This window comes from Solanum dulcamara, chromosome 5 (genome assembly GCF_947179165.1).
Source record: "Solanum dulcamara chromosome 5, daSolDulc1.2, whole genome shotgun sequence".
NCBI lineage: Eukaryota > Viridiplantae > Streptophyta > Magnoliopsida > Solanales > Solanaceae > Solanum > Solanum dulcamara.
In genome coordinates, this window is record NC_077241.1 from 51,257,559 (window position 1) to 51,329,647 (window position 72,089).

The following is a 72,089-nucleotide window of genomic DNA, read 5'->3' on the forward strand; positions in this document are numbered from 1 at the left end:
TTGATAAAGATTTTAAGCATGATGCTTCAAAATTAATATTTGTTAGGTGGTAGGCTCAGTTAGCCCTATTCGACTTTGACATTCAGTATAAAAAGGGAATTGATAATTCTTTAACAGACTTCTTAACTAGAGAATACCTGACAAATTAATCATGAATTATTTCGCAGCTTTCTTTGAAGACAAAACTCTAATAACAATCTTAAAGGCTATCCCTTTAGGAGAAGATATTCAAACCAAGATTTTGGACAAAATCATAGAAAATATTATCACAGAAGAAATGGAATCATTTCACTTCTCCATTCATTCCTATGAGGACGATGAAGGTCCTTACTATCTTGATACAGATGATTTCTTTGAATGTCATTAATGGTTTATATTTGCAGATATGGCAGACCCACTGTGGTCTATAATCAGAAGAAAAAATACTACTCGAGCTAGAGGCAAGGGAAAATCAGCCCCTTCACCAAGGCCATCATATGGCTCATCATCATCTAGCAATTTTCCTGTTTTAAGAATGGGTAACAAGAGTTTGATAAACTCCAGAGTCGGTGAAACCTCTTCATCAACCCAGAAGGAAGATATTTCTTCATCAATATGGAAGATATTCCAGAAGAAAGTCCATTATATGGACAACTGAAAGCATACTTGGAGTCAAAGACAAAAAGATAATTTTGCTATAATAACGAAAGAAATCGGTGATAACAAGAATTATGAAGAAGTACCCACAAAAGAAATAATATTTCTTTTAGAAAATTCTGATATTCAGAGGCAAGATGAACCCTGGAAGATTTTCCAGCGATACTTGGTACGGGGATTATATTTCCCAAGCGATTCATACAAGACTCGAACATATTATGAAACAATCTTGATCAAAACAGAAAGTGCTGACTTCTAACATTTTACCACAGAAGAGAATGTTTATAACTTCTCAAAAGTCATTATCAGACAGATTATATCTATCGAAGAGTGGGGAATCTCCACAATGAACGAACGACAGGTTTGTGTTAATAACATGAACATTAATCTTACTTATTGGGATTATATCTAAGCTTTTCACAAAGTTCTCTATTACAACAATGATAAACATAAACACATCTGGTTCATAAAGGTTTGTTCAAAGGTTTTTGAAGGACCAATCCCCAATTGGTTCATAAGATGGTGGACATTTCATGGTCCCACGGTAAAGATTTTATCGTATATCTATCTTAACTTCTATAAATAATGGACAAAGATTTCTCCATTTTTAACAGAATTATACCTAGCTGATCATGTATGCAATCTCAATAAAATTGACCAGATGTATTTCTTCATTGAGTTTTCTATACCATGGATCCATAAATGGCCTTTTGAAGTGGGATATACCCCAGACGAAAAAATATCATGTCTCTATCGGATGTATTATAATAATTTTTGGGATAAATTAACAAGAAATGATCCCAAAACCAAACAACTTTATGGTCAAGAACTCATTGATACTATTAAAACAAAGCTCCAAGAATATAGTAAGCACCCTCAAAAGAACTTGGTGGCTGATAATTCAGTCAAACATATTGCTCGAAGAATTTTAGTTCAGCAAAGTGATAAAACTGAACTAATCAATGATTATTTGGAAGAAGTTAAAAGGAATTTACTTCAGACCCTAACACAATATGATAAATTAGACACTTCCATGAAAAGTGAAGCAAACGATGATATCGCTGATGCTCAGTCTGATGGGCCTCGACCTATATTGTCGGAAAGTGAACTTGAAAAGGTAAAAGAATTTCTTAAATCTCTACAAGATAAGGAAGAATTCCTTCTCACAGCTGTAAAAGGAAAAGAAAAAGCAGAATGAGTCGGCCACTAAAAACTCTCAAAAGATTGAAAAGATGGCGGGCCATGCGAGGATATTTCCCCTGCAACTTCAAATGGAGACAAATTATATTTGTAACCCCAGTAGAAACACTGTATGTACACAGTAGATATACTGTTTTAGAAACCCACATAAGGGACCCACTTGTACTATTTAGGGACCCATATGAGCACTACCTTTCTCTCTGTGTCTCCTTAGCCCTCCTATATAAAGGGCATTTTATTTCACTTCTTAGGTAGAGTTTTGCTACTCCCCTTCTCTCTCTACTACTATCTTCTCTCCCTTCTCTCTTGTAAGCATAATCTTGTGTAAAATATTAATAAAGGTTGGCGGTTTGGAATAGCCTTCGAGGCAAGGTACGTCCTTTATTTTCTACTTTAATTATTATCTTCTTTTATCCATAGTCGTGACTATGTCCAGCTAAAAACCCTCATATCAATGCCGAATATCTAAGTTATATAAAATATGTAATATGGAAGACTTAGACTCAATCAGTTTATAAGAAATATTTATCATAGTTCCATGACTTAGTTTTGAGATAATGGTACAGTCAATTCTGGCACTACTATTTTACTCCAGCCTAGCAAGCAGTAGAGGTGTAAGTCGCCGGTAAAAAGATAAAGGGGCAGTATTTTCACACTGTTAGAACTGCTAATTGCCGGATTAATAATAGTATGTATCAGAATATCTTACAGGCCCTTTGCTTAGGTGAAAGCTTCCATACAGCAATGAACTAAATAAAATCTTCTTCTATTTTGATTTTAATCTTGCTAACTGCAAGTTTAAGAATATAGTTTCAAACAAGATCTAATGACCGCTCGGACTACCGCCAATCTTTTAGATCCTGGTTACGATATTATTATTATTGCGATATTATTATTATTATTATTATTGTTGTTGTTGTTGTTGTTGTTGTTGTTGTTGTTGTTGTTGTTGTTGTTGTTGTTGTTGTAGTTGTTGTTGTTGTAGTTGTTGTTGTAGTTGTTGTTGTTGTTGTAGTTGTTGTTGTTGTTGTTGTTGTTGTTGTTGTTGTTGTTGTTGTTGTTGTTGTTGTTGTTGTTGTTGTGGTTGTTGTTGTTGTGGTTGTTGTTGTTGTTGGTTGTTGTTGTTGTTGTTGTTGTTCTTATTGTTTTTGTTGTTGTTCTTATTATTGTTGTTGTTATTATTATTGTTTTTTGTTATTATTATTATTATTGTTATTATTATTATTGTTGTTATTATTATTATTATTATTGTTGTTGTTGTTGTTGTTGTTATTCTTATTATTATTGTTGTTGTTGTTGTTGTTGTTGTTGTTGTTGTTCTTATTATTATTGTTGTTGTTATTATTATTGTTGTTATTATTATTGTTATTGTTATTATTATTATTATTGTTGTTGTTATTATTATTGTTGTTATTATTATTGTTATTGTTATTATTATTATTATTGTTGTTATTATTATTATTGTTGTTATTATTATTGTTATTGTTGTTATATATGCTTTTAACACTAATGAAAGTGCTCCAGACTTTGAGAGATTAGAGGCTTTCTACCAAATTCTCAAAGTGTGAGTTTTGGCTTGACTCTGTGGCATTCTTGGGGAATGTGGTTTTTAAGGATAGCATTATGGTAGATCCGGCAAAGATTGAGGCTATTTTTGATTGGGCTAGGACTATTTCTGTGATTGAGATTCGTAGCTTCGTCGTATTCACAAGGTACTACAGGCTCTTTGTTAAGGGATTTTCTACTATAGCAGCACCTCTGACTCGGTTGACTCGCTAGAACATTTCCTTTGTATGGTCAGAGGAGTGTGAGAGGAGCTTTCTAAGGCTCAAGTAGTTGCTTACCACATCTCTTATATTGAATCTTCCCGTTAAGGGCAAGGACTTCACATTTTATTGAGACGCATCTAGTGGTTGTTTGGGTTGTGTAATTATGCAGTGGGGCTGGGTTATTACTTATGTGTCAAGGCAGATTAAACTTCACGAGCGCAACTACCTTACTCATGACTTAGAGTTGGCGGTGATATTTTTCGCACTTAAGATTTAGAGGTACTAAATGGATGGAGTTCAATGCGAGATGTACACTTATCGTAAGAGCCTTCAATATATTATGAGTGAGAGGAATCTTAATTCGAGGCAGCGATGTTGGATTAAGCTCCTAAAGGACTATGACCTCTCTATCCTCTACCATCTGGACAAGGCGAATGTAAAAGAAGATGCCTTGAGTTGGAAGGTAGTAAGTATGGGTAGTCTAGCCTTCTTTTCTTCTGTGGAGCGATATTTGGCTTTGGACATCCAGTCCTTATCTAACAAGATGATTCAGCTCGATGTTTTTAATTCCAGGTGTGTGCTAGCTTATGTGAGAGCCTATTCATCTCTATTAAATTGGATTCGCAGCCATCAGTTTGAAGATGAGGATTTGCTTTCTCTTCGAGATTGAGTTTTGGAAGGTGACGCTGGCTAGGCTACTTTAGATTTGGATGGGGTATTGAGGTTCGATTGTCATCTCTATATTTTAAGAGTTGGGGGTTTGATTTATTTAATCCTTAGCGAGGCCTATACTTCCAGATATTCTATCCACCCGAGTACAGGTAAAATGTATTGTGATTTGAGGAAGCATTACTAGTGGAATGGTATGAGGAGAAACTAGGTCTCAATCATTGGTCTTTTCCCCTATGATGCCCAAACCCTTTTTCAATCATTTCACTAAGTTAAGGTTATGAAGATTGCATGGGCTATTACCCTTTGATCTCAAATGCTTTTATTATGTTATATTCAGTATTATTTAATTGTATTCGGTACCTAATGACTCTTAATTTTATGAAATTAGTAATCATAATGAATTACATATATTAAGCGTGTTAGGGTTTTGAAAGATATGTTGGGTTGATTGAAGTATGAGGTCAAATTGTTTGGTTTTATAGATGTTATGTTGTGTTTAGCTAAATTACAAGTTTCAATGTTGGTTTGCACAAAACCCAACTAAGATGTCTTATTTTTAATGCATTGTGACTTGAATAAAAAAGGTGTCAAATGAAGATTTACGAAAGGTACAAGAATGATTGCAAAGGTTATTCTATGAACGGATTATTGAAGAACTGATTAGGAAATGATGGATTCTACTTGTGAAAGATCAATTATTACTTGTGTGAATCAAAGAAGTGTTTTTAATGAGTTATTCTATCGAATGATGTTTTGATGATCTAAATCTATGTAAATGATTATGTTCCTATATTATATGAATTATTCCGTAGGATTTGACTTAGCACTGAATGAGGCTTGAGGTGGGTTCGGTAGGGGAATCCTAGTAGCAACCTCTAGCTTCTTGAACTATGTGCCAACATAGGAGTCCTTGTAGGCTAGGCTAGTGGATCCACAAATAGCCCTAAATATTAAAGATATAAATGAAGTTTGATGGAGTTCTACCCGACAAGTAGTCTCCTCGTGCCAACATAGCAGATTATGTTGGATTCCATGTAATAGCTCACATGATTTTAGATGTCGGTTATACTCATATTCCCACAAAATGAACGTTTCAAGTGCAATTCATAATGATTGCTTATGTATGCATCTACTTATGTACTTTATCTTACAATGCTTTAACGTTTCATTGAATTGCATGCCTACATACTTAGTACATTCAAAGTACTAGTGCATACTCTTTTGCCTATATGATATCACCATTTAGGGACCGACATTTCTCCACATTCACCTCCACGTGGCTAGTTAGTTTTGTTGAAGGTTGCTATTTGGTGAGTTTCCTTATTTCAAGAACAATATTCCTTTCCTTTTCAAGCTTATGTTATGTAAAGACTTTTGGATACCTTTTATAGTACTTATTTCCATTTCAATCGAAGGTGAGCTAAGGACATATTTTAACCCCTCCAAGTCTATAAGTATAGGTATGTTTGGACATAAATGGGTGATGATTTGAGGTTGATAATGACTTTTATTCTATGATGTTCTTCCTTATTCTTGTTTCCCATTTTATTTTTGCTTATTTTTTATCTTCATTTCTCATGAAGGCTAAATGAATAATAAGAGGCTTGAGTGAGGTACCTCTGGGTTTCTCATCTGTTATATCGTGTCTAGGACCTAGGCTTGGGTCATGACAAACTTAGTATTAGAGCTTCAAGTTTTGAATAGTCCTCAGAGTCCAACATACCACATCGAATAGGGTATAGTTGATGGTTTTGAAGTGCGCCACAACTATGAATAGGAGACTATGGGACATTTAGGAAAGTTTTTCCTTCTTTTATGATTCGTGTTGTGCCCTAGATTTGGCCTAAGAATTCCTCTAACTAACGAATCATTTTAATGACTTCTAGATCATGCCTCTAAGAAGAGAACCTCCACCTAGAGCAAGGGTTGAAGATGAGGACCAAGCTCATCCAGTTCTCGAAGCTCCATAACATGAGAAAGGAGTTACACATGCAAAATTTTGAAACATCATCACTTTGTTGGTCCAATCCGCAGCCAACCAAATTAACCAAGGCAATGTTCCTCCTCCTCCTCCTCAAGTGCCTACTCCGGCTTCTAGAATTCAAGACTTCAAGAGAATGAATCCACCTGAATTTAATGGTTCTAAGGTAGATGAAGACCCTATGGAGTTTATTAAGGAATTTTATCAAATTGTGGCTATCATGGGAGTGCATCTAAATGAAAAGGCCAAGCTAGTGGACTATCAACTCAAGTGCGTGGCATGAGTTTGGTATGAGAAATGGTTCATTGATAGGGGTGAAGATATGGCAACCATAGAATGGGAAGAATTTAAGGGAGCCTTCCTAGATCGTTTCTTTAATTTGGAGCAAAAGGAGGCAAAGATTCAAGAGTTTATCAATCTTCTCCAAGGTGGTATAAGTGTGAGGGAATATTCTCTCAAATTTATTAAATTGTCTAAGTATGCTTCTTTTATGGTCTTCGACCCAAGGGAAAGGATGAGCAAGTTCATCTCTGGTGTTTCTAGTATGGTATCCAAAAAATGTAAGATGGACATGCTGGTCAAAGTGATGGACATCTACCGACATATGACATATGTATAACAAATTGAGGATGACAAGTTGAGGGAGAGGTCAAGAGAGTTTAAGAAGGCTAAAGTTGATGTTAGTGGATTCAATCACCAAAGGTCCGCTTATAGTGGTAGTGAAAAGAGCTAAGGTGGGCAACGATTCGTGGGGCAACGTCCCACCCATACTCTTCCTCTAAGGTTCAACAAGTACAAGGGCTAATCCGACAGTTCCAACGGAGAATATTTGTGCTCAAGCTTTCCCCGCTTGCAAGAAGTGTGGGAAGACTCACAAAGGAGAACGCTTAGCTGGATCCAATGCATGCTTCAAGTCTGGTAAACTGGGCAACCAAGATAGAGAGTTTTGAGGTGGTGATGGTAGGACTCAAGGACAAATTTCTCATGGTCAACAAGTTCAAGGGAGTGTCTAATAAACCAACCGATTTTATGCCTTGCATGGGAGACAAAAGGCTGAAAAGCATCTGATGTTGTTACCGGTACATTAAAGGTCTTTGATTTTGATGTGTATGCATTGTTAGATCCGGATGTCAATTTGTCGTTTGTTACTCCATTCCTTTCTAATAGATTTGATATGTTAGCCGAAATGTTAATAGAGCCCTATTTGGTATCTACCCCTCTTGGAGAGTAGGTTGTTGCTAGAAAGGACTATAAGGGTTGTTCTATGTCCATTTTGCATAAAGTTGTTCCTTATGATCTCATTGAGCTTGACATGATAGATTTTGATGTTATTATTGGTATGGACTAGTTGCATTCATCTTATGCTTCTATTGATTGTAGAACTCATAGGTTCAAATTCTAATTCCCAAGAGAGCCTATTCTTGAATGGAAGGGTCATGATTCGGTAGTTACGGGTAGGTTCATTTCTTGTTTTAAGGCCCGAAAGTTTATTTCTAAGGGTTGCATCTACAACATTGTGAGGGTTAGAGATGTCGACTCCAAAAGTCCTTCTCTTAAGTCAGTTCTCGTGGTCAATGAGTTTTTCTGATGTCTTTTTCGATGATGTTTTTGGTATCCCTCCCAAAAGGGAAGTCGATTTCGGTATCAATATTCTCCCTGATACCCAACCTATCTCTACTCCTCCCTACCGAATTGCCCCGATGGAATTAAAGAAGTTAAATGAAAAATTGAAGGACTTGTTGGAAAAAGGATTCATAAGTCTAAGTATTTCATCATGGGGTGCTCCCGTATTTTTTGTGAGGAATAAGGATAGGTCGCTTCAAATGTGCATAAACTATTGATAATTGAACATAGTGACCATTAAGAACAAATATCTGATTCCTAGGATAGATGACCTATTTAACTAATTACATGGGGCAAGTTATTTCTCAAAAATTGATATTCGGTCCGGCTATCATCAATTAAGAGTAAGGAAGTGCAATATTTCTATGACGACATTACAAATACGGTATGGTTACTTCGGATTTTTAGTGATGTCATTTGGATAGTATGGATATAAATGAATGGGGTGTTTAAAAACTACCTTGATACTTTTGTGGTGGTCTTCATTAACGACATCTTGATTAACTCTCGGGCTGAGGAAGAGCATATGAATCATTTGAGAGTTGTGTTCCAAACCTTGAGGGATAGGCAATTGTTTTCCAAATTTAGTAAGTGTGAATTTTGGTTAAAAGAGGTAGCGTTTCTTGGTCACATAGAGTCGCTACATTAAGGGTGACATTGAGTGGTTTTGATGATTGTGGTGCATTTGTTCATAATGGGTCTGAATCATCTTTGATAGTGGATGTTAAGTCAAAATAAGACCTTGACCCGATATTAGTGGAGTTAAGGAAGTTGGTGAAAGAAATGAAAGTAGAAGTATTTTCAAAAGAGAGAGATGTGTTACTTCTCTAAAAAGGTCGGTTATGTGTTCCGGATGTGGATGGCCAAAGGAGTTTGATCTTGAAGAAGACTCATAATTCTTCATATTCTATTTAACCCCAATCGACTAAAATATACCACAACTTAAGGAGATCTATTGATGGGGTGGCATGAAAAGGGACATAGAAAGGTTCGTGGCCAGATGCCCAAATTGCCAACAAGTTAAGGCCGAACACCAAAAGGCCGGTGGCCTCGCACAAGACATTGAAATCCCACTTGGAAGTAGGAAGATGTGAACATAGAATTTGTAGTGGGTTTGCCTCATACTCAGAAACATCACGACTCAATTTAGGTGATTGTCTATAGGATGATGAAATTATCTCACTTTCTACCGGTCAAGACATCTTACAGTGCCGACGATTATGCTAAGTTTTATATTCGGGAATTGGCGAGGTTGCATGGTGCCTTTCTCAGTTATTTCATATCTTGGTACCCAATTTTCACTTTTCATTTTTGGAAATAGTTCTAAAGGGGTCTTGGCACCAAAGTGAAGATAAGTACTGCATTCCATCCTCAAACTGATGGACAAGTCGAGCAGATAATTCAAATACTAGAGGATATGTTAAGGGCTTGCGTGTTGGATTTCAAGGAAAGTTGGGATGACCATCTACTGCTTATTGAGTTTGCCTATAATAATTGCTACTACTCAGGTATTGAGATAGCGCCGTTTGAGGTTTTATATGAGAGACGATGTAGGTCTCTAGTTGGTTAGTTCGAAGTGGGTGAGATGACGTTTTTGACTCTCAATTTGGTGCTTGATGCTTTAGAGAAGGTGAGAGTCATTAGACAAAGGTTGAAAACAGCTAAAAGTTGCCAAAAGTCCTATTTCTATACAAGGAGAATAGATCTTGAGTTTAATAAGGATGATTGGGTATACTTGAAGGTTTCACCCATGAAGGCTGTAGTTCGGTTTGGTAAGAAGAAGAAGTTGAGTCCTATGTATGTAGGACCATATAAATTCTTGAGACGTGTCGGCAAGGTTGCTTATGAGTTGGAGTTACCATTGGAAATGGCCATAGTTCATCCGGTGTTCCATGTGTCTATGTTAAGGAAATTTGTAGGTGATCATAGTTCCTTTGTGCCATTGGAGTAGAGAATGTTGAAAAAAACATGACCTATGAAGAGATCCCGATTGAAATTTTAAACCGGCAAGTGAAGAGATTGAGGAATAAGGAAGTTGCATCCATTAAAATCCTTTAGAGAAATCAACAAGTTGAAAGCTCTACATAGGAACCGGAAGCGGATATGATAAAGCGATACCCTCATCTCTTTTATTCTACTCAAGCCTAAGGTGTAACACCCCATTCATTTGAATATTGGAATTAACTTCTACTTTTGGAATAATACTAAGACTTCGTAACATATTAGGGAGGATGTTTTATGGGTTACTTTAATTGAACAAATTTTGTATGTCAAGTGTGAAAGTCAGGGAAGTTACCAAAGAAAAATGGAAAAACTATTGTAAATATTATTAAGAAATTCTCTAAAATTTTGGGACAAATGTCTCAGATCTTTTATCTTAATATTAAAGAATTAGAATATCTATTACCTATAAAATCGAAGTTCTATGAGTCTAGTTTCCAATAAACTAAACCACTCATCCATACGACTTTAGAATAGTGAGATATGCGTGTTTTCGTGAAAATGCATAAGCAGGCACCTCTAGGTGGGTCCCCCCTATATCTAAGCCGAAAGTCATATGCACCCACAGAGGAGCGTATGAGCAGAGCACCGCCTACTAGGGTAGTTCAGTCGGAGGAAGTGGGAGAGACATCTTTACATCCCTTCCCGGCACTATATTCACATCAGAAGACCCAGGATCTACAGGACTTCCGAAACTCTATCTCCACCTATTCCTACAAATCAGGAATTCAGAAGTGCAGTATATATATTGGCTCAATTAACAGCCAGGCAGTACCAGCCAGTGGCGACAGATATAGCCGGAATTTTTGAAGTGCTCAAAAGTTTGAAGGTTCGAAAGTTCCTTGTTTTGAGTCCTCCCCAGTATACAGGGACTGACCACAGGGAGGAACCTCAATACTTTACTGACCAGCTGTATAGGATTTTTAAGGTTATGCATGCTTCAGCTGCAGAGTCTATTGAGTTAGAAGTACTTAGGCTTAAAGACATAGCAGCTTTATGGTACGAGGATTGGAAGAGGTCCAGAGGGGCCAATACAACCCCAGCCAATTGGGATCACTTCACTAAGGCCTTTTTAGATTAATATCTACCTAGAGAGATCCGATATGCTCGAGTTGATCAATTCTTAAACCTTAGCCAGAGCAGTATGAGTGTTAGAGATTACAGACTGTGATTTGATTCCCTAGCTAGGTATGCACCGATGATTGTAGATACAATGAAAGCTAGGATACGCAGGTTTATAGGGGGTTGGCTCTAGAGTATGTTGAGGCCTGTACCATAGCAGCACTAAATAAAGATATTCATATCTCGCTTATACAGGTTGTTTTTTAGTATCTAGAAGAGTTTAGACATCAGTAGTTTGGAGCAGAGCGAGCTGAGAGGGGGCAACAAAGGCGGTCCAGACCTGCCGACCTTTAGAGAGATTTTCATGAGAGTCCTAGACCCAGGTATTTTAGTAGGCTACCTAGGCCTCCACTACAGCAGTTGTAGGGCAATAGATATAATAATGGGGGAGAGTTCACAGACATTGAGCTTGCAGTAGTATTACCGCTTAGAGCAGTCTAGACTACTTATGCCACATTGTGATACCTGTGGTAGATCACATTTTAGGAGATGTCTTTCCAAATGAGCTACCTGGTATTCCCCTAGAATGGAAAATTAATTTTCCTATTGATACATTTTTAAATGTCCAATCGATATTAATTCCTCTGTATAGAATAGCACCATCAGAATTAAAGGAATTGAATGAGATACTAAATCATTTATTAGATAAGGGTTTTATCAAGACAAGTGCATCATTGTGGGGTACACCAGTATTATTTGTATGGAAGAAAGATGGTTCATTGCACATGTGTATAGACTATTTACAGCTCAATAAGGTTACTGTGAAGAACAAATACCCTCTTCTAAGAATTGATAACTTATTTGACCATTTACAATGTGCCCAATATTTCTCAAAGATTGATTTACGTTCAAGGTACCAACAAGTGCGGGTTTGAGAGAGTGATATTCCAAAGACAACCTTTAGGACCAAATATGGTCATTTTGAATTTCTTGTGATGTCTTTTGGATTGACAAATGCCCCAGCTATATTTTTAGACATAATGAACAACATACTTAGGCCATTCTTAGACTTGTTTGTGATTTTGTTTATTAATAATATTCTCATATATTCACGATCAGAATCGGAGCATAGTGACCATCTTTGAGCAGTATTTTAGGTACTTCGAGCTCAGAAATTGTATGCTAAGCTCTCAAAATGTGAATTCTGGTTGCATTATATGGCCTTTTGGGTCATATTGTATCAGATGCTGGAATACAAGTTGACATGCAGAAGATTGAGGCGGTGAAGACTTGGTCTAGAACTACGACCCCAATAGAAGTTTGTAGCTTTCTGGGGCTAGCAGGCTATTATAGGAGGTTTATAGAAAGGTTCTCTTCACTCTTAGCACCTTTAACTAAGCTAACTCAGAAAGCAACTAAGTTTCAGTGGACCGCAACATGTGAAAAGAGCTTTCATGAGCTGAAAGATAAATTAACTTCAACCCCAGTTTTGACCTTGCTAGAGGGTTAAAAAGACTATGCGGTGTACTGTGATGCTTCAGGTATCGGATTGGGTTATGCTATAATGCCACATAGTAAGGTAAGTTAATCTCTTATCTTTCTAGGTAGCTCAAGAAGCATGAGAAAGACTACCCAACCCATAATTTAGAGTTGATCGTAGTTATTCATCCCTTAAAGATCTGAAGGCATTACTTATATAGTGTACATGTTGATGTCTATATAGATCATAAAATCCTCCAGTACATTTTCAGGCAAAAGGAGTTAAATCCATGACAACGCCGATGGCTTGAGTTGTTAAAAGACAATGACATACACATCTTGTACCATTGAGTGAAGGTGAACATAGTAGTAGATGCCTTAACTCATAAATCTATGGGAAGTTTAGCATATTTAAGAGTAGAGAAGCGGGAGATAGCCCGAGAACTTCATCAGTTAGCTAACTTGGGGGTTAGATTATTGGATTCTGATGATGAGGTCATAATTCAAGACACAGCCATATGGTTGCAGAGGTGAAGGCACAATAACATGAAGATCCCATCTTTGAGCAGCTTAGGGGAAAGGCTCAGTATCAGGAGTCTTCAGCCTTTAATATAGCAGAAGATGGAATCCTTAGATATGAACATCAATTGTGTGTTCCAGATATTGTAGGTCTTCGGCAACAGATTATGAAGGAAGCATACTATTCTCGATATTCTATTCACCCAGGTTCTAAAAAGATGTATCATGATATTAAAGAAATTTACTGGTGGTCTGGAATGAACAAAGATATTGCTGAGTTCATACCAAAATGTCCTAATTCTTAACAGGTGAAGGTCGAGCACCAAAAACCTAGTGGACTGACTCAAGAGATAACTATTTCACTATAGAAGTGGGATTTGTTACAGGTTTGCCTCGCTCGCGATGAAAGTTTGATTCTATTTGGGTGATTATTGACAGGCTTACAAAATTAACCCATTTCTTGCCGGTCAAGACCACATTTTCAGCTGAAGATTATGCAAAGCTATATATTAAGGAGGTTGTTAGGTTACATGGTGTCCCTATGTCAATTATTTCGGATAGAGGAGCACAATTTACAACACACTTTTGAAAATCTTTCTAGAAGGGTATGGGGATGTAGGTAAACCTTAGTATAGTATTTCATTCCCAGACAGACGGCCAAGCTGAACACACCATCCAAATACTCGAGGATATGTTACGGGCATGTGTGCTAGATTTCAAAGGAAATTGGTATGATCACTTTCCACTTATCGAGTTTGCTTATAATAATAGCTATCATTCCAGCATCAGTATGGCATCGTATAAGGCTTTATATGGTAGAAAATATAGATCCCCTCTTGATTGGTTTGAAGCTGGAGAATCAGGATTATTGGGACTAGACTTAGTGTAACAAGCCATGGGAAAAGTTAAGTTAATTAGAGAAATGTTGTTAACAGCTCAGAGCCGTCAAAAATCATACGCAAATGTTAGGCAGCGAGACTTGGAGTTTGATGTTGATGATTAGGTTTTTCTGAAAGTTTCTCCAATGAAGGGTGTTATGAGATTTGGCAAAAAAGGAAAATTAAGCCCTAGGTACATTGGGCCTTATCACATCTTGCGACGGATAGGTAAAGTTGCCTATGAACTAGAGTTAACTCCAGAGTTAGATACAGTACACCCAGTATTTCATATTTCTATGTTATGAAAGTGTATTGGAGATCCAACACGTATAGTGCCCACAATAGATGTTTAGATTTTAGAGGATCTATCTTATGAAGAAGTACCTATTTCCATAGTTGATCGCCAAATAAGAAGAATGCGGAATAAGGATATAGCTTCTGTGAAATTATTATGGCGGAGCCGTAATGTTGAAGAGCTGACTTGGGAAGCTGAGGAGGAGATGAAGTCTAAATATCCCCCATTTATTTGTTCCTTTAGAAGAGTAGCCCCACATTTGAGTTCATGAGGTATGTTATTGTATGATTCCTTTTTCTATCACTGATGTTGCTTCAAATATCATAATCATTCGAGGACGAATGTCCCTAAGGGGGGAAGGATGTAACACCCCATTCGTTTGAATGTTGGAATTAACTTCTACTTTTGAAATAAGACTAAGACTTCTTAACATATTAGGGAGGATGTTTTATGGGTTACTTTAATTGAACAAAGTTTGTATGTAAAGTGTGAAAGTCAACGAAGTTACCAAAGAAAAGTGGGAAAAAACTATTGTAAATATTGTAAAGGAATTCTCTGAAATTCTGTGTCAAATGTCTCAGATCTTTTCTCCTAATATATAAAGAATTAGAATTCTCATTACCTATCAAATTGAATGTCTACGAGTCTATTTTTTAATGAAGTAAACCTCTCATCCATACGACTTCATAATAGTGAGATATGCGTGTTTTCGTGAGACTACACAAGTAGGCACCTCTAGGTGGGTCCCCCTATCTCTAAGTTGGTTGTTCTTATAAAAGGGCCTCACCTTCATTATTTTTTCATTAGAAATAGATGATAACTTAGATAAATACCGTACCCACCTTCCAAATACACCTTGGATGCTTAGATGTTCGACTCGGAAGTTTAATGGAAGTTGCTCTATGTTGCGAGCTTATCAGTATGGTATAATTTTCTTGTTGATTTAAGCTTTGTTTGTGGTTTCTGTAAGGGGAAAAATTTTCAAGATTATTATTTCAAACATTTTGGTTGTGGTAATCTTATTTTTATAACACTCCTTCGTAGTTCCATATCCTAGTAGCGTTTCTATTAATTTTTAAGCTTCATGGTGGTGTTTTTTATAGTGTGGCTGTGCGTATCCCCTTTGTCTTAAATATTTGGGGTATTAATATTGTGTATTGATGGTGTTAAGGTGCTGGAGGTAATATGGTAATTGGTTTAATTCTTATTCGGGTCATATTGGATGGTTGTTAGGTTGAATGGCGTGGAGAACGCCTAGTTAAGTTGCCTCAAAAGCTTGTCGCTCCTTTGAGATATTGTTGGAATTTCATCAATGGATTTAGCTGTTGATTATTGTTGTTATTAGACTCATTTTATGCTTTGGACTTTGCTGGTCACAAGTGTAGCATTAGAGCCTTATCGATTAGTTATTGATTATCTATAGCCGTGTTAATTTTTGCGTTGGTACATTTCCTTTGGTTGGCAAAGCTGTATAAAGACACCTTTTGGGAGTTGGTTGAAAGGTATGTTAAAGCAATTAGTTCTCTTCTGGCATGATCCTAATGGTCTAAGCTTGTTATGGCCTATTTATATTTCTTATAAGATTTATAGCCTCATCCTATTGAGTTGGCCACCACCGTATGATTAATGTCTACCATCGACACTCTACTCCTTACCTAGTGTCCTAGAAAGGTATGTCATAATTATGATTTGATCAATTATGATTACTTATTATTGCTTTGATATTTTATCGTATAGTTGTCGTCTATGAACTTGTTTTGGCCTCAGTAGACACTAATATTGCAGGTTTTTTGAGCATACAAATTGATTTGTTTTACCGAGCCTACAAGCCAGGTAGACTAAGCCTATGGGTCGGGTAGACCATACCTATGGGATGGGCAGATTGTACCTAAGAGGTAGCATATATGTATTGCACCATGGAGTCTCAGATCTACATTAATTCATGGCACAGGTACATTCAGACAGTTCAGATCATATTATCATTGAGGTCTAGATAAAGGGGCTACTATGGGTATTTAGCGACTGTTTGCACTTGTTCGGACTTATAGTGACTGTGTGATGTTTGCACCTGTTGGGCTTATGGGGGCCAGGTCAGGTTATTGCTTGTTATGTGTTTATATTGCCTTATTATAGGGAGATAAGGTATTGTACTTATGTTCCACCCCTAGCCTTTTCATTTAGTACTTATACTTCAGTTTTAGTTCTCAGCTGTCTTACATACTCGGTACATTACTTTGTACTAATGCCCCATTACCTGGGGGCACTACATTCATGCCTACAGGTTCTAAGCGATGCCCAGACAAACCTGCCGAGTAGCACAACTACCTATCCAGTTGATTGGTTGACTCCCTTCTTCCAAGGGTTGCCAAAGTCTCAAAGGTTTGTTTTTTTCTTTTTGTTTATAGGTTTTGGTAGGTTTGGGCCCTGTCCCACCAAGTATTATATCCATAGAGGCTTGCAGACTAGTCAGTTGCGTTGTATAGCAATGATGGTTTACATTATGTATACCTATTTCAGTTATTATATAGAGATCATGGTGGCCTTGATGGCCCGCATAGAGTTTATGCCTTTCTAGATATCATGGCGGCCTCGACGACCTAAATAGGACTTATGTCTACCTACTTATTGCTTCATATTAATTATTTGCGAGTAGTTGTTTTCTTTCTAGAGCAGTTGACAGGGGCCTTGCCGCCTGAGGGCTTTTTTTAAGCCGAGATATACTTGTTTATTTTCTTGACTGTGTGTAGCTGTCATACGCCAATAGCAAGTGGTCCAGCATGGTCGACTCAGGCCAAAGTTTTGGCATTAGGTGTTAGTTGCGTCCTTGAGTTTGGGGTGTGACATAAGGTACTAAGCTATTTATGCTCGAATTGTTTAAAACTCCGACATTTTAGATTTTTCTAAGTCTTCATATACATGCATATTCATAAAGTTGAGTTTAAAGTCATATGTTATGTAAAGTATGAAAGTCACATGGTTTATGCATGTTTATATGTCATTGCATTCAAGTTGGATTGCTAGTCCTCATTCTGTGTTCTTTGTATGCTAGTTAAATCTCATTCGAGGAAGAATATTTCCAAGGGAGAGATATTGTAAGACCCTGTAAGTTGAAAAATTGAAACAAAGGACCAAACCTTAGAAAATGGACTGCATCAGTCTCTACGACTCAACCTATAAATCAAAGGTACTTCTATGAGTCATAGAACTAATCGTAGAAGTGATGTTGAGGTGGAGAATTGAACTAAGGGAAGAGGGAAGTCTATGAGCAGAGGTTATGAGTCATAAGACTTTTGATGAGTCGTAGACATGACTCGTAATAAAAGTTTTGAGACTCAATCCTTAGGGTTTCTCAAACCCTGTAGGATGAGCCCTTTCTACAAATCATAGAAGAGTCTACTACCTATAGAGAAGAGTCATATTAAAATTATTAAGGGTCAGTTCTCAGGGTCTTCTCAGACCCTGCAGGACGAATCGTTTCTATGACTCATTGACCCTTCTACAAATTATAAGGATGGTTCGTAGGGTCTTCCGACCAGATTTATAAAGAGGGGTATTTAGTTCTTTTCCCATATTTTATCATCAAAGTGTGGTTATTTTGGGACTGAATCTACCCTATTAAATGACCCCAAACCCCTCGTTCTCATACTTAGGCTCAAACTCTCAAAACCCTTCCTCCCCAAAGTTTCTCTCTAGGTCTTCTCCATCTTAAGCAAAGTATAGGATTCACCAAGATCTTCAATTCTCCATTTTCAAGATTTCATTAGGATTTTATTCCCCAAGGTATGTGGGTCTCAATCATCGGCCTTTTCCCAAATGACGCCCAAACCTTTTTTCAATCATTTCACTAAGTTAAGTTTATGAAGATTGCATGGGCTCTTACCCTTTGATCTCAAAATCTTTTATTAAGCTATATTCAGTATTATCGGATTGTATTCGGTACCTAATGACTCTTAATTTTATGAAATTAGTACTCATAATGAATTCCCTATACTAAGCATGTTAGGGTTTTGAAAGTTATGGAGGGATGATTGAAGTATGAGGTCAAATTATTTGATTTTAAAGTGGTTATGCTTTGTTTAGCTAAATTGGAAGTTTCAATGTTGTTTTGCACAAAACCCACCTAAGATGTCTTATTTTCAATGAATTGTGACTCGAATGAAAAAGGTGTCAAATAAAGATTTACGAAAGGTATAAGCATGATTGCAAAGGTTCTTCTATGAACGAATTAGTGAAGAAATGATTATAAAATGATGGATTCTACTTATGAAAGGTCAATTCTCACTTGTGTGAATCAAAGAAGGGTTTTTAATGACCTATTCTATCGAATGATATTTTGATGATCTAAGGATATGTAAATGATTATATTCTTATGTTATATAAATTATTGCGTGGAATTTGACTTAGTACCGAATGAGGCTTGAGGTGGGGTTCGGTAAGAAAATCCAGTAGCAACCTCTAGTTTCTTGAATTATGTGCCAACATAGGAGCCCTTGTAGGTTAGGCTAGTGGATCCACAAATAGCCCTAAATGTTAAAGAAATAAATGAAGTTTGATGGAGTTCTACGTATTCGGTAAGTAGTCTCCCCGTGCCAACGTACGGGGTTATATTGGATTTTATGTAATAGCTCGCACGGTCTTAGATGTTGCATCTTCCCACAAAATGAACGTTTCAAGTGTTATTCATATTGATTGCTTATGCATGCATCTACTTATGTAATTTATCTTATAATACTTTAACGTTTTATTGAATTGCATGCCTATATACTTAGTACATTCAAAGTACTAACGTATACTCTTTTGCATACATGATATCACCATTTAGGGATCGGCGTTGCTCCACATTCACCTCTATGTGGCTAGTTAGTTTGTTGAAGGTTGCTATTTGGTGAGTTCCCTTATTTCAGGAACAATATTCCTTTCCTTTTCAAGCTTATGTTATGTAAAGACTTTTGGATATCTTTCATGGTACATAATTTCAATTGAGGGTGAGTTAGGGACATGTCTTAGCCTCCACCAAGTCTATAAGTAGAGGTATGTTTGGACACAAATAGATGACGATTTGAGGTTGATAATGGCTCTTATTCTATGATGTTCTCCCTTAGTCTTGTTTTCCATTTTATTTCACTTATTGTTTATCGTCATTACTTATGAAGCCTAAATGAATGCTAAGAAGCTTGGGTAAGGTACCTCCAGGTTCCTTATCTATTGTGTCATATCTAAGCCCTAGGTTTGGGTTGTGACAGCATATGAGTTGGATTTGCCTTCTGAGTTGGCATTAGGAGTGGGCATAAATACAGAAAGACCAAAATACCAAACCGAACCAAATTATTTTGGTTTTTTGATTTGGTTACGATGTATTAATATTTTGGTTCGATTTTTTTATTATTTAGTTACGTAATTTGGTGTTTCGGTTTAAACCAAAATTTACAATACTCTTTTTTAAAAATTTTTATACATACATATATATATATATATATATATATATATATATTATACAATAGCCCAATTGCCCAAGCCCAAATTAAAATTAAAATAGGCCCAACTAGCCAGCCTATTCCTATTTCCTAAATCCTAATTCTAATAAACAATCAAAATAACCTAAAACCTACAATGTGTCGTTCTGAGTTCTTCGACCTTGTTAAGCACATGAAAGCTGACTTTATTGTGACTGCTACTAGTTTCATATCATTCTGAATAGAGGATTTATAAAAAGAAAGGATAAGGAGTGAATTTGTAAATAACAGAGGGAGGAATACAGATATTTAACTCAAATTATTAGCGCCACTAAGAATTGATAATTACATAATTGATGTTTTTAGGTTCAAATAATTGATAAGATCATGATTCATTTCTGGAATAAAACAAAAGTATAAAGTGATCACTAGTGTGTTGGTCAAAATTTGTGAGCCCGAGATATGGACATAGAGCCCGTTTGGATGGGCTTAAAAAAGTAACTTTTATGTATAAAGTGTTTTTAGAATTTTGAAGTGCTGAAAGTTATTTTTATAAATAAGCAGTTGAGTGTTTGGATAAAAGTGCTTATGATGTGAATTTTAGGGTTAAAAGAATAAAAAAAGGTAGTTTGAGAATTTAGTTAAAATATAAAGGATATAAAAGTAATTTCCATGGTCAAAGAAAATGACTTTAAGCACTTTGAAAAAAAAAGTTAGGAATCCTAACTTTTCATTTCTGACCGACTTTAAGAACTTTATGGCTTAAAGCCAGTTAGGCAAACACATCCAAAAGCTAAAAAGGGGCTTTAAGCCAATCCAAACGGGCTCATAGAAGCAGACTGGAACAGGAAAAAATCTTACCCAACTTTTCAAAGACATAATGTATCTAACCTAACTAAGAGCCCATTTGGATTGACTTATAATTTGCTAAAAACAGCTTATAAGCGGTTTTCAGCTTTTTTGAGTGTTTGACTGACCGACTTAAAACCATTTTGTTCTTAAAATAAGCCCAAAAAAATAATTGGGCCTATTTAGATTAACTTATCTAAAACAACTTATAAGCTGCTTTATAAGTTGAAAGTAGCTTATATGTTGTTTTATATAAGCTAAGTCAAACAGACACTAAGTAACCCCACAACAAATGGTCGAATGGATTACGAAAAAAAAGCAACACAATATTATGAATCAGTTTACGAAATTTATCAAATGGAAAAACGGACAATAGAGTTTTTGGAAAAATTAAACCAAAAATTCAAAATTATTAAACCAAAACCAAACCAAACCGAATTTACAAAAACTGAACTGAACTAATTCAGTTCAATTTTTGGTACACATAATCTTAAAACCAAAAACCAAAATAAAAAAAGAAACCGAACTGAATTACCTAACTCCCACCCCTAGTTGGTATCGGTGCATCCGATATTCCACGTGTCTTTGTTGAGGAAGTTTGTTGGTGATCCTAGCTCCATTGTACCTTTGGACAACATTGGTGTGAATGAGTCTTTCATATGAGGAGGTTCCGATTGAGATCTAGACTGGCAAGTTAGAAAACTAAGAAACAAGGAAATAGCTTAAGTTAAAGTGTTATGGAGGAACCAAGAGGTTGAAGGTGCTACATAGAAAGCCGAAGCCGATATGATGTCACGAAATCCTTATCTTTTTCCTTCTATTCCTAGTTGAGGTATTGAGTTTCTTCATAATCCACTAAGTCAAATTCATGTGTTTCAGTCATCCTCATGTTTTCATATGCATTCATGTTCATGAAATGAGTTTTAAAGTTATGTTTTTATCTTGAGACCGAATATTTCATGTTTTAGGCATTTTCAGTATATTTTGCATTCATATTGGGATGCTATGTCTCTTCCCTATTCCATTCATACTAGCTTGGGTTTCATTTAAGGACGAATGTTTCTAAGAGAGAGATATTGTAAGACCCCGAAAGTTAGAAAGTCAGAAAATGAGGTTAAGATGAAAATTTGCAACTTTTGGCACCAGGCAGCCTCCACAGAGCCCTTCATGAGTCATGGTACTCTTCAGGAGTCGTGAAGGGGTACTGGTTGATGGAAAATTGGGGCAAGGACCACGGTAGGGTCCATGGCTCGTGGTGCTTACCATGGACCGTGAAGCCAACTGTAAAGCTAACCCTTCAAGACTCTCTCCAACCCAAAACAGAGTCCATCACCACGACCACCACCACGGGCCGTGGTGGGCTTCACGGGTCATGGTGATGGACTTGGGCATTACCTTCTCCATGATCTTCCCCTATAATTGTCATTGTTAATGTCATGTTATGTCAACCTTTTGTATGCCGTTACTAATACTACTAGAGGCATAAGAAAAATAATATGAAACAACATTTATGAAATCATGTGAGATGAAATTATGATATGAAATCATATGAGATTAAGTTAAAATTTTATTTGAAAATGCAGTTTGAATTTTGTAAGTTGTATTTTTTTACTCATAAGCATAAAAATTTCATAAATTGTGAAAACTATCGAAACTGCCGCAATTCTTTACATAATCTCACCAAATAAGCAAAAGTTCATAACAAAATGATAATATACTATTACAAAATTATTCTTAAAAAAATACTTTAGTTCAATAAAAAGTAAAAATTAAACATGAATTGTAGTATATTAATATCAACTTTATTGGTTGGTGAGAATAATAGTTATATTCGATATAAATAGTTTAAAGGTCGGTAAAAATACTAATATCAACTATAAATTAATTTTATTTACATATAAAATAAATGATTGATAAATATAAAATAATAAATTTTTTTTATAAAATATATACTTGTAGATCAATTTTTATATTTGAAAAATATGAATCATAATATGAAATTCTCAAGAGAAGAAATCACATATTCACATATCCAATCCCCTACTTTAGTTTTACAACAAAAGGCAATAAACAATATTACTTTAATTACAAAAAGCGAAAAAAAAAAAGAAGGTAGAAGAGGGGCAACATTCATAGTTAGTATAACTTAAGAGGACTACCAATATAATTTCCATCAAAAAAGAAGCAAAAAGAAAAGAGGCAAGTTATCAGTCTAAAACCCTAGCTCCTCCCTTGTTATTCTTGTTGAAACCCGCCGTAAATCTATCCAAAAACCAAAAATCTCGAGTGATGGCAAGCAGTACAGCAGAGCCTAAATTGGAGAAGAAAGAAGAAGAAGTAGAAGCAGAAGTAGAAGAAAACCCAACTGGTGATGATGAAGATACTGGTGCACAAGTTGCTCCCATTGTTAGGCTACAAGAAGTTGCTGTCTCCACTGGTGAAGAAAATGAACATGTTCTTCTTGATCTGTTAGTAACCCTTTTCTTTCATGTCTTTATTTTTTTCCAAACTAAAACTTTAATTTCTTTGAGAGACAACACCCATATGCTCTAATCTTTTTTTTTTCAAATTGCCCAACGTACTAAACCAATCAACTAAGATCCTGTGCTTGATCTGGTAGTAAAGCTTTACATTTCTACTTTTGAAAATAATTTTTACATGTAAAGAAACTGTTATTCTTATTTCAGAATGATCAATGTAGTCCGTCAATCTATCTAAAGTATTCATCCCACTCCATTTGATAGCTAAACGCAAAGAAAAAAGCTACTAATTGTTTTTTTTCCTTTGATTACAAACGACTGACCTCCACTGTCTGTTGGGGTCGGCTATGTGAATTTATTACTAATCATGTCCCGTGGCGGATCTAGTTTAAGGGATTCGAAAAATAAAAATGTAGTGCTTGGGATTTGGACTTGTAACCTCAAGCTCAATTTTGAATCCCTGAACCCCTGAATCAATCTCTGGTATAGTGTCATTCTTTTCCTACCCTCACCCCCTCCTAGATCCGCCCCTGGCTCATCTAGACTTTTTCATTTGATTATGATTTCAAATATTGATACGTTTAAAGCATAATTATATTAACTTGTATCTCCTTTTAAATATGTAAATCTTATTCTAAAAGTTCAAGGAAAATGAAATGAATTTATTCTTCCAAACCCCGCAATTTTAATTAGGAAGGGATGGAGTTATATTTCAAAAATTTGGCAAAAGATTCCTTTTGGAAGCAAAGGGAATGTTCATTTTTTTGTGGTTGTAATCCTGATGTGGATTTTTGTAGGAAGTCAAAGTTATACCGATTTGATAAGGAAGGGAGTCAATGGAAGGAGAGAGGTGTTGGGACTGTGAAGCTTCTCAAGCACAAGGAAACTGGAAAGGTTAGGCTTGTGATGAGACAATCGAAGACACTGAAAATCTGTGCCAACCACTTGGGTCAGAATCCTTCTTTTCTAATTTTGTTGATTTCTCTTTTTAGTTTTTCTATGTTTTGTTAATGTGTTTGTGGTTGTATTTATTCTGAACTGTTAATCTTTTGTGTAGTCCTTCCTACTATGTCGATCCAAGAACATGCTGGGAATGAGAAGTCCTGTGTGTGGCATGCTGCTGATTTTGCTGATGGGGAACTAAAAGACGAGACTTTTTGCATTCGGTTTGCTTCAATTGAGAGTGAGTACTCTCTTTATGCATCTTCTGGATGTTATTATTATGCTTTTAGTTAAGAGATGCTTTTTGAGTATTTTCTCTTCATCGCATTTCATACGTACTTATCACCTGGAAGTCCTTTGGATAGGATTTCCGTTTGCTATTTGAAATCTTCTAGTTTCAATCAAAATGTGCTTTATCAAGTGCTAAATGAAAAATGAAATAAGTTCAATGCATCCACAGATTGGATCACTAGTTAAATCACATGCAATCTCTTTTGTTGGTGTTGAAAATTCAGACGAGTAGTTTAGAGTTCCCTAATTTGTATTAAAAGACATCATTTAGTGTTGAAATAAAATTGCTCCAAACAGAACAGGATGGATATAGAAGATTCATATTGCCAAGTCCAACCATACTTAAGAATGGTGTTTGTAATTGGTACTCAATGCAGGTTTAGGTTATTAATTATGATTTGTTGAATTATGGTAATTAACCTATTTAATGTGGCACACACTCAATACATTCATGAATTGTACTCTTGCTAGTGCTTCTTCAGGAGTTGTCTAGCTAATTTTCCCTGAAGACTGCTGAAATATCTTGGACAGTGGATTATGTCATGCCACATTTGATATTCACCAATCTTTAATTTTGAGGTTGATGTATTGGGAATCAGAAATGAATTTCCTTAATGTATTCTTTACTTGTAAATCACAATTTTAGTGTGATTACTGATTAAAGGCTTACAACCTCCTTGAATACATTCATTGAACTTGATGACATCCTTGCATGGGCTGTAATCATGTAAGTCATCTTAAATGTTTGGGATTACTCCAGATTTATAGAACCGAGTTAAATGAGATAATTGGAGCAATTCCTAGCGCTACCTGCGTGTTTCAAACTAGATTTTAACTATGTTTTTATCTTGGCTGACAGATTGCAAGGCTTTCAAAGAGAAGGTTGAAGAAATTGCTGAATCTCAACAGACAAAATCTGGAGAAAGTGAAGAAGCTGGTGCTGCTGCTACTGAACTTATTGAAAAGCTTAGTGTTGAAAGCAAAGATAAAAATGACAAGCCTGAAGACAAAGAGGCCTCTGCAGCTACAGAGGAAAAGGAAGATAAGAAGGAAGAGAATAATGCAGATGAGAAGAATTAAAATGTTTGTATTTGTCGGCCAGAGTTTTCTTTTTTTGAAAGGTTTATAATATTCATTGTTTCTGTCTGATCCTATAGATATGATAGATATAAGCAATGTGTCTCTTGTGGTCTTATTTGTCGTGTTGGGATGGTTTGGATTTTTATTTGGGTCTTGAGTCGAGTGCAGCTTCATGTTTTATTATGGTCTTTGGTCTTTTCTTGTACTTATTGTGTGTTTGCAAATTTTGGTTCACGGGGGTACACCACCCAGTATAAGGGATTACGTGAGTTAAAACTTTAGTGCTGTTACCGAGATTATTTTTGAGGTACAGTTGTGTGATTCTTCTTTGTTAGGGAAGTGGGCTAATAAGGGCATCTCCAACCCTAACACTAAATTTTATACCAAAAAGAATTTGTTTTTCCTTTTTATTATTATATTATTATTTCATTTATATTTTTTTATTTTATAAAATAAAATTCTTTTTAAAAAACATTCACTATATATAATTTTCATATTGTTTCAAATTATAGTTATTTAATATAAAATTATTTTATATCATAATTTTTTAAATAATATAAATTGCTAACAAATATTACATATTATACATAATAATGAATAACACAAATAAAAGTGAAATTATTAACGAAATATAATTAAATAAATATTAAACAATTAAAAATTTTATTTTAAATTCTACATGAATATTCAATTTTCAAGGTCATTACGGTACTCCCGTAAATGCTCTATTAATGCATTACGTAGTTTAAAATGAGCTTCTTTGTCCTTAATTTTTTTATGTTGAGATTTATATTTTTGCATATTTAATTTTTGTCAAGATTAATTATACTTATATCCAATTTAAATTTATAGTAGAACTAATATAAATTTAATTTCAAAAAAAATTCAAGTAAAGAAAAATAATATATATAAAAATTAAAAATTTAATCTAAAATTAATATTATAAAAATATTACGTAAAACTAATAAAATGTTTTAATTAAAACATACCAATTTATATAATATTTAATTAAAAATATTGTATAATAAAATAATAATGAAGGACAATTGGTGTGATGAATAGTGTAGCAACAAATTTGGTGTTTCACTATTCACATACCGAATTTGGTGCAGAATTTGGCATGAATTGGAGCAACTTTGCACTAAATTTTACACCAAATATAGCATTTGGTGTAAAATTTGAAATGAGTTGGAGATGGCCTAAGGGAACTCTTTCCCTGTTTGGATCTTTTAACATGAGAGCTGAAAGTTCAATGTCTTTTTTTGATGGCCTCTCTTAGCTCTGTTATGTAGGAGATAATTTGGAGGAAATTTGGACGTTGATGAAACCAAAAATGAAAGAAAACTATTCTTTCACATTCTTGACTTCATATATATATATATATATATATATATATATATATATATAGTAATAACCTTGGGGGGAAGATAAGGACAGGATGTTAGGACCAATGGTGTGGATTCGATCAATAAAGTGGGCAATAAATAAATAATTTTTAACTACCTATAACTTCGTTGATTGAGTTATCCAATACCTCAATAGTTGAGGTGAGCATAATAAGCTGCACTTATTAGTTAGGCTGTTGGACATAACTAATATTTGAAAATAAAGTAGTATTTGAAGTAGAAGTGTGGATATGAAAACACATGAGAAGTTGTGAGTGAACTTGAAAAACTCTTAAAAAATCTCCAAAATGTTATAAAAATACTAGTTTAATAATAAAAGGAGAAACAAGAACCAAAAGATTAATAAAGAGAGATAATTTCTTTTTCTTTTGAATCTGTGTTCATATGTATAATTTTTATGCCAAGAATGGCATATATATAGAGAGAGGAATTACAACATGATAAGAACAAAAAGCCCAAGTGGGCAACTTGCCCACTTTTAAGTGGGCCCCACTTGGAAAAGCAACATCCACTTCCAACACTCTCCATTGGCTGTTCATGTGAAAACAAAACTTTACAAGAAACAATATACATAGTTATCGTAAATATCCATAAATATTGTGTCTTTTTAAAATATAATTAGGAAAAATCCAGTGGAAAAAAACCTAGTGAAGGAAAAAGAGCACATATCTGATTATAAGCCTTGATTGCTGCCTCATTAAAAATCTTACTAGAAAAACTCAGTGGGACAAAACCTTGGTTAAGGGAAAAAGAGTGCAGTGCGTATTTTACTCCCCCTGATGAAGACATCATTTAATATCTCAAAGATGACGCGTTCCAATCTTGTATCTTAATTTCTCAAAGGTTGAAGTTGGCAATGCCTTGGTGAACATATCTGCTAAATTATCATTTGAACGAATTTGTTGAACATCTATTTCACCTTTCTTTTGAAGATCATGGGTAAAAAAGAATTTTGGTGAAATATATTTTGTTCTGTCTCCTTTAATGTATCCTCCCTTTAATTGAGCTATACATGCAACATTGTCTTCATACAATATTGTTGGAACGTCTTTTGTCAAAGAAAGGACACATGTTTCTTGAATGTGTTGAGTTATTGATCTTAACCAAACGCATTCTCGACTTGCTTCATGGATGGCTATTATCTCTACATGATTTGAGGAAGTGGCAACTATAGTTTGCCTTGTTGAACGTCATGATATAGTTGTACCACCACATGTAAATAAATAACCTGTCTGTGATTGATCTTTATGAGGATCAGATAAATATCTCGCATCTGCGTAACCAATCAACTGTGACATGGATTCATTTGAGTGAAACAATCTCATATGTATGATCCCTCGGAGGTATCTGAATATATATTTAACTCCATTCCAGTGTCTTTGAGTTGGGAAGAACTAAATCTTGCTAACAAGTTTACTGAGAAAGTTATATCTGGTGTAGACTTGTTGGCAAAATACATTAATGCACTAATTGCCCTAAGGTATGGTATTTCAGCACCAACAAACTCTTTATCATTTTCATGAGGTCGAAATGGATCTTTATTAATATCAAGAGATCTCACAACTATTGGGGTACTCAGTGAGTGTGTTTTATCCATGTAAAATCTTCTTAAAATATTTTCTGTATATGTAAATTGATGGACAAATATCTCATTTGCAAATTGTTCAATTTGTAGACCAAGACAAAATTTTGTCTTTCCGAGGTGTTTTATTTCGAACTCCTTTTTCAGATATTTTACTTCCTTTGAAAGTTCTTCAGGAGTTTCAATAATATTCAAATCATCAACATATACTGCTATTATGATAAATTCAGATCCAGACCTTTTTCATAAAGACACAAGGGCAAATTGAATCATTTTTATATCCTTCTTTTAGCAAATATTCGCTAAGACGATTGTACCACATTCGCCCTGATTGTTTCAGCCCATATAATTTTTTTTGAAGTTTTATTGAACAAGTTTCCTGGAAATCTTTATATATTTCAGGCATTTTAATTCCTTTAGGATTTTTCATAAAGATATTGTTATCCAGAGAACCATATAAATAGGCTGTAACGACATCCATCAGATGCATGCCAAGTTTTTCATGAACTGCCAGATTTATAAGATACCTGAAAGTGATTGCATCCACCACAGGAGAATATGTTTTCATATAATCAATGCCGGGTCTTTGCGAAAATTCTTGTGCTACAAGTCGTGTTTTATATCTTACGACTTCATTTTTCTTATTTTGTTTCGCACAAAAACCCATTTGTATCCCACTGGTTTTATACCTTCAGGTGTTCGGACTATCGATTCGAAAACTTCGCATTTTTCAAGCAAAGCTAATTCAACTTGAATTGCATCTTTCCATTTTGGCCAATCATTCCTTTGTCTATATTCATTGTCAGATTTTGGTTCAAGATCATTATTTTGTTGCATTATTTCCATAGTAACATTATAAGCAAAACTATTATCGACAATTACATTATTTTAGTTCCATATTTTTCCTGATGAGACATAATTTATTGAAATTTCTTTATCATTTTCAGACGCCTTAACCTCTTCCAAGGTTTTATCAATTGTTATGTTTCCTTGCTCTTCTTGAGTAGGTTCTGTCATATCATGACCATCGTGATTACTTGCTCCTTTTCTTTTTCGAGGATTTTTATCTTTGGAATCGATCGGTTTACCACGTTTTAAATATGGTTTAGACTCATTTGTATTATTTAATTGTCCGATTGGGACATCAACTCGAATTGGAGCATTAACAGCTGGGATATGAGATTTAGTAACTCTTGATAGGTCAGTGAATGCATCTGGCAGTTGATTTGTAATATTTTGCAAATGAATTATCTTTTGAACTTTCAGTTCACATTTATTTGTACTAGGACCTCAATGAGATAGTGATAATGTATTCCAATCTATTTTCCTTTTCAGCTGCTTATTTTCCCCCCTAATGCTGAGTATTCTGATTCATCAAAATGACAATCAGAAAATCTTGTGGTGAATAAATCTCCAGTCATAGGTTCTAAATATTTTATGATAAAAGGAGATTCATACCCAACATATATCCTCAATCTTCTTTGGGGTACCATCTTTGTGCGTTGTGGTAGAGCAATCGGAACATATACTGCACACCCAAATATTCTAAGATGAGAAATGTTCGGCTCCTAACCAAAAGTCAATTGTAATGGGGAGACTTTATGATAAATTATAGGTCTGATCTGCACAAAACTTGCTGCATGCAAAATAGCATGACCCCATAATGAAATAGGAAGTTTTGTTCTCATAAGCATTGGTCTAGCAATTAATTGGAGACGTTTAATTAATGATTCCGCTAGACCATTTTGAGTATGAACATGAGCAACCGGATGCTCAACTGTTATTCCAGTAGATAAACAATAATCATTAAATGCCTGAGATATGAACTCACCAGCATTATCAAGTCGAATTGTCTTTATTGCATAATCTAAAAATTGTACTCTTAACTTAATTATTTGAGCAAGTAATCTCGCAAATGTCATATTACGAGTTGATAATAAGCACACATGTGACCATCTTGTAGATGCATCTATTAAAACCATATAATATTTGAATGGTCCACATGATGGGTAAATGGGCCCACATATATCACCCTGTATACGTTTCAGAAATATTGGGGATTCAATGCCTACTTTGATTACTGATGGTCTAGTAATCATTTTTCCTTGAGAACATGCAACACAAGAGAATTTTTTGAATTAAAGAATCTTTTAATTCTTCAAAGAGTGTCCATGTGAACTCTCAATTATTTTGCGCATCATATTAGAACCGGGATGGCCCAACCGGTTATGCCAAATAATAAAATCATTTGAGTTAGTAAACTTTTGGTTTACTATGGCATGTGTTTCAACCATGCTAATACTTGTGAAGTATAAGTCGGATGAAAGAGCGGGTAATCTTTCAAGTATAAACTTTTTGTCCGACATCATTGTAGTAATGTAAATATTCATTCTTTTCATCATTTGTAGTTTCAATATGATAACCACTTTGACGAATGTCTTTGAAACTTAATAAGTTTCATTGAGACTTACTACAATATAATACTTCATTAATTGTTAAATTTGTTCCCCCAACAAGTACAACTTTAGCTTTTCTGGATCCTTCAAATCTTGAACTACCAGATATTGTATTAATATTAGCTTCTTTCACAATTAAATAAGAGAAATATTTCTTATCTCTTAAAATAGTGTGTGTTGTGGCACTATCAAGAAGACACATATCATCATAATTAATTTTGAATCCAACTGATGACTGAGGAATTTCCATATTCTTCATAAATAAAAAGAGATACATTATAAGAATGTGAAAAACTAACATAAAAACTTTATGAAATTGCACTGCCTTAAGAAACATTTTTACAAAGTACATCATAATATTAAACATAATAAGAAAACAATAACTATTTTATAAGATTTATCCCAGTTAGATGATCAATTCCTCAATCAATACTCATAAAGTCTTCAACTTCCAAATGAGTAATATTTGGTAGATCTCCGAAATCATCATCTTTATAAGTAATATTTGCCTCAATATTTCATGTTTATTTGAGGGGGTTGCTTCATCATCATCATTTCAAAAATTCAAGTGTGCCTCCACATTATTATCTCTTCTTTTGAGAGAGGCTTGGTAAAGTTTCACAAAATGATCGGGCGTACGATATTCACGTGTCTAATGACCCTTCATACTACACCGGTGGCAAATATTGGATTTACCTCTGGAAGGATTATTTTGACGAACTTAATTGTTCTCATATTTATTTTCATCATGATGACGATAATTGTTTCGTCCTCTACCACGTCCTCGCCCACGTCCACGACTACGGCCACGGCCGCGATAATTATTTTATCTTGATTCAAACTGATTATACGTTGCTACAACATTCGCTTCAGGAAATGGAGCAGACCCAGTGGAACGGGCTTCATGATTTTTCATCAGCAAAGTATTATTTTGCTCAGCCACAAGTAGACATGTTATTAATTCAGAATACTTCTTAAATTCTTCTTCACGATATTGTTGTTGTAACAACACATTTGAAGCGTGAAAAGTGGAAAAAGTTTTCTCAAGTAAGTCATTATCAGTGATAGAATCTCCACATAATTTTAACATGGAATTTACCTTGTGGATAACAGAATTATACTCTGTCACAGTTTTAAAATCTTGAAATCGAAGGTGTATCCAATCATATCGGGCTTTTGATAACACCGTAAGTTTTAGGTGGTGATACCGATCCTTCAAATTAGTCCATAATTCAAGAGGGTCTTTAACAGTTAAATATTCAGTTTTTAATTCTTCATGAATATGATGACGAGAAAAAAATCATGGCCTTTGCTTTATCTTGGATTGATGCATTATTATCTTGTTTAATAGTATCACCAAGACCTTTAACGTTAAGGTGAATTTCAGCATCAAGGATCCATGATAAATAATTTTTTTCAGAAATGTCAAATGCCACAAATTTAAGTTTTGATAAAACTGAGATAGAAATTAATTTAGAAATAATAAAGACAACTAAAAATAAAAAAAAATCAATAGATATACCTGATATAAGAGTTAATATATCTAAAAAAAAATAGAACTTCGTACTGATAACGTGTTATAAAAAATACTAGTTTAATAATAAAAGGAGAAACAATAACAAAAAAATTAATAAAAAGAGAATTTCTTTTTCTTTTGAATCTGTGTTCGTATGTATAATTTTTATGCCAAGAGTAGCATATATATAGAGAGAGGAATTGTAACATGATAAGAACAAGAAGTCTAAGTGAACAACTTGCCCGCTTTTAAGTGGCCCCACTAGGAAAAGGAACATCCACTTCCAACACAAAAGTTAATATTTGAAGTTGTTGAAATAATGTGTCAATTTGATACACATTTTTATTTGAAAAAGAAAAATCATCTCTTTGGAACGTAATATATGGACAAACGAAAAGAATGATGTCAGAATGTTTAAGTTTTCATGCAATAAGAAGGTTTTGGACTTGGGCGATGCTCTTTCCTAGCCACGTCTCAAAGGCTTTTGTCCAAAGTTGTCAAATATTATCATTTATTTATAGTCAAAAAATGTTTTAACATATCATGGTCCACAGTTACTGAAAAGCTTCTAACATAACCAAAAGAGAAGATACAATGGGTGTTGCATTTCTGCTCTGCAATACATGAAAAAACTGGAAAATACAATAGTACAAAGCCGACAGGCAGATGAACAAACTGTTGCCCATATATTTGAAAAAGGAACCACAGTATAATTGGTCCCAGAAGTCATATTTCCCATTAATTAAATTTCATCTGACCAGAAATTGCCACAAGAGAAAGCATTTGATTGCCAACCTGGGCAATGGATGAAATCAAGCAGCCTAAGTTTCTATTGCACAAACATTACATTTCCTACAACAGTTTCCATGCCTACAAATCAACCAAGTTTCTCAAGCATTACTGTACACTTATATCATGGTGCCGCCAAATGTAGAGGAAACCCACTTTGAATGCTGATGAAGGGGTGAACAACCTGATCAAATACAACAGGTGTATGCTACCACCACCTTTGCTAGTTCTTTTATCAATATAAAGCTGGCGATATCATGGAGATATTGCATAACCGGTTGACGTTATCATCTCTGTATCTATTTCTCCACCTGTTCCCTTTGTTGAAGGATAGTCCTTAGAATTGCCTGCAGACGTATTACTTAGACTAGTAGAATAAGAAGTTCGATATTCAAACCATATACAAGGTCATAACACTTACTGAATATGGAATCAATTGACGGCCGCCTAGGTGATGTGTCCCTCGTAGGATCTGGGAAAAAATGAAATAAGAATGAAATGACTCTCCGCACTTACAAGTTGACAAAGATAGAACAAACATTTTCCATTACATAAAGCAAATAGAAACGTGACAGGCTGACAGCTACTACTTATTAGTTCAAGGTAACAGAGATGAGGTTCAAAATAGCAGAAGTTTTCCGTGCTGTCTTTCGAAGTTCTATTTGTTTCTTATTTTTGGATAAAGTTCCATTTGATGTTAAACAAGAAGGTACATAGTCTAATGCCTGGTTTTCCTTCTGAAATAGTTTAAACATTCATTCTGGTTCTTTATATTATAATTTCCATAAACTTCTTGCAGGTTAGCATCACTAGTTTATAATTGTTTAGCGCCAGACCAAGAATTATTACACAGAAATTTAAGATTCACAACTATTCTCTCCACTTCCTGCAAAATATATAAAACCATGTGCAACTGAGAAAATGCATGCTTAAAATATCAGAGAGCTTGGGAAAGGAAGCAAAGTAGTCGTACCGAAAAGTCCAAACTCAGCCTAGAAGCCCGATAAACAAACGGATAGCTTTACAACACTATCATCATGAATAGTAACAATAACAATAATAAGTATTACTAATATCAATCTTGTGAACTCTGAACTTGTTTCATTTTGAGACAAGAACTTGCAGAGAATCCCTCCAAAGTTAGGGGAAACCTACAGTGCTTCTTTGGAACGTGCAGTTACAGTAGTTCCAGGGAGATTTCTAGATAGGTGTTAGAGGTCCACTTTAAGGAAAGATAAGCGCACACAAATATCTAACTAAAGTATAATTACACAGTTGTAGAAGGCCTTAAAAGGGGCACAAATGACTCACCAGAAGAATTGCGTAGAGCCTTGACAGCATCAAAGTTTTTGTACGTATAGCCCACAAAACTTAAATCTTTGGGAGTTAAAGACATCTATAAACATGAAACCTGAAGTTAGATAACTAACTTAGAATTCTGAGGCTGCAAACACATAGTAGGATCTTATTTTGCATCAAATATTATACTTGAAATGTGGATAATATTCTCATAGGTTAGGTAGAAGAATATCAGGATGGGACTATTGCGAGAAATTTATAGATGTACCACAAATCATGCAGGCTGCAGCACAAACACTACAAAAAACTTTATGATCCTTTTCAGAATCTTGCACAGTTGTGCTCAAACCCACGTTTCTAAAACTTCCGCATAAACACTTTTATAACCATGTCATACACATGTCCAGTCAGGTAGGTTTTATCCAGAAGTACGTATACAATAATGTGGTGTCAATTGGATCTAAGGCTATATATCTGTTACTAAAACCGAAAAAGATATAGAAAATATATCAAAAATCTACAAGCCTCTGCAGTATATATAAATATAAGAAATACTTAATGGATGTGATGAGGAAAATGGGATTTAGCGAATGATGGATTGGGCAAATAAAGTTTTGCATAAGCACTGTCAAATTTTCAGTACTGATAAATGGTACGCTTGCTGGTTTTTTCTTTTCCCAGAGAGGATTAAGGTAAGGAGATCCTCTCTCTCCTTTCCGTTTCCTCATAGCCATGGAAGGACAGGATGGTATGGTGAAAAGAGCACAGGAAAAATAATTGGATCAGGGGGTTCAAAGTTAACACGAGCTGACTGTAGTATGGTAATTTCACAATTCAGTATGCTGATGATTCTCTTGTATTTTGTGAAGTTGACAGAGAACAGTTGATGATGATGAGGGTGATTTTCATTCTGTATGAAAATATCTCAGGCTTACATAAGCTGGAATAAGAGCTATGTTTATCCAGTTAATGATGTAAATGATATCCTAAGTTTGGCTAATATTTTGGGCAGAAAAGTTGGGGAACTGCCAACTGTATGCTTGGGGATGCCTTTGGGAACAAGGAGCAAATCAATAGGATATGGAATGGAGTCATACAAAAATGTGAGAAGAAACTAGCTAATTGGAAGTTCCAGTACCCTTCATTGGGGTGCAGGCTTATTCTAATCAACTCAGTTCTGGATGCAATGCCAACATACATGATGTCTCTATTCCCTATTCCAGTGAATGTTGGCTGTTGCCGAGGGAATTGATTCTTTTAAGAAGAAATTTTTTATGGGAAGGAAATTGTGAAAAGAAAAAACTTCACCTTGTGAAATGGGATTCACTGGTAATCAGCAAGAAGGATGGGGGGTTTGGGGAAAAAAACATAAAGGTACAGAACCAAAGCTTGATGATGAAATGGCTATGGAGGTTTGCTTCAATTGAACATTCACTGTGGAAGGAGGTGATTAGAGAGAAATACGGGATGGAAGAACATTGGACCATCAACATGGTAAGTGAGCCTTCCTTATGGAGTCAGTCTGTGCAGGTTCATAAGTTATCTTTGGCCAGAATTCAGTACCAAAACCGCTCTTAGAATTGGTAATGGTATAAAGATTTATTTTTGGAATGACAATTGGTTGGGAAGTGGTGGTAAATCTCTTCCTGATATTCACGGGATCAATCAACAAGAAGAAGCTACAGTTGGGAGAGGTATGGAGTCCTCAAGGATGGAACCTTACCTTCAGAAGATTCCTTTTTGATTGGGAGATGGACAGAATGGTTGAATTATATAAAATGCTGGAGCAGTTCACTGGAACTGCAGATTATGAGTATCAGTTGATATGGCAAGGACACAAAAATGGGAACTTCTCTGTTGGTTCAGCTTATAAGAAATTCAACACATCTAATTATGTTTTGGAGAGTTGGCCATGGAAAATGATATGGAAGGTTAAAATTCCATACGAAGTTGCATGTTTTACTTGATTACTGGCCAGAGGAGCAGTTCTTACACAGGACAATCTTTGCCAGGGGAGAATATCCCCTGTACTCTAGATGTTACATATGTGGAGGGGAGGCAGAGATAATTTTTCATCTTTTTCTACATTGTAAGGGAACTTCACAGCTATGGAGGATATTTTTAAACTTAAGGGGTATACAATGGGTAATACCAAGAAGTATCTCATAATTTCTCAATTGCTGGAACAGTGAAGGCCACACAACTGGCAAAAAAGAGAGATGGAGGATTGTTCCAGCTTGCATTTGGTGGACAATCTGGGAAAGAAATCAAAGATGTTTTGCAGAGAAGACTAGCAACACCCAGAAGTTGAAAACGAAGTGTCTAGGTCTTTTTTTTTTATTTTTGGTGTAAAAGGATAAGCTTAGAAGACCATGGTTCAATTTTCGATGTTCTATATTCCTTGTAAAGAAGATATAGGATGGCAGTGATTTTTTGCATGACATTTTTTGTAATTATGGGGGACTCACACAGCTTTGAAGTGGGAGGTCCAACTTTATATCTATATATACAAATATGTTACCTTCTCAAAAAAGAAAAAAAGCATGCATATTTAGAGAGGTATTGATTTGCAATATCCAACATAGCTTGCATTTATATTTTGGACTAGAGTGGATGAAAACAGATTTAAGTAGTTTTTTTGTTTGAATGGAACCAAAACACAACTCCACAGTATGTTCTAAGTAAACCCGATTAAACTTCCGTCTTTTGCTTATTGCTGCAGAATTTCAGGCAAGTGGCAGTAATAAGGATGCACACACTTTATCAGTTCATAGGCCATAAAATACTGTCATATGCAAAAAGTACTGAAATACAGACAGAAAAGAACCAGTGGTTACAAACCTTCCGAGAAGGTCCTGAACCAGATCTTGCTGAAGTTGGAGTATCCATCTATGAAAAGTCCAGAAGGAATGAACACAGTTACTTACAAGGAGAAACAGACTACATTTGAACTAGATGACATAGGTGACAGACAATAGATCCACCAAATCTAGTTTCAGAAGGCTAACATGTGAATCAAGCATATTCTTGCGAATAATTAAATGAAAAAATGAGGACTGCTCGTTTGAAATCACAAAGCAAAATCCTCAGCATGAATTGTCTTTAAAAGAAGCCAGAACTAAAGACCATGCACAATATTGTGTGTGACTAAGTTTGACTAGAAGATGAAATTAAGGAAAAACAGAGATTAAGGAAAAAGCTTGACTTACCAAATACAAGTGTAACAGTAAAGATAAAATTTAGATCTCAACTTAAAGTTGGCTAGTTGAGAAAATACCCTACTCATGGAGTAATAGAAAGCGACCGCTTTTAGAAAGTGAGATTACGAGGCAGGATTCAAATTGAATTGTAAGAAACTCTTACCAGTTTCTTGTCTTAACTTATTTGTGAAAAGAGAAAGGAAGAGAGAACTCTTTTGAAAATGGTCATTAGGGGACATATCACAGATTGCAGCATCTAAAGATTCAACTTGAAAAATGAGGCGATTCACACACTTCAACAGTGTACAAAAGCAAACAGAGATCCTGGATTGAGTCTGAATGTTGCCCATCAACAAAATTTTGTACAGGCTTGGCCCAAGAAAAAATGAAGCAAGCCTGGAAAAACAGCATTTCATTTCCTTTTTATAGGTTGCTTATCTAAGCATACATGTCAAACAGTACATATTATTGCAAGCTTTTGCAATGTCAGTGTGAGAAATATAGGAGAAAAATATTATTGAATTGTGTCTCTATATTATTACACAGAGACCATATTTATAGGCACTACAATACAATCCTTTACCAAGTAGGATACTATTTACTATTTCTATTCCTATCAATATTCTTATTTCTATTCCTACTCTAAGCAGGATTGTATACACCTATTTCTATTCTAACACCCCCTCAAGCTAGTGCATACACGTCATATGTCCCTAACTTGTTACAAATGTAATTAATAGAAGACCGATGAGGGGCTTGGTGAGATATCTGCAACTTGATCACTCGACTTCACAAAATTGACAGTCAGTCTCAATCAGCTTAGTCTTCTCATGAAATACTGTATTTGATGCATAATGCCAGTTAATCTCAATGTGCTTGATCTTCTCATGAGATGCTGGATTTTGGGGCATAATGTCAATAAAACACCGAGTGATAAATTCTTGAATTGACAGTATTGAACTTCCCAAACCAAGTTTGAGAAGACTATTTCAGACCATAAAATGACTTACACAATCGATATAAAAGGCTACCAGACTCCCCCTAAGCAACACAATTAGGTGGTTGCTTCATATAGACTTCTTTCTAGAGATCACAGTGGAGAAAAACATTCTTAATGTCCAACTGATTACAAAGCCAGTGTAGAACGACAACTATAGATAGAAAAAGGCGGACATATGCTATTTTAGCCACAAAAGAGAAAATATCATTGTAATCTAGCCCAAATATACGAGTATACCTTCTGTTTTATTTTTTGGCAAAAGTAATCATAAAACTGGCCGAAACATGCTCATTCACCGGATTATTAGATTTGATGCCTGAAAGTAGTCACAATCTGAGAAATAAAATTATATGGATAGGGTCGGAATGATGGCATGACCCTATTGAGAAAGAGAATGATGTGGGTAGGGTCGAAATGATGGCGCGACCCTACTAAAAAATAGAAATTATATAGGTAGGGTCGAAATGATGGCACGACCCTACACAAATAAGAAAGTAGTCACCGAAAAGATGGCACGATGCTACGCAAATCGGATATGAAAATGTAGTCACCGAATAGATGGCATTGTGCTACACAAATCGGATATGAGAAAGTAGTCACCGAAAAGATGGCACAGTGCTACACAAATAAGATATGAAAAAATAATCACCAGAATGATGCACGGTGCTACACAAATCAAATATGAAAAAGTAGTCTAGAAAAATGCATGGTACTACGCAAATTAAATATAAAAAAGTATTCACCGAAAAGATGCACGGTGCTACGCAAATTAGATATGAGAAAATAGTTACCGGAAAGATACACGGTGACCCTGACTTTTGCTAACCTAATCATTTCCCAAACAGGCGACATATATGGATAATAGCCGCCCGCCAGCAGCGGAAGCTCTTTAATTCTCTACCAAGATCGTAGAAGCTCTGATACCATATGAGAAATATAGGACAAAAATACTATTGAATTGTGTCTCTACATTATTACACAAAGACCATATTTATAGACACTACAATACAATCCTTTACCAAATAGGATACTATTTACTATTTCTATTCCTATCAATATTCCTATTTCTATTCCTACTCTAAGTAGGATTGTATATACCTATTTCTATTCTAACAATCAATTTCTTGAAGAGCATTATTTCACTAAAAATAGTAAAAGGCTCATGATGGTTATCTTATACATAATGCAGTGAGCTCCTGAACTGTGCTCTTCATTTACACTGGGGGGTGAATGGACAATATTCAAGGTAGTTGATGAGTTGTGACATTCAAACTATAGAACGTGGCAATCAGATGAATTTTGATTGAAAAACTGGCCTATAAGGATGTTAAAAGAACAAAGAGGCAGATAATACGTAGAATGTGAATGTGCCTGTTTCTTGGTAAAATGAAGAAATTACAAGAATGTAGGAGGCAGATTGATTCCGGGAATTATTCTTGGTAGCAAATAACCTTTGTTTCTGACACATTTTTGTATATAATTATTCTTGGAGAATTCTGGAAATCTTTTATCTGGAACCAAGACTAATTCTTTAGCATCAATCTCTCTTATTGCTTTCCTAACTCCTTTATTTCTGCATAATATGTGCATGCACATGCAGACATATCTAATACATATACACATATATTAATATATCTACACATTTTCTTTTCTAAACCTAATGAATACACACATTTATCTTTTCCCCCGTCTCTTGGACGGGTTTAAACCTAAGTTTACTCCATGCTCATAGCTATCGAGTTCGAACTTCAGCAACTCGTCGACAACTTCCAAGACCTCTATATTCAACCCAAAATGAATACACAATTGAGGAATACATGCTGTTGAATGCAAGAATAACCATCACGGGATTTGTTTTATTTGTTTGAGAAAGAATAGTGCTTCAAGAGGCTGCCATGTGCAAATGCCTACCATGTGACTTGTATCTTCTAAAGGGCAACATACAAACAGTATAAAACTGTTAGATGAGTAGGTCCATACGCTTCACATGGTTTCAGTGGAAGCAGAGATCCTTATTCGAGTTTCACCATAACCCACCAACAAAATATTTTAACGTACTTGACCCAAGAAAAAGAATCAAACTCACATGTGAGAGGGTGTGCTGAAGATCTAAAAACAAATAATAGAAATCTACCCTCTCTACTACTTCACCTTTCAGATGAGGCATTTCTCACAGTTCACCAATATTCTAAGCAGATAGTGAAAAGAAGACACGTGTCGCCTTCCATTTTGTAAGTAAATGCAGATGGTGGGACAGTAATGTATAAATAAAATAAGGAAAATATCATAGGTGTTACAAATAGACATTAACTGTGCATTAGATATTTAAAAGGATCAAAAGGGTGTATTGTTACTGGTTATGAAAGTTTGTCACTGGTTATGAAAGTCATTGACTTTCTCCAATAAACAAAAAAAGACTCATTCAGTTTCATGAAATACCTCATCATACTTCATAAAATTCTGGGTGTCCAGCTCTCCATTAACTTCTGGTTTGAAGGCTGCTTCCATTTCATACAGCTTATCCCATACAATATCCTTGAACCAAGGATGAGCCTGATAAACCACTTCAAATAAATTTAACACAAGAAACATGAAGGTTCTAGTGAAACTGATTGGATGAATGATTCAAATAGTACCTTTATTTGGTTTGAACCTCCAGTCCCCAGTCTATGCTCAACATCACATAGTAACCTGCAAATAAGATCCTTTGCCTCATGTGAGAGTTTGGTATCTTCAGGAAATCTTAGGTGATTTCTCCAGTGAACTATCTGGCAATCACACACATGGAGTTAGAATCTGATAGATTTGGAAGTAGCAGGAGAACCTGAAAAGAAGGTTTGCTTCACAAGAAGCCAACCAGTACATTGTAGTTGGTCTATACTGAGATGGGTGTCACTAATGCACCACATTCTCATAGTGAACATTGATTGTAGCACTGGCAAGCATATCACCATGAATGCAATACACCTGCTGAGACTTGTAGTGCAAAAGGTGAAGACTTGGAACCAATTGACCAAACGACACAGACTAATCTAAGTGGTTAAGCATCACGTGAAAAGGTCTCAGACATCAGCTGTCCAAGCAATCAGTTCTCAGGCATCAGCAAAGAAAGGTCGTTCATACTCGGACGATATTACATACAAAGCATTCTACCTCTTTGTATGTGGACATTTTACAACAAGTTCTTAGCATCAAACTTTTCTACCATTCTCTTCATTTTTACAGTGAAAGAAGCAGGGCACTTTCTGTTATCTCAGCAGCAGTTGATATCCTTATCCTACAAAAATGGAAAGCATACTTGAAGTAAACAGAAAGTAAGGATGCTACCTTTCTGCAAGTAGTTATTGGATCATCGGCGTAGAATGGAGGGTAACCAATGAGCATTTCATACATAATTGCCCCAAGGGACCACCTGCATGTAGTAGTAGATAAGAGATGAGAAATACATAAAGCACAACATGGTTCATTTTCCTTTAGAAAATAACTAGATATTTTACAACGGGTTAGAAAACAAAAGCATTTTCCTGCAATCCTCATCAAACTTAAGTGAAAACATAGGACTGCAGAAATGGTCAAGCTATCAGTGAAGTAATCCCAAACTACAAATGTGTCTCATTCCACTAGAGGTTGATGTGCAGATGAGGCACTGGATCTTGTAGCATCAGATATATCATCCCCAGATGGTGAAGGCTTGAAGGGGGGGAGGTTAAGCACTTAATTTACAGTTTTATACTTGGTCATAAAAGGAGGCAGCAGGAACCCTTCACTGGTATATCCTACTCGTTTCTTCCCTAACCTTTCCATGGCCCATAATCAATAAACTCTTACACCCTTTACCTTCAAATTAATCTGTTTTCTCCCCCCAGGGTGAACTCTCTCAAGCCCTCTTCCACCTGCTCCAAAATCTTTCTTTTGTCCCCCATCCCACTCCTATTCCCATTACCTCATGCAGCATCCTCCCACGCTAACACTGATGTCCTCACTCCTCCCTACTTCTCCTTTGCCTTCCCAAGAAAGAAGAAGGCAGCCCAACTAAAAAACCCAGATAACCTTACACTGCTTTCTCAATATCCATAGGTATCTACTTTACTTTCTTTTCTGTTATCAGTGTTTATTTAACCATTCCATTCCTTGTCTAGTAGGTTCTTTTTTTGTTTTTTGTTTGCCACTAATTGGTATTGCTAGATTGAATTTAGTTAAGATGGAGATAGAGGTGACACAAATTTTTCCTGCCTCTACTTCATTTTATTATAGCCAAGGAGTTTAAGAAAAGAGATTTTTAACACAGGCTGAATATGACACACCAAAAGTACCCTTAGTATCTAATGGTAATAACATTCCATGTCAATTAGGATAAAATCAGAATGTTCAAACTAAAGAATTTCCAAATATAGAAATATGTTGATCTTTTCAGAGCAGACTGAACAGAAAAGAGTATCTTATACAATTAAACATAGAGAATATTGTTTTTAAATTATCATTATTAGTAAAAGGGGCCACCACATATGTTAGAAATCAAAACTAACCAAAAGAGAAGTATCCAAGGTAAATATTGGGAAGGAAATCCATTAATTAGTTCAATGATATATACCAACTTGAACAAGGTCTCGCTATTGACATTTAGATATTTGTCACATAGATTCATGCACAGCAGTGACATGAATGAGCAGAGAATCCAAGATCTCCTGGTTATTGTTTGCAAAAAAGCTAATTCTAATTTCGGAATAAACACTAACCAATCACATTCCATTCCATATCCTTTCTTCAATAGTACCTCAGGAGCAATATAGTCTGGTGTACCGACTGTAGAAAATGCCTTTTACATGATGAAGAAGACAAAGATTAGTTTTAAATACATACAGAATTCAATACTTGCTAAATAACACAGATCTAAATTTAGTGTCTACAAAAGTGAATATTAAGATTATATCACAGAGTTATTGTCATATTCACATATTGCAAAAAAGCATTCTTCCATTGACTGAAATGCAAGCCAATACAACTTCTCATTCCTACAATGATCTGGTTTTACATAAGAGCAAGTGTTTGGAACAAGATAAATTTGTTCAATTATAACACAACAAGATATTGTATCTTATTTAGACTTCTGCTGTTTTCAGATATCCTTTTCATTTATGTTGCGGGTTCCTATAAAGATGTTTCTTATACTATGGTTCGGGATGTATTATTGGTTCACCTAGCGGGTAGTGGCTTGTTGGGTTTCCTGTTGCGACACCTGAATTTTGTTTCCATGACACTATGTAAATCCTCACACAATACAGAGAAGAAACAACATATATCAGTAATATAACATACCAACTTCCTTCTGTTTATCTGCCAATGATGAAGTTTTTCGCGGGGACTTTTCCACTTATTTCCATCATTGGTATCTGGGAAGCTGCTATCTATATCCATAGGATCCTTTATATTCTCATCATCCATAGCTTCATTTTCTTTTAATGTGGATAACGTTTTACAATCAAGAGGCTTACAGAGACCAAAATCAGAGAGCTTCAAGTGACCATTTTTGTCCAAAAGAAGGTTGTCAGGTTTGATATCTCTGGAAAAAAATAATCGAAATTATAAACACCGAAACAGTCGCAACATCAAAGAACTATGCCTCAAGAAAGCTATTACATATTTGCATTCAATATTATGCACATAAATTTTCTTAAGTCTTAATCATTGCATAATAATAACTTTCACAAATCAGAAGCTCATGCAGACATACCTGTGAATGTAATTATGCTTGTGAATGGACTCTATAGCTAGGACACTCTGAGCTATATAAAATTTAGCTACACTTTCAGACAATGTGTCTTCTCTCATCAGCAGAGTCATCATGTCACCGCCAGGAAGATACTCCATAACAAGGTAAAGATATTCAGCATCTTGGAATGAGTAGTATAATTTTACAATACAATGGCTGGCCACTTCTGCCAATAAATTTCTTTCAGCTCTCACATGCTCCACCTGCAAAAATCAATTTTTCAACAGGGAATACACTTTAGAACACATTATGTAGAAGCGGATGTCACATGCAAACAGGATACAGACCCCACCCTCCCAACTTCCTATTAAATATAGAATGCATGAGCAGCTCCCCAGTACACCAACCACCAGTTTCAATCATTCATACAGCGGACTGTTAAAATACTTCAATATGACGCTCAATCATTTCATTTCATGCAGGGAATAATCGACCTTGGTATGTTACTTGGATCATTTCTGTTTCTTGAAGGAAATAAGGTTTTCTTTATTTAAGGAATCAATGCCAAAGCTACATGAGAAGGGGCTGCAGAAGAAGGTTAACTAGATTAAGTTTCAAAAGAAAAGCTGTCCAGTAAAATGAAGAGAAGGACCACAGTGACCGCTTTAAACATACAAATAAAATATAGCCCTAGAAAGCATGTCATGAAATTCTCTGGAGAATCCTGTAATACGCTAAGATAAAAAAGGAAAGAATGTTGAACAAGAGATCTGTAACTATTCTAGTGCTAAACTTATTTATTTCGATATCAGTTGTCTGGGCCAGCTAGCAAGCACCTCAATTATTGCAACAACCTATCCAGCCCAAAAGCACAGGTTGCCAAAGTAATCCAAACCACCAAAATTTACGCAAATGAGGTGTTCATCTAGCATCACAGATTCTATAGAGAAAGTGAATAAATAAAACGCCTAAATAGACGAACCTTGTTTCTCATATAAAGAAGAGAGAGGGTATAAGGAAACAATTGTGAATGGCCGAAAAATCTTTAGCTTTAAATGACAGAACCCAATGAGGGAAATTCTAATTCTGAAGTATTCCTAACTTCTATCCTGAATTCAAAATCTTGGTCAAAGTTGACGGGATAATGTAACTATGAAATGTACTGACTACTATATAATGACAGCCATTTCTGCCTAGCAAAAGATCATTGCAGAAATACTTAAAAGTATGGTTCCAAGAGATCACACACGATGCAGGATAGAAACTAGTTAGCTTATGCATTTTGGATTGCATGTCCGGAGATGAAACTTGAATCAGACAACAGTACTAAAACCTGACACTCCAGGATGTATTAAGAATCCTCTTTACTTGCTTTTACAAGTATTGGATGTTAAAGGGTTCAAGAGAACACTGCACGGGAGTTTCAATAACTATGTATCAGTCCCAAACTAGTTGAGGTCGGGCGATAATCAGTAATATAATTTGCTCTATTCTCATTCATATCACTCCAATATTAATAAGCAATTTGTCTTTTTAGTCAAAATACAGATTTTCCTAAAACTGGAATTTCTGAATCTCATACTTATCCCTTTCTAGACCTATTGTAAGTGTAACAACAACAACTAAGTCTTAATCTCAACTAGTTAGTACTGCCTATATTGATCCTTGCTCTCTTTTTTTAATCTATTCTTAGTTAAATCCACATACATTAATTCCTAGAGATTGTAGGTTAGATGGGAGTTTGTCCGAACAAAAAGTATTAGTACTAAAGTCTGCTCATAAATTTGGTCTTCTTAGCACATGCTTAACTCTTTGCATAATATAAAACCCCTCAAAGAAAATATAAGTGGTGCCGCTGAGTATAATATCTTTAAGGATGAAACGGGACAGTATCTGAATTAGCAGGTTCCTGCAGGATACCCCCAGGTGTAAAAGCTCTTAATATGTCTGAAAAGTGAATGATAAGATTCAGATACATAGGTTGAACTGTGTAAACCTAAGGGTGATTTTGGATATCAAATTCGCCACCCAATGAAATTTTTTGAGCACATGCTTAACTCTTTGCATAATATAAAACCCCTCAAAGAAAATATAAGTGGTGCCGCTGAGTATAATATCTTTAAGGATGAAACGGGACAGTATCTGAATTAGCAGGTTCCTGCAGGATACCCCCAGGTGTAAAAGCTCTTAATATGTCTGAAAAGTGAATGATAGGAGTCAGATACATTGGTTGAACTGTGTAAACCTAAGGGTGATTTTGGATATCAAATTCGCCACCCAATGAAATTTTTTGAGCATGGTAACAGTATATTAAAATCAGCACAAAAGCAGTCCTGCAGCCATATTTACAATTGAAAAGGCCACAATGGTATCATGTACTATATGTTAGAATAGGAATAGGTATATTAAATCCTACTTAGAATAGGAATAAAAATAGTAAATAGTATCCTACTTGGTAAAAGAATATATTGTAGTGTCTATAACTAGGATCTTGTGTAATAATATAGATACACAATTCAACAATATTCTTCTCCAATACTTCTCACATGGTATCAGAGCCTCTACGATCTTGGTAGAGAATCAAACTTCTGATATACACAGCCAACATTATAGTTCCAGCATATAAGTAGGTCACAAGTAGACTCTGGCAGGCTCCACCTGAGTCCAACTATATTGAGGAAAAGCTGTCAGAGCTGGTCTGTGACAGGACAATACAGAAATAGATGGCTATTGCTTTCTAATAGTGAGAACATCTGAAACATGATTGAAAATCTCTTTTTTCAGATATCCTTGAGTCAAACAAGCCTCTTTAGCCACTAACCAGTAGAAACAAGCCACCTTGAATGGGATCTTCATTTTCCATATATACTTTTATGGCCAAAAGGCTCCACGTTGTCTTGTATTTGTGAGGGAATTTGATATGCAGATTTGACTGAAGTAAGCATCCTTACCTCTGTTCCACTGCATCTTATCTTTAGTGTTACTAAATCTTGAAAAAGCTTCAAAGTCTTGAAAAATTCAGCAATTTCGTCAATTTCCCAGTAATTTAAGCTTCTTTTAAAAGATGAGATTCCAGCTCCATAAACCTAGTTTTGCTTCAGGCAGGTTCACAATGTTGAAAATACCAGAATTAGGGTTTTCCAGTTTGCCAAATGAACAATTCTCTAGTCTCTGTTACCTTGCCAGATGAAGTTCCTCCTCGGGCAGTCAATTATTCTCCCATCATAGTAGAGGAAATAACAACATAATATAGATAGGAAGTGCATCAAGAGCACTATTCAAACACCCCACCACCACCCTAACCCCAACCCCAGCAAAAAAAAAAACAATGAGACAGATGAATCTTCCATTCTGCCAATGATACCCTTTTAACACCTCTTCCCCAATTTCCTGATATTCGTTTTTTGAGCCAAGAGATGGTCCGAAGTAGTAGATGGTGGGAAATGAACCACCTCACAAGCTGAATTAACTGCTAAGATCTTTAATATCTATTAGATTTTTTTCATTCTTGTTAATAGCTCCCTAGAAGGTTCTTTCCCTTTTGAAAAAGTTTAAGAGAAGGTGATTCACGATCACCTTTCTTGTTCATTATTATCTCTATAAAGGGCTTAATATCATATTGAAGGTGGCAAGTGGAATGGTGGAAAGGTTGGATTGAAGGGTTTAAAGTGACAAACATAGAAGGCTGTCATTTCATTTATGTAGATGACTCTTTGGTATTCTATAACTAAGGCACATGAAGCTGATTTGGCCACTTCTAAAGCTGTGTCAGGACTACATGTAAATTGGAGGAGAGCATGTTTTCCCCAGTTAATGAAGTTTCTAATATCCAATTGTCAACTTTCTCCCCAAGTCTATATCCCTTAAGAACCCTAACTAGAAAGTCCCGATTAGGGTTCTTAAGCTGTTTCAGGACTACATGTAAATTGGAGGAGAGCATATTTTCCCCTGTTAATGAAATTCTAATATCCAATTGTCAACTTTCTCCCCAAGTCTATATTCCTTAAGAACCCTAATTAGAAAGTCCCAATTAGCATGGTCATATGCCTTTCCAATATCAAGACTTGTCCTCTAATCCTGATCCACACAATCATTGGCAATCAAAGCAACATCCATAATCTGACGAATCTTCATAAAAGCTATTTGATGTCCATCCACAAGTTAATTCACCACTCTCTTAAGCCTCTGAGTCAATAACTTAGAAATGATCTTGTATAAGTTGCAAATCAAACTGATTGATCTGAAATCCCTCAATTCCTTAGCATCATTCTTTTTTGGGATCAAGGCCACATAGGACAGAATAAAACTCCTCTCAAAGAAATCCTCTCTGTAAAAACTCTATAATGACTTCATGATATCCCATTCACAATATCCCAGCATTTGTGTTCCCACAAAATACCCATCTAGATCAGGAGCTTTATCTGCATCATACATTTTGACTCTCCAATACTTCCTGCTCATCAAACTCTCCTTGTATCCATTCTATTCCTCTTCTATGAAGCTTGGACAGCCCAATATATTGAAATCATGCCTCCAATTTTAAGTCGGAGTATACAATGTCTGATAAAAGGATACAATCTCCCTCTTTATCCCCTCTGGATCACTTTTTATTTCAGACTGAATCTCCAGACTATCAATATGGTTAAATCTTCTATGGTGACCACCATTGCCTGAGTAGTTGTTTGAACATTGGAAATATGACATAAGAGATTTTTCTGGATAGTTGTGCCTGAGTGTGTGTGTGTGTGTGTATTTATATATATAGTCCGTAACTTATCAAATCCAAAGATTCTGGCATCCACCCATTGGAAATTAAATTTACACATTTGGAATCTTCAGAAAAAATTCTATAGACGACTAGTTCGACAAATAAACTTTTTTAATAATGTTCTAGAGAATCATAGTTGAAGAAAAAGTCTTACTTACCATATAATAATTGTTATCTAATTTATATGACTAATTAATTGAAAGTATTTATTGTATACTAGCAGCTAAACAAAGAAGAAAAATAAAACCTATCTTCCTCGGAAAGCAGCATTCTCAGACAGCAAACCAAGAGCATGTTTGGATGGGCTTATAGCTTATGGCTTATAAGCCAAAAGCCATAAGTTTTAGGAGTTCTAACTTGTGACTTTTGGCTTATTTTGGGTATTTTGGCTTAAAAACAAGTGCTTAAAAGCACTTTTTTATCTTACCCAAATACTATAGAAGAGCTTTAAAGTTATTTTGGCTTAAAAGCACCTAAAATAAGCCAATCCAAACAAGCTCTAAGTGATACCTGTAATGAGAAGTCAGTGCATCAAAATAATTTTCAGATTTTGTTCCATTTTATCTTATTGGAGTGCTGTACCATTGAATGTTAAGGTCAGCACAATTAAATACAAGATCCCTCTGCAAATGTTCATTCCTCCAAGGGTCATCTTCCCAAGAGAAAGGAAAAAGATAAATAACGAGCAAGGAAAAGAAAATAGAGCTGAAATATACAACTAATGGCCATACAAAAGATAAATAAGTAAGAGCAACAGGATATGTGCTGCATTAGGCTAAACAGCTTGGCAGTATATCACCATCACCAGTGGTATGTCAATGTGTACAGGCAGCCAATTTCCAATTCTGAGGTGTCTTAGCATCATAATTACATACTCAACCAGAGAGCAGAAGCAACATTGCTAAAACTTCACGTATAATGATGACTAAGTAGAGAAATAATAAAGGCAGCATTGCTCTTCTCACCTGTCCTCTGATGAGCATTTCAGATTTCTTTAACTTCTTCATGGCATAAATGTTACCAGATTTCTTCTCCCTGCATAATCTTACCTGCAGAGCACACGCATCCACATATTAGAATCAGGAATCTGTAAAAAGATAAGTTCAATAGCAGCACAATCCATGTACACGGAAGAAGAAGATATTGGTGAAGATAGTAATTTTGATTGTTTTTAATATTTTTTGAGAAGGTAACATTTTGTATATATTTATCAAAACAGCACTTCGATTGTGCTGAAACCATATTTACAAGTGAAGAAGAAGAAAACTGCGCCGGAGCCATTAACAAAACACTATGGTGTCTATCATTGAAGCAATATCTTCTATGTATCTCTGGTTAGACCAAAAACATAAAAGTCTAAAGCAATTCAACATAATCCTGTGAACTGTACTGCTAAGGTCTTCAAAACATCTGGAATTTCTCTCTTTCCAGATTGTCCACCAAATGCAAGTAGGGAACATCCTCCATCTATCTCTGTGTGTCAATCCTACACCTGCTTCTTCCCAGTTGAGCAAGACCCCAGTAATCTTCCTTGGCATTGTCCAAACAAAACCTCTGAGGCTAGTCATTTCGATTTTCTCCCCAAGGATATTTGAATACCGACTCCAACTTCAACCATGGAAGCAAAAAATGAGCACTAATGCTGACATAGATATCGAATCAGACAGAGAAGAAGATACTCAAGGTCCCAAGAGGTGCAAAGACGTTATAGTCCCCACTCGCCCCTAAAATAAAAAATAGTTCTTTATGGGACATGAGGTGCAACTTCATTCATTGAAAGCTTTGTTCTTGTGTAGTCATGGTCTCAGGCAGAGCTAGCAATTATAGTCCTGTCTATAAAATAGAATAGATAGTTTCTTCTGGCACAGGAAGTGCAAGTTTATTCACTGAAAGCTTCATTCTTATGTAGTCTATTTTGGTAGAACTTGTCTTTTAGAAAAGATAACCGATTTTGGAAATTCCTGCAACCATTGTTCAGGTTAGACTTTAGACTGATTGTGTCCGTATGTTGTGATTTGACAATTAATGTGGTAGGCGTTTATAAAATGGACCTTGGGCCTAAATCCCAAAAGTTAACTCATGAAATGAGGGTTCTCCAACATAATATAAGGAGACAACAAGACATACCCTCAGGGGCCAGTTGGTTGGAGGGATTGAAAAAAAGAGAAAATGTCCAGATCGTCTAGTACTAATCCTCAAGATTTGAGTGTCATTTCAAATACTTGCATACCAGGAGAAGAGTCTAAGAGCCCGTTTGGATTGGCTTTAGAAAAATGACTTTTAAGTCGAAAAGAAAAAAGTAGGGGGGACCAACCTTTTAACTTTTGACTTCTTTTTGTAAATTTTACCTTATTTTAAGAACTTTTCTGATTTGCCAAACACTTCCGAAAGTTAAAAAATAACTTAAAAGTTGGTTTAGTGAGCACTCAAAATAGCATGTACTTTCTACTCCTCCATAAATTTTATTGGACGAGATTTGACAGAGCATGGAATTTAAAATAATTATTGACTTTTGTGTAGTGTCAATTGAGATGGAAAAATAACATTGTACTGGCTGAAAAGTTTGTTTATAGAGAAGAAACCATTCTAGATTAAATTAAAACATCAAATGAATTTGAATTTTCCTTAAACTGATGTACCGAAAGGGATAATTTGTGGAAATTGCAATTTTATGAATAGAAATGTCAGCCTTTTGGAATTTACCAAAATATAAAGTGTCATATAGATGGTAGGAATAGATTACTTTTTTCTATTATCAGTTTCTCTATATCCAAGCATTTGTATGAATATAATGCAAATACAGTAGAAACGGAAACAGAAAATTATGCAAGGAAATCATCTACTTGCAACGTGAACAAACAAAACTCAGACCTTAAAGGGATAATACTGACCTCACCATAGGCTCCTCTGCCAATAATTGTTAGAAGTTCAAAATCATCCACACATATTTTGTGCCTCTTCAGTCTCATAAACTCTGTCTCCTTTTGCTCTAGATCTTTGATCAGATGCATTTGCTCTTCTTTAGGCACATCTGAAGATGCTAACTTTCTTTCTAGAATCCAACGCCTATTTTTAAACAATATTGGAACAAATATGAGACAAGGATGATATTTAGAGAAGTGTAACTTAGTTATACTCTCAAGCTATTACGGGTTAAAATAGTGATGTACACATTCTAAAATAGGAAGGATTATCAAGATTATAGGTCCTACAGGAAATTAACATATATAGTGATAGTTATTGATTGTATGTGCACGTGTGTGTGTGAGAGAGAGAGAGAGAGGGAGAGATAGTAAATTATAATATACTAACAAATATTATGCCTGTACACATAGCATGCTTCTTTTACTTTCTCTTTCCTTTTTTGTGGTTGGGGGGGGGGGGATAAGTGGCACACTAAGATGCTAGTCTTAGTGAAATATAGTCAAAGAAATGTCTAAATTCACAAGTGAACTCTAGAAAAGATCAACTTTGATGTTTTGCTTAAAAGTTTAAATTGCTACTTATTTTTTCCTGATGAAATGACGTCATGTAGAAAAATCCTTGCATACAAGATGTAACAACAACATCCTTGCATACAAGAATGTAACAAAAGCAAATAACATTGTAGGAAACATGATTTTCTACAAATAGTACCCAGTCATTTATAAAAGGCATCTCATACGTGCTCCTTATGTATACTACCATATAAGTACGATACCTCAAAACAAAATGTTGATCGTATCCTTCGGAAATTACATTAAAGTACATTCCATTTAGATAAAACTGTAGTTACTCTTAACAAGCCCTCATTTTATGATTTATACTGTAATAAATTTCTGGATTTTACTACACAACTTCCATACCCATGGGACAAGAAAGCATAAAACTGCTCAGCCTGATCTCCCTAATTGAGTGCCAATTTGGCATTTGCAATTTTTCCACTCTGACCTAGTCAATCTGAACCTTTAAAACTCTGATCATCCATAAACAACCAGCTTAAAAGTAGGGATTTCAATATAAAATTTCACTGCTTTCCAAAGACGTCAAAGTCAAATGCTCATCCTGGATACCAATAATGTGATCATCATAGAGTAAGCAGCTTAAGAGTGGATTTCAAGTGATACATTTAGACATAATACAACACCATCAATTACACCACCACCACCACCCCAGAGGTCCAAGTTTGATCAGCTATATGACTCTTCAATATTCATTCCTCTTCAATTGGACCAGTTTCATTCCACTACTCACAATGTAGCCAAATTGAAATAGTATACTCGTAATGCATCATCAGCTCTGTGTCATGTCACCACTGAAATGGCCCAACTATGTACTGCAATTATAATTCCTTGTTCAAGTAGCAGATCCAATTTCGGTGTAACTAAAATTAGCCAAATTATTCCAAATAAGAAAGAATCATGAAACCAACACAGCTCCATAACACACTTACCTAATTCCAGCTATGGACACATAAGAAGCCAATGCTACCAACAGATCTTGAAAGCAAAAACAAAAGAAATAAACATAGGATATCTAAGCAGTCCAATTTACCTTTCAATGAATTTGTTCCCCATCTAAATTTGGGGATTGGACAGGTTAACAACAACGACATACCCAGTAAAATCCCACAAGTGGAGTCTGGGAGGATTGGACAGGTTACACCATTCTTTTTTAAAAAAATGGGGAACTTGGAAATTGGACAGGTTACACTAATATGGGCTCACCATATGATTTTGTTATTATAAGGTAGATTTCAGAGATGGCATCAAGAAGATGTCGGAAAGTTGCAAAATAAAGATTGTCAACTCTAATACAGTTAAGCACTTAAGCTAATACTGAGGAGCTGAAAAAAATCCAAAAGATTATCAATATTAGTTATAGAGGTCAAGTTGCACCAGCCAAATAGAAAAGTAAACATTTCGCTTTCAAGGAGTGATTTGGAATTGAGATTCCATCAAAATATATATGGTCTCTTTCTATCCATATACACCAAAAAATACTTTTGAGGCCCCATTAACCAGATTTACTCCTTAGCTCTATCAACTTCCATACACTCCAGCTCTCATAGGAATCCTAGATGTTGAGTGACATAACCCAACTGAGTCCAAAAATAAAACATACCCAAGATCTCTATTGTACACTGGGGAGTAGGTGGTTAACACTTTTTGAACGAATTGACACATATAGCACCTATTTACCAGCTGAATGTTCCTTTTGCTAAGGTTGCCTTGTGTGGAATATGCTTTATTTCAGTTTGTCCAGCTGAAACATATTACTTTTGTCGGCAACTTTGTTCTCCATATTAATTTCCGAGACTATGATCAATCGTAGCCATTGTTAGAGCACTGATGTGCATACCTTCCCTTGACTGATTATGAATCATTGCTTGAGGCTTGAGCTTCCCTATTTTAATCTGTCTACGTCCTGAGAGTTAACTATGTGTATTTCCAGTTTAGCCAGCAGGTTCCGTAGATTTTTTGTCTCCCAATTGTATACATTTCTCCTTAAAATCGCGTTCCATATGTTGCCCTCTCTGTTTGCATTATGGTTGAGTCTGGATCACTTGCTATCTAAAAGAGGCTTGGATACTCATCTTTTATAGCAGTGTTGCCTAGCCATTTCGCTTTTCAAAAAATAATGTGTGTTCCATTACCTACTTTGCTAATGAACTTCCAAATATCAGTACCATAAGGGCTTCTAGTGAGCATAGAAGGGTCGTTTGGTAGTTGATTAAAATTATGCAAGTATTAATTATGTCATCTTTTACCCTGCATAAGATAATACACCAATTCCCTAATAACTTATATATGTATTAGTTATGCGGGTTTCTAAATTGCAAACCAAACATCGTATTAATTTTATACATGAATAACTTATATCCTAACTAGCTACCAAACGTTGTATAACTTATACAGAAATTAATACATGAATAAGTAGCTTCTTTACTAGCTACCAAACAACACCTTAGTGTACCAATGATTTTGCTCTTCATATTTGTGTTTGACAGTTTGACTTCTTCTTCCCACATATCTGATTCCTCTAAGTTGTATCTCCACAACCTTTCATCAATAAACACTCGTTGTGGGCTGCTAGATATTTTATACCCAACCTGTCTTGTAGTTTTGGTTGAATAACTTTGGATCACTTTGAAATTATAACCCAGACCGTTACCTTCCCACAGAAAGGATCTTTCAATTCTAGCAAGCTGCTTTTATACCTTGATTGGAATAAGGAAATGAGGCATAAAATAAATAGGGATGCTGTCTAAAAAGCTTCTAATGAGTGTATATTTTCCACCAATAGAGAGATAAAAATTTTCTAGGAAGCCAACCTTTTTTCATATTTCTCTCACCCCATTCCAGGTCTCAGAGGATTTAAATCTAGACCAGAGTAAACCCCAAATAAGTTATGGTGAATGTACCTATACTGCAACAAATAATTTCTGTGAACTCCTCTAATTAGGGGCTTCATTGACTGATAAATAATGCTTTTGAGCATGTTGATATGTACCCCTGACATAGCTTCAAAGATGAGCAATGTAAGCTTGAGATGGATGCTTTGGACCTTTCTGCACCACAAAAAAATAGTGTATCATCTGCATACAACAAGTGTGATACTGAAACTGAATTCCCAAATTGCTGACCATTTTGAAGCTTTCAATCTGCTGTAAATGCTTGGCTTTCTCTAGCATTTTGCCAAGATACTCCATTTCCGGAATGAAAAGAAAGGGGAAAAGGGGGTTTCGCTGCCTGAAACCACCTTTTTACGGGGAGAAAAGCCAACAGGACCCCCAATTAATCAAAGCTGAGTACTTCACTATTATAGTATTAGTGATTTATCTACCTTTCACTAAATCCCATTTTCTTTAGAATTGGGAGAACTTAAGATCAATTAAGTTGGTCAAAGGCCTTTTCTATGTCAAGTTTTGAAAAAAGACCAGATTCACAACTTTTTTTGCTTCCGGTCCAGGACCTCATTGGCTACTAAAGTTGCATCAGTAGTCTGTAATCTGCCTGGACTCGATGAAAGCATTTTGATGACTGGCTCGCCATATGATTTACACAGTAGTAGATTTCAATTGGATCATATCACTTAATATATTTCAATTGGATCATATCACACACCACCCATACTCATGGGTCACAAGGCAAAAAAATTGTTCAGCCTGATCTCTTTAACTGATTTCCCAATCTGACCTTTGTGATTTTGCCACTTTGCCAGGTGTTCCTCTAAGCATATAAAAGAACTAGTCAAGCTGAACCTTAAAATCTGGGATCAGGCTTAAAAGTAGGGTCTTTAACATACAGATCTCACTGCTTTCCAAAAAAGTCAAAGAACAAATACTTATCCTAGAGCATGATAAGGTGACCATCATAGAGTAAGCATCTTAACTCAAGAATTCATGATGGCAAGCGATACATTCAGACATAGTACTACAACAGCTGTGTTTCCATCTGAAACTAGTGTGGGCTCGGCTTTATGAATCTTCAATATCCATTCTGTTGCAATTGGGCCAGTTTCATTCCAATACCGATAATGCAACAAAATCAGAAAAGGATACTTGTGATTAATGCACCAACCCTATGATGCCAAAATGGGCCCCTCCTTATCACAAAACTATTCCCGTAGTTCAATCAGCTGATCCAACTGAGTATAACTAAAGTAAGTCAAATTGTTCCAAACAAGAAAAAAAATCATGAATCCCAAAAATCCCGCAACTCTTTTTAGCTACTTCCAGCTATGAATACATAAAAAGCTAATGCTAACAACAGATCGTTGAAATTTTTTTTAAAAAAAAAACAGAAATAAACAAGGCCATCAAACTAATTTGACCCTACATAAAAAATAAACAAGAAATGTTATTTTTTTCCTTTTTAAAAAAATGAAATTACCTCTCTTTGCGTTCTTGGATACTCTTCATCTGGGTCTTGTAGTGATTCTCAATAAATTGCTTAGCAGCAGCAACTTTCTCCATTGTCAAGCTTGAACCAAGCACTTCCTCTTCGCACTGTCCTCCTTCCATTGTTTTCCTCTCTTTTGTGTAAAACCAGAACAACCCCCTTCTTCTTCTTCTTCTCTCTACTTCTTTCTCTCTCTATATGTATATGTATGTATAAGTTGAAAAATAGAGTGAAACCTGAAAACTACAGTTAGGTTGGGCTTGGGAGTACTGTTTGCCTCATCAGCACTGAGACCAGAAGTATTCGCTGGCAATTCCTTGCGTCTTGTTTGGACGATCCGTATAACTTTGTGTAATTTCTATATTGAATCCAATGCTTTTTTTTTTGTGTGTTTGTGTGAAAAGAGAAAACATCCGATACTTTTTTAGATTTTCCTTTTTTTATTCTATATATTTATTTATCCAAAAACTGATATAATTGAATTTGTGAAAGTGATTTAAGAGCATGCGAGTTAAATGATCTTGTGAATGAAATAATAATAAAACAAATAACGACAATAATAAGACATAATGAATATAAAGTAAGAAAATAATCAAGTCTTGTGTATAATCCTGAGAATAATGTCTTGGTAGCCTAAATATAGTGTGTCCAGAATGACTTATGAACTTAGAAGTTGAGAGTTTTTCTTCTTAAAGAGAAGAGTATGCATAAATAAGTGTGAGAATCAAAAATCTGGAGCCCCTGACGTAGATGCCTAATAGGCTAGTAGTGTTCAAACCTCTCATAGTCTCTCATTTGAGTATTAATTCTTGGCGAGAATCTCAGACTCTCTCAATTTTTAGGTTGGCAAACTTATTTTTTTTCATATTCTCCATGTTTGTGTCCTGCCATTTTGGGGCTATGCAGGTTACATTAGTAAGACACAAGTCCCCTTGGGACCAACAGTGTATACAGACTTCCTGCGTCCCCTATGGGTTTTTCTGGCCGTGTGACACACTGAACATGAATAGGAAGACGCATGGGTCCTATTGATGAATTGATGTTTTACCAACTTATTGAACTCATATTCATGAATTATTGATATGTTTTAATGCTAATCGAGAGATATTAGGCCCTAGCTTTCTTATGTGCAAGCATTCTTTCAAAAAATCAACTTTGATGGATTTGGAGCTAAAAAATCACTGCATTGACATCCTGAAAATTGGAACATGTGTTTCGATTGGCTCTTCACAATGGGGAATATGCGTTTAGGCCAATTTAAGAGGCGGAAATCAACAGTCAAAGCATATTTGATGCCAAAAAGGCTTTCTTTGAAATATTCTAAGCATATTCCATTCTAAAACGACTCTCTTTGAAATATTTCAAGGATATTCTTGGAATAAATGTAACTATATACTATTATTTTCTATTATCATTGTATCTTAGACCTTATCATTGATCTACCTTAGAGAGAAAAATCTTAATTTTGGAGGAGAAGAGCCACCACTCAACTTGAAGAGTGAAGATTGTGAGCTTAAATGTGTAAATCTTAATATCTTTCTTCAACTCTTAGTTTTGTATTAAATAATAATAGTTTAAGTGTTTGAATTTTAGATTTGGATATTGTGGTTTTGATTCTTGCTTTGTGCTTTTGCAATTAATTGAATGTTATATTATTTATGATATTGGTTTTTGATTCTCTAATCAATCCCATATTTTAATTGATTTCCAAGGAAATGATTAATCCAAAGACTTACTTATGTGTGTTGATCTTTCTTGAAAAAGAGAATTTGAGTGTAGGAAAGATTCATTAGCACGATTTGAGAATTGGTTGGACTATTGGACTAGAGCTCGGGAGAGTCTAGATCTAAGTCTAATCCTTCATCTTATGGATTGAGCTAGGAATACGATGTCCTAGTGTTGCCATATTGGGTTGTTTGAATTTGTATACTTGTTATTTACTTGTGATCAGGAGATACAAGTGGGTACTTGAGAACCCAAGGAAAGATTGAATTGCCCATGCTTATTTTGATAATGTTTGATTGTTTGTGATGGATCATTGAGTATAAATGTAACACCCCAAAAATTTTTGCCAAGACTCAAACCATTGTTCATATGAGTATAGACTCAAACTAGATGAATTCTAATTATATATATGAGTTAAGATCAATTCCTAAATATTTGAAGTGTATTAGAGGTAAATTATGGTCATAAGGAACCTCTAGTACTAAGTCAAGTTGAAAGATCATTTACCGATTAAATTTTCATATAAGATCATATAATGATCAATTTTAAAAGACCATATCTCTCAGAATATTAAGAGTTAGGTGACCTATGCTATCAAATTAACGATCTATGTGACCTCTTTCCAACGCCACCAAGTTTGCATTATTTGGAGTTAGGAGTAAAATGTTATGACTGTTTTACTGGAGACTCTCCATCATGGCACAAATCTGCGATGGCTCCGCGACGCGGAGAGGATACGGACTCCACTGCCTAAGCCAAACAATGCCCCTTTTATTTTTTTAAGGGTATTTTTGTTCTATAACCGTTTGGAGAGTTATTATAATGTCCCTAAACATGTAGAAATCAATTTTTCCTCATTAGAAACCCTCTTATTCACTCCTAAACTTTAACACTCAAGAATTTTCAAGAAAAACATCAAATTAGGGCTCTCTTTCAAGGTTCTTCATCAAGGTAAGTCTTCTTCATAGATTTCAAGATTTCCAACCCAAATTTCTTCATACATATATGAATTGCTAAGAGAAATCTTAAATCCTAACCATAGGGTTTTCAAGAAAACAAATCCAAGAATTTCAAGAAAAGGTATCTTGATTGTTCTTCTTCAAGTTAAGATTTTTCATCAAGATTTGTGGAGCTTTTAAGGTATGTAAGACTAAACTAAAGCATGGACTTTATTCTTTCATGTGCCCCATGATTGTGATAGGTTGATTTGTGAATGAATTGAGTCCCCATGATTATGTTTCTTGATAATTTTCCTTAAACTTAACATAATTTTACATAATATTGCGTAATTGATGGTTTCTATGAACTTGTTCTTGAACAAATGATTTTTAACTATTTACTTCATAAACTCTCATGATATTTTGACTAATATTGGATTAATATGATTAAGGATTGAGTCTAGAGTCTTGAATTTGTAAATGTATGATTGTGGTTGGGATGTGAGCATGATGATGGTCTTCATGAAACTTGATAGTCTTTGTATCTTCATTATTGGAAAATTCAATGGTCTCAATAAATGTTATCATACATGATTGTCCCAACTACTCATAAATGAAAGAATTAAAGATTGCTTGTACGAAATGATTGATTGGATAGAATTGATGAACTGATAAAAGTCCATATAAGACTTGTTGATTGGTTTAGTTGGAAGATTGATTGTCTAAAATGACGAATTTGATAGAACTGATGAACTGATAAAAGTCCATATGAGGCCTTTTTTGGTTGATTGGAATTGATTGTCTTATGAGCATTAAGTCATGGGAGGAGTATCGATCATCAATTTGGATAAGAGTAAGTAATAATTCGAACTCAATAACTACGTCACCAAACGTAGGAGAGGATTGAACCGTTAAAGTCAAATATTTCCCTATTTTATTATCCTGAAAAAATAGGACTTGATTGATTGTTGGATCCAGATTGATAGATTTGCCCTTTAGCCTAGCAAGGTATTGAAAAGTTGTGGCAATAACAACGAGCTTGTTGTACGATCATGGCTTATAAGTGATTGTTGTCGGATAAACGAAACTCTCATATAGGTCTTGATAGTACTCTAATTTGATTGGATTGGATTGTATATGATTAGTCTCTGTCTTAAACCTTACTCTTGCTTTAGTCTTTTGACATCTTGATCGAGTTGCTTACTTCTTAATTTGAGTTATCTGAGTTGATAATATTCTACCTTATGCATGTTTCATTCTACCATATTATATACTCGTATATTTCACGTACTTACATCTATTTGGATCTGCATTATTTCATGATGCAGAGATAGGCTCTAGAGATCATCAACAGGCACACCGTTGAGGATCCGTTAATATTCCAGCTGATTGGTGAATCCTCCCTGCTTTTGAAGGATGTCATTCTTTTATCATTTAGCTTTAGAGTTTAGACTTTTACTTTTATTTGATTTGAGGTAGCCATGAACCTATCATTGGCACCACTCAGACAGTTGATAGAGGCTTCATAGACTAGATTGTTGACTTGTTGATTTGAGATTGTATTTTGTCTAGATTCATTCATAATAGTCTTGTTGATTGGATTAGACAGGCTATTGGCCTTTGGCCTTATTCTCTGAGTATATATTTGATCATCTTGATGAGTTAAGTCTTCCGATGATAGAGAGTTGATTGAATGATTGTGTGAACATGCCAAGTGGTTTGCTTGGGGACTAGAAATAGTCTCAAAGTGCCGATCACGCCTAGGGTACCCTTCTGGGGCGTGACAAACTTAGTATCAGAGCACAGAGTTCAAGAATCCTAGGGAGTCTATGAAGCCTGTCTAGTAGAGTCTTTCTTTTGGGTGTGTTGTGCACCACACTTATAATCAGGAGGCTATAGAATATTAGGAATTGTTCCACTTCTTTCATATTCTAAGTTCGTGCAATAGAGTTTAACTCTATAAAAGTTTCCTTCTGATTCGTGCGTTGCTCAAATCCATTTGACTACTTTTCATAGTCAAGGTGGTTGGAACAGTAAAGCTTAGATCCTTATTGATGAGCTACTTTCAGATAAAGTATTCAGAGGTTAAAGACACTGCACCAAGCTTGAGAGGAGCCGATTAGTGTGCACAAGTCTATTGATTTGAAAGAATGCACCCTTATTCATATGAATCGTGCTTGAGCTAGAGCATGATGTATTTCCAATGTAGGCAATAAAGCATGCGTTAGTACGTTTGAATGTACTAAGTATGCAGTCATGCTATGCAATATGAAACATTACATACAATGATCAAATAATATACATGTTATATAAAAAGATAAGTAAGGACATGAGAAAGATATGGTTGATCAAGAATTTGAAGAGCATAAGTAAAATCCTAAAGGGTACATAAAAAGAGTATACATATGTGGAAGATAATCGTAACCGATATTAAGACCGTATGAGCTATAATATGGAATCTGATGATCCCCACATCGAGAAGGAGGGAGGATACTTTCCATGGTAGGCTCCGTCCAATCATTATCACCATACTCTATAAGTGGATCCACTATCTAGGCCATAAGGCAACCTACGGTGACAACGTAGTTTAAGAGACTAGAAGTTGCTACTAAGGCTTAGGTCGAGCCCCCACTTTAAGCCTACTCGGTGCTAAGTATATCAACCCACGGAATACATATCATAATTATACTCATAAATCATACTTATAATAGTCATAAGCTTTTTATAGTTAAAGTTCATAAATTTGTTCATTGGAATAACTCATTAAGGATCTCAAGTCACTCTTTCATTAAACTTGCATGCAACTCATATTTAAAAGATACTTGAATAGTCATACTTGAAAGTAAGTTCATGCAATTGAGGAGTAATTCATGATTAGTTGAGAGGTTAAATTATAAGCAAAATATAATTCATGTACTTGAAAGAGTAGTTGATGATATGTAAGGAACAATTAAACTTTTATTTACACATAAGTCGCAATTGGTGAAGGCAATTTATGCACAAAACATAAATCGCATCCACTGCATGCGTTTTATAACTTATTAGGTGGTGGCGCTATGCTGGCGCGTCGCCCCAACCCATAAACTACTAGGGGGTTGTTCTTGGCTCGATGGTGGCACGCTGCCCCACTTTTTTCCTAGACAAATTTCCAGATTTTCCCACAAATTCAAGAGTATTCATCCCCCAAAACAAAGTCACATGCCCTAAACATCAATCTAATGATTATATATGTAAAATCTACCAATTACATGCATTTATGATCAATTTAAGATAGAATAGAGTAGAGATCACAAAATACACAATAGTTTATGAAATTAATTTGTAATTTAGAAGATCATTAATATAGACTTGAAATTGAGTGAACTAAGAAGGAATCGTTTGAACTCCACGGGTGAAAAGTGCCCATGGATCAACCAACACCCTCATACTTAGAAGTAGAAGCTTGAAGAATTTTGAAGAAACATTGAAATTTGAAGAAGATCTTGAGAGAATTGCTTGGTCTTCAATATAGGTCTAGAGAGCCTCTTGTAGAGAGAAAATTTTTAGTATGGGTGATTAGTGAATGAATGAGGAGAATTAAGAATTGTGGGGATTAAATAGATTAGGAACCTAACCACAAAACTGTCTAGATTCATCCCTTTAAAAAAATAGGGAAAAGACTATATTGCCCTTAATATAAATCTACCTTAACCAACAATGAGTTTACCAAGGCTAATTATTCACCTTATTAGATCATACTCTATCTTTCTCATACTCGAGATATTACAATATCTCCTTCTTCAGAACATTCGTCCTCAAATGAGATATGAGCTAGCTTGAGTAGAATAGAGTGAGTATGCAACTACCCAACATGAATACAACAATGCAACTTCTAACTATCAACATCATTTAAAAATCCTTTTCATGGTATGCATTAATATGTCATGACATGGAGAAGTCGAAATGTAGGAGTTTTTAGAGGATTTGAGTTTAGATGTCTAAGTTTTTAGGATGGATCAGAAGTAAAGAGGTAAGGATATCGTTTCCTCATATATGCTTCCACTTCCCATGTAGTGCTTTCAACCTCTTGATTCCTCCATAAGACTTTAACGGATACAACCTCTTTGTTCCTTAATCTTTTCACTTTGATGGTCCAAAATCTCAATTGAAATCTCCTCATAATTCAAAATCTCTTGAATACTCATATTTTCTATTGGCACAATAGAATTTGGATCACCCACAAACTTCCTTAACATTGATACACGAAACACTGGATGAATCATAGCTAACTTAATGGCAAGTCTAATTCATATGCCACCTTACCAATATGCTTCAAGATTTTTTAGGGTCCCACATATCTAGGGATTAACTTTCCCTTCTTACCAAATCGCATTACACCCTTCATGGGCAAAACCTTCAAATAGACCCAATCATCCTCACTAAATTCAAGGTCTCTTCTCCTATTGTCCGAATAGGAATTTTGGCGACTTTGGACAACCTTAGCCTTTACCTTATAAGTCTTACCTTCTCCATAACATCAAATACCAAATTAGGACCAATTAGGGCTACCTCACCTACTTCAAACCATCCCACTAGGGACCTACATCTTCTTCCATACAAGGCTTTGAAAGGAGCCATTTGAATACTTGTATGATAACTATTATTGTAGGAAAACTCAATCAATGGCAAATGCTCATCCCAAATTTCTTTAAAATCAATCACACATGCTCTTAACATATCCTCCAAAGTTTGAATCATTCTTTTGGCTTGACCATTAATTTGAGGATGGAAAGTTGTACTTAGATTGACTCTTGTACCAAGACCCTTTTGGAATGACTTCCAAAAATGTGAAGTGAATTGAGTAACGCTATTCGATATAATAGACAAGGGAACTCCATGAAGCTTTACAAACTCATGAATATACAACTTAGCATAATCTTTGGCACCATAGGATGTCTTAATCAATAGAAAATGTGCCGATTTAGTCATTCGATCCACAACAACCCAAATAGAATCATATTGCCTTTTAGTACGAGGCAAACCCATTACAAAGTCCATATTCACATCTTCCCACTTCCAAGTAGGAATCTCAATGTCCTGAACTAAACATTCCAGTTTTTTATGCTCAACTTTAACTTGTTGACAATTAGGACACTTAGCTATAAATTTTTCTATGTCCTTCTTCATGACATTTCACCAATACACTTCCCTCAAATCACAATACATAGTAATGAAACACCCAATACATCATACATTCACCCTCATCCCATCAATATTACACCCAAGCTAATTTCATAATGGTTCTAATACACTCACTTGAAATCCTTACAAAAAGTCATTAATAGCCTATCACAATCACCCACATATCGACAATCACGCCTACCATTCTAACCACTTAATATCTTCCTGGAAGTAAATATCACCTATGAACTCTCAAGTCTACTTTAGCATCTATACGCCCATATTTTCCCTAATCCCTACTAAAGGACACACCAATATGCTCTTACCTAACTATTGCACCCAACAAGATCTCATCTAGATCTCCCTTCACATCTATAGTATTAAATGGAATAAATATATTTCAATCTTCACAATAGGAACACCTACTCTACCCCTAATATTTTCTAACTCATCCATCAAGAACTATGGGTTCCACTCAAAACCATTTCTCTTAGGCCATTTATATTCAGAACTCCTAATTAATCTTGGTAACAAAATACTCCATCCCCCCCTTGGAAGAAAGCTTCAATGTTCTCATCAACCACCAATTAGAGTCAAGAATACCATACTTATTAGAGTTACTCTACCTTGCCCTAAATACCGAATCACAATGGGGCATTACCCAAAAGAAAGCACTAGCACGATTTTTGGGCATATCTCAAATCTTATAGCAAAGCATGGAGTAACAGAATATAATTCGCACACGGGTCAAGCAAAGCATAAACATTATAGTAAAACACATATAACTTACCGGAAACAACATCAGGAGTCTCTTCCATCTCTTGCCTACCATGTAGAGCATTCAACCGATTGTTGCATGGACCTCCTCTTAGTTGAGCTTGGGCACCTTGTTGCAGTTGGCCTCTATGAGTAACTTGGCCTTGAGGACGACCATCTTTGACCCTACACTCATTAACATGGTGACCCGGCTTGCCACATTGATAACATATATTCAAACTCGCTAGATACTCTCTTTGGTGGTTCTTTCCACACTTCTTACACGTGGAATAGGTGTGACCCCTAACATTAACATCTTTGTACGCAGGGTTGGAAACCCTATCCTTGTGATACTTAGGCACCATACCATTATCGAAAGATGTTCCATCCTTAATCCGAGCCTTCTTAGTCGTCCTAACACCCTCTTAAGCTTTACCTCAATTTGCTCGGCATGAGTCTAGATATATCCATTCCCTTTTAATAACATGGCCATCTTAAATTCTTTAACAACCATATCTAAAACCCTCGATATGAACTTACTCATTTAGGCTTAAGATTTGGACAGCAAGGTCAGAGCATACTTAGACAACTTCATAAACTTGAGGGCATACTTCCTCACACTCATATCACCTTACTTGAGATTTATGAATTCTAACACTTTCACCTCCCTTACTTCAATTGGAAAGAAGAGATCAAGAAATGCAACCTTAAACTTCTCCCATCCTATGGGGCCTCCTTCAACCCTTTCGGCCTTTCGTTGGTCAAACCATACTCGAACAACACCCCTAAGTTCATAGGATGCCATCTCCGCCTTCTCCTCCGAAGACATCTTCATAATATACGTAATCTTATATACTTTATAAATAAAGTCTTGGGGATTCTCATCAACTTTCAAACTATGGAACTCGGGAGGGTTCATCCTTGTAAAGTCTCTAACTCGTGAAGCGGTGATATCATATTTGGAGGATTTATTAATCTTAGTTGGCTATCACATAAGCTAGCATAATGATAACGGTCCAAAACTCCTCATTAGTTACTTGATCGGGAAGATGACCATTAGCTTAAGAGACTAGTCTTCTTGGAGGCTTATTCTGAAAATCGCAAAGAATAATCATTAGAGGGAAGGAAATCTTAGAACATTCTCTATCTCACAATATAGATCATGAAAGAAGTGAGGATTACTAAAACACCTTATAGCCTCTTATTCATAAATGTGTATCACTTTACAACTATGAATAAGACTCTACTTGACGTGGCATGTTGGACTCCCTAGGACACTCTTAAACTTTATGCTCTGATACCATATTTGGCAAGACCCAAACTAGGGCCAAGCTGTGACACGGTTATCGAAACCCCGAAGGAATCCAACTAAGCCTCTTGAAATATCATACATAAATGCACACAAGGCACAATAAGCATCAACTCAATAGACTAGACAAAATACGGAAGTACCATAGTCAAATCAAATGGCAACATAGACTCTGTATAGTGCATCCAATAAGCCTCTACTATGTAAGATGAGCGGGGGCTAAGACATGTCCCTAGCTCACCCTCAACGTAAAATAACAAGTCTTTAAGGAAGAACAAAACTAAGAACTCATAAACTCTCCCTCAAATAGATGAGGACTCACCGATCCTTGGAGTAATAGAACTCAACCTTAGCCATGTAAAATATGGATGTGATCGTCCACTCCTATATTATGATATAATGTAGTCAATAAGTCAATAAAGTATGCGTTAGTTCGTTTGAATGTACTAATTATGTGGGCATGTTATACAATATAAAACATTAGATGCAATGATTAAATAATATACATGCTATATAAAATGATAAGTAAGGACATGAGAAAAATATGGTTGATCACGCATTTGAAGAGCATAAGGAAAATCATAAAGGGTACATAAGAAAAGTATACATATATGGGAGATAATTGTAATCAACATTAAGATCATGCGAGCTATAATATGGAATCTGATATTTCCCACATCGAGAAGGGGGAAGGCTACTTGCCAAAGTAGGCTCTGTCCAATCATTATCATCATGTGCTATATGTGGATCCACTAGTTACTCGATAAGGCAACCTATGGTGCCAACGTTGTTTAAGAGACTAGAAGTTGCTACTAAGGCTTAGGTCAAGCCCCCACTTCAAGCCTACTCGGATCTAAGTATATCCACCCACGAAATATATATCATAATTATAATCATAAATCATACTTGTAAAAATCATAAGCTTTTCGTAGTTAAAGTTCATAAACTTGTTTATATGAATAACTCTTTAAGGATCTCAAGTCACTCTTTCATTAAACTTGCATGTAACTCATATTTGAAAGATACCTGAAATCGTACTTAAATGGTCATGCTTGAAAGTAAGTTCATGCAATTGAGGAGTAATTCATGCTTAGTTGAGAGTTTAAATCATAAATGAAATATAATTCATGCACTTGAAAGATTAGTTGATGATAGGTGAGGATCAATTAAACTTTTTTTACATATAAATCACAGTGAATGCGATTTATGCACAAAACATATATCGCATCCACTGCATGCATTTTATAGATTACTGGGTGATGGCACTATGCTGGCGCGCCACCCCAGCCCATAAACTACTAGGGGGTTGTTCTAGCGCGATAGTGGCATACAGCCCCACCCTTTTCCTTGATAAATTTCTGGATTTTTCAATAAATTCAAGAGTATTCATCCCCCAAATCAAAGTCACATGCCCCAAACATCAATCTGACGATTATATATGTAAAATCTACCAATTTCCATGCATTTGTGATCAATTTAAGATAGAATAGAGTAGAGATCACAAAATACACAATAGTTTATGAAATTAATTTGTAATTTAGAAGATCATGAATCATAGAGTTGAAATTGAGTGAAATAATAATGAATCCTTTTAACTCCATGGGTGAAAAGAGCCCATGGATCAACACCCACATACCTTGAAGTAGAAGCTTGAAGAATTTTAAAGAAAGCTTGAAATTTGAAGAAGATCTTGAGAGAATTGCTTGGTCTTCAATGAAGGTCTAGAGAGCCTTTTATAGAGAGAAGATTTTTAGGATGGATGATTAGTGAATGAATGAGGAGAATTAAGAGCTTTGGGGATTAAATAGATTAGGAACCTAGCCACAAAACTGTCTAGATTCACCCCCCCCCCCATAAAAATAGGGAAAAGACTATATTGCCTTTAATGAAAGTCTCCCTTAACCCATCAATGAGTGCACCAAGACTAATTATTCATTTTATTATATCATACTCTATCTTTCTTATACCTGGGATATTATAGTAAGAGACCTCGACAAATCACCTCGATTGGTAGAATCCTCGATCTCAATATCTAGTACCTCACTTATATAATTTCTCACCCATCACAGATAAGAATATGCAAAAGTAATGAGTGAAACAGGATAAATATTAACATAAGATGTCATATAGTCTACAACCACATAATAAGTCAATGTCTTGTAATTCACAACACTTAGACAATTACCCTATTCGAATTTCACTATCACACTTCAAACAATATAATTCAACTCAATCTAATGACCCTAAACCCTCACATAGGAAAATACAAGGTTCAACATACTTAAAAAAGGTTAGAATTCCACTTGCCTTAGCCAAAAGTCACAAACAATCCAAAATCACCATTTTTTCCTCTCCAATGATACTCTAAATCACCACCATCTAATCAAATATAGACTCACAATCATTTATGGAAGGTTTGACACTAAAATCAAGCAATTCAGGGGAAAAGGGAAAATGGTCAAAATTCCATATCAAAAATTGAACTTGAAATCTGATTATTTTTAGATGAAAAGATTATTTAAGTAATCAAGAATATAATGGCGAAAACCATTTCAAAAACAAGGTTAAAATGAGTTCACAAACCTAATTTCTCTTTCAAAAGTTCATGTTCAAGAAAACCCAAAATCTCTAACTAGAAATCCACATTTTGAAGTTAAAATATGAAAATATTCAATGGAAATTGAAGGAAAGTGTTGGAAATACATTACCCAAGAGTTTGTCGTAAAAAATATTGAAGAAATTGCCTAAACCGAGCTTGAAAATATTAAAAATGGTGAAAAATCCTAAACCTCACCTAAACCCTCTCAGATATTACTTAAGAGACCAAGCCTTTGCTTTGGCGGAGGTTCGCTTTCACGAAGGCCGCCTAAGTGAGCCCCTTCGCTTAAATGATGGGTCTCTCTTAAGAGGAGATTTGCTTTAGCGAACCTGGTCCACTTAAGCTGACCCTATGTCACGACCCATCCCCATAGGCCGTGACTAGTGCCTGAGTTGGGCACTCATGTACATATTTGTTAGACATAGTCAAACTAAAACCAAACACAATATAGAGGCTTTGTGAAAATAGGATGTCATCTCAAGCGTTACATATATGTATCAGGGTAACCTATCTCCTGAGGAATCACAATCAATTAAAACCTTATAATACACGAGCCGACAAGGCTGTCAGTACATACAACATCCCAAAATATAAGTCATATATGCATAACCGAACACATATACACACAATTCACACATATATATACATACCTCTAAGAGTATCAACAGTATCATATGGCGGGATAGGGCCCCACCTGTCACGACCCAACCCCGTAGGTCACGACTGGGGACTGACCTGGACCCCCGTATACATATCTATCAACTGTGGTCATATCGAATTATAAATATTCCATGCATATAAATCAAGTGTAGTCAAACTAGACTACAACAACATGATACGTACATGAGAACCCCCATGGGTCATAATATTTCATATATTTGTAGCCTCTTTAACATATAGAAGTTTTCAAGGAAATAGTTCAAATACTATTAGAGTTCGATATTCAAAAGTAAATAGGAGATGTTAAGAATGGAGTTACTCCAGATCTCACATTATATTTAACTTACAACTAAGACATGCCAGAAAAGAAAGAGAGTAAACTCTATATAGTCTATACTTTCCTTTAGGTGGTCATTATATACATATCTCATACCAGGCCCATCCTGGGGCTCGGTGAACAACTATGGCATCATAATGTCATTTTCATACCAAGTACATATCAAGAGAAAGGAAAGATAGTTTCCCATACACTACTCTTTAGCACATAGAAGCCTTAACAGGCAATGCTCAATTCTTATAGGGGTGTCAACACCTAACTGTAGTTAGGGATTATGGGGCATACCTGGAGTTCTGGGAATGGAATTATCCCCACATTCCACATACAATTCACTTAAGGCTAAGACTTTCCAAAAGGAAAGAAGATAGTTGTACGTACTTATACCAAAACATGCCAAGAGAAAGCTTTATATACCTCATACGAGTTACTCTTTGTCATGTTCGCCTCATCGTCCTTTGAACCTATTCAAAATGGAAGTAATACGAATATCAACTACTCTGGACTTTCCAGCACCTTTAGTTGCACCTTAGTATTCATGGAATCTATTTCCTTGTTCATTTCCTCGACTAGTCCTTTAATTAGTTAAGGCGTTAACGAAAATTGGGCAGCACCTCCCCTATAACGTGCCCTATCCAAATTTCCAATCACACCCCTAATAACTAAATCCAACCAAAACAAACAACCTGCAACACATATACAACCAATGTAAACCAACATTACACAATACAAACCCCAAACAACTCACTCAAAACTATCAAAACGTGAATTCTGGACAACTTACCGTCTTGCATTGTCGCTTCGTTTTGAAGGAGTAATTGGGGGAAATAGGATTTATGTCCTTAATAAAAGTTATAAACATGTGTCTTAGGGTCTCATACAATTTTGAATCACCCCTACATTAATTCTGTACAAAACGATATGCCCAAAATACCAACAGTAGTCCGTGTAAGATTTCCCAAACCAAATTCTAGGTAGTACCTCTTCTATACTTCATCACCCTTTTTCGAGAGGATAAAGGCAAAAATGTATTTTAAAGGATAAATAAAATTTATAGACCTATGAAATACCTTTCCAAAACATATTGAATCACTCGAAATGAAGCTGTACACAAGAATTTATACTAATATTACTAACAACAGTCCCTTCCAAAAATGGGTTTGTTAACTAGTTCTTAACATTTTCTCTCTTTGTTCTTTCAGCGTCCTCTCAAGTTCCAAGATGAAGAATTAATTACGTAGACATCGTAAGATACATATATACATATCCACATGGTTGAGGAACACCGTAGATAATTAATTCATGGAGGAAAATTAGAGAACTTACCTTGAATCCTTCAAAACGTGGTTGTCTTTCTCTTCTTCCTTTTTCATATTTTTCTCTCTATATTCTTGGCTGATTTTTGGCTAAGAAATGTTGTACTTAGTCATCAACATATATATCCACCTTTTTAGAAGGTGCCACGTGGCAGCCATTTAGGGGTGATACGTGGCAGCCCCCTAGGATGCCACCTAGGCTCATGCGGCCTATCACACGCCACCACGTGGCAGTAGGGTCCACCCCCAAGCAGGTAGGTGAGTCACCTGCTTGCTTGTCACCTGCCTGCTTGTCACCTGCTTGCTTCGCTTTCATAAGTTCAGAAACTAGTTTTGCTCCCTTTCATAGGATCATCATCTCGCCTCATTTCAAGAGCCTATGTAATCCATGCTTCGCAAAATTGGTATATCCTCAAGTAGCTCAAGTGTATAAAACTTCTAAGTTTAGTATCTTACGTAGGTAAATCGAATCC

At 35.4% G+C, this 72,089-nt stretch overlaps 2 protein-coding genes and 1 pseudogene across 4 annotated transcripts; 2 read left to right on the top strand and 1 right to left on the bottom strand.

Annotated features, from left to right (window-relative positions):
• LOC129890589 (uncharacterized) overlaps positions 1 to 1,834 on the top strand; it is a 5,751-nt pseudogene extending 3,917 nt beyond the window's left edge.
• Positions 1,835 to 22,564: 20,730 nt separating this feature from the next.
• On the top strand, positions 22,565 to 25,520 carry LOC129889210 (ran-binding protein 1 homolog c-like). Its single transcript, XM_055964411.1, has 4 exons — positions 22,565 to 22,885; positions 23,695 to 23,846; positions 23,955 to 24,080; positions 24,990 to 25,520. The coding sequence occupies exons 1-4, from the start codon at positions 22,707 to 22,709 to the stop codon at positions 25,208 to 25,210; spliced, it is 678 nt and encodes a 225-aa protein (XP_055820386.1). The 5' UTR covers positions 22,565 to 22,706; the 3' UTR covers positions 25,211 to 25,520.
• A 7,237-nt stretch (positions 25,521 to 32,757) lies between these two features.
• Positions 32,758 to 57,219, bottom strand: LOC129889211 (uncharacterized). Of its 3 annotated transcripts, XM_055964412.1 has the most exons (13): positions 56,811 to 57,214; positions 51,828 to 52,002; positions 49,902 to 49,985; positions 44,190 to 44,431; positions 43,775 to 44,018; positions 43,195 to 43,274; positions 41,786 to 41,870; positions 41,095 to 41,226; positions 40,898 to 41,011; positions 37,100 to 37,147; positions 34,271 to 34,355; positions 33,381 to 33,431; positions 32,758 to 33,306 (listed from the first exon to the last, which is right to left on the bottom strand). In XM_055964412.1, exons 1-13 carry the CDS (start codon positions 56,939 to 56,941, stop codon positions 33,215 to 33,217), a joined length of 1,563 nt encoding a protein of 520 aa, XP_055820387.1. In that variant the 5' UTR covers positions 56,942 to 57,214; the 3' UTR covers positions 32,758 to 33,214. The 3 variants fall into 3 exon arrangements, with proteins under 3 accessions (XP_055820387.1, XP_055820388.1, XP_055820389.1); XM_055964413.1 differs by lacking the exon at positions 37,100 to 37,147 and having other exon boundaries at positions 56,811 to 57,215; XM_055964414.1 differs by lacking the exons at positions 32,758 to 33,306; positions 33,381 to 33,431; positions 34,271 to 34,355; positions 37,100 to 37,147 and adding an exon at positions 37,162 to 37,854 and having other exon boundaries at positions 56,811 to 57,219.
• Positions 57,220 to 72,089: the final 14,870 nt, after the last annotated feature.

Excerpts from the sequence above, each read along its gene's own strand:
- LOC129889211 (XM_055964412.1), bottom strand. The coding sequence starts at position 56,941 with ATGGAAGGAGGACAGTGCGAAGAGGAAGTGCTTGGTTCAAGCTTGACA. Across the intron at positions 52,003-56,810 it reads ATCCAAGAACGCAAAGAGAG|GCGTTGGATTCTAGAAAGAA; the intron begins GTAATTTCATTT and ends GTTTAAAAATAG. Across the intron at positions 37,148-40,897 it reads ATTTTATGAAGTATGATGAG|ATGGATACTCCAACTTCAGC; the intron begins GTATTTCATGAA and ends GACTTTTCATAG.
- LOC129889210 (XM_055964411.1), top strand. The coding sequence starts at position 22,707 with ATGGCAAGCAGTACAGCAGAGCCTAAATTGGAGAAGAAAGAAGAAGAA. Across the intron at positions 22,886-23,694 it reads GAACATGTTCTTCTTGATCT|GAAGTCAAAGTTATACCGAT; the intron begins GTTAGTAACCCT and ends GGATTTTTGTAG. Across the intron at positions 24,081-24,989 it reads TCGGTTTGCTTCAATTGAGA|ATTGCAAGGCTTTCAAAGAG; the intron begins GTGAGTACTCTC and ends CTTGGCTGACAG.